The sequence below is a fragment of the Lotus japonicus genome, chromosome 3, assembly GCF_012489685.1.
Source record: "Lotus japonicus ecotype B-129 chromosome 3, LjGifu_v1.2".
NCBI lineage: Eukaryota > Viridiplantae > Streptophyta > Magnoliopsida > Fabales > Fabaceae > Lotus > Lotus japonicus.
This window is the reverse complement of record NC_080043.1, coordinates 21,205,223-21,266,170: the sequence shown is the minus strand read 5'-3', so window position 1 is coordinate 21,266,170 and position 60,948 is coordinate 21,205,223. Positions and strand designations below refer to the sequence as shown.

The 60,948-nt window shown below is 39.2% G+C and overlaps 6 protein-coding genes across 6 annotated transcripts; 5 read left to right on the top strand and 1 right to left on the bottom strand.

The window, feature by feature from the left end:
* Window positions 1-2,440: 2,440 nt before the first annotated feature.
* Window positions 2,441-5,417, top strand: LOC130746780 (uncharacterized). The gene is made up of 3 exons (XM_057599504.1): window positions 2,441-2,661; window positions 3,027-4,886; window positions 5,021-5,417. Exons 1-3 carry the CDS (start codon window positions 2,608-2,610, stop codon window positions 5,084-5,086), a joined length of 1,980 nt encoding a protein of 659 aa, XP_057455487.1. The 5' UTR covers window positions 2,441-2,607; the 3' UTR covers window positions 5,087-5,417.
* Window positions 5,418-11,407: 5,990 nt separating this feature from the next.
* LOC130748102 (PRA1 family protein H) lies at window positions 11,408-13,304 on the top strand. Its single transcript, XM_057601248.1, has 4 exons — window positions 11,408-11,868; window positions 12,008-12,144; window positions 12,696-12,767; window positions 12,869-13,304. Exons 1-4 carry the CDS (start codon window positions 11,474-11,476, stop codon window positions 12,937-12,939), a joined length of 675 nt encoding a protein of 224 aa, XP_057457231.1. The 5' UTR covers window positions 11,408-11,473; the 3' UTR covers window positions 12,940-13,304.
* A 1,055-nt stretch (window positions 13,305-14,359) lies between these two features.
* Window positions 14,360-19,575, top strand: LOC130748101 (E3 SUMO-protein ligase MMS21). The gene is made up of 7 exons (XM_057601247.1): window positions 14,360-14,616; window positions 14,720-14,791; window positions 15,315-15,425; window positions 15,521-15,631; window positions 16,569-16,708; window positions 19,104-19,183; window positions 19,266-19,575. The coding sequence occupies exons 1-7, from the start codon at window positions 14,524-14,526 to the stop codon at window positions 19,394-19,396; spliced, it is 738 nt and encodes a 245-aa protein (XP_057457230.1). The 5' UTR covers window positions 14,360-14,523; the 3' UTR covers window positions 19,397-19,575.
* A 2,129-nt stretch (window positions 19,576-21,704) lies between these two features.
* LOC130748682 (uncharacterized) lies at window positions 21,705-23,461 on the top strand. The gene is made up of 2 exons (XM_057601922.1): window positions 21,705-22,460; window positions 22,882-23,461. The coding sequence occupies exons 1-2, from the start codon at window positions 21,744-21,746 to the stop codon at window positions 23,293-23,295; spliced, it is 1,131 nt and encodes a 376-aa protein (XP_057457905.1). The 5' UTR covers window positions 21,705-21,743; the 3' UTR covers window positions 23,296-23,461.
* Window positions 23,462-29,902: 6,441 nt separating this feature from the next.
* Window positions 29,903-33,172, top strand: LOC130748766 (uncharacterized). Its single transcript, XM_057602009.1, has 4 exons — window positions 29,903-30,361; window positions 31,069-31,290; window positions 32,618-32,643; window positions 32,731-33,172. Exons 1-4 carry the CDS (start codon window positions 29,963-29,965, stop codon window positions 32,969-32,971), a joined length of 888 nt encoding a protein of 295 aa, XP_057457992.1. The 5' UTR covers window positions 29,903-29,962; the 3' UTR covers window positions 32,972-33,172.
* A 16,275-nt stretch (window positions 33,173-49,447) lies between these two features.
* LOC130747253 (uncharacterized) lies at window positions 49,448-52,328 on the bottom strand. Its single transcript, XM_057600124.1, has one exon. The coding sequence runs from the start codon at window positions 51,897-51,899 to the stop codon at window positions 49,680-49,682; it is 2,220 nt and encodes a 739-aa protein (XP_057456107.1). The 5' UTR covers window positions 51,900-52,328; the 3' UTR covers window positions 49,448-49,679.
* Window positions 52,329-60,948: the final 8,620 nt, after the last annotated feature.

The following is a 60,948-nucleotide window of genomic DNA, read 5'->3' as shown; positions in this document are numbered from 1 at the left end:
TGAAGACGGGAGGAAATTTGAAAGTTTTGGCGGCCAGGGCGCGCTCCAGTTCGGTTTTAGTAAGATTCATTCCTCCCAGGAGTGAACCAAGGGTGTTCTTGGGTGTTCTTGCGAGCGGCCTCGAGCAATTGGGAGCACTCAAGGACCGGAAGCCCGGCGAGAAAGCTAAGGACGATTTTATCTCCATCACTCAGCGACGCATGTGATGGCGGTGGAACATCGCGGGGGCTCTTGGTCCAGTAAAAGGGAAACAGGGCAGTCCCGTCTCGAAGGGTGAAAGCTTCAGGATAAGTGAGATGCACGGTTATACGGAAGTACCGGCGCCCAGGTCCCATCTTAACGTTGCTCTTGTAGGGATGGAGACGCTGGCGGCCTGTGCGTGATTTCAAGGAAACCCACCCTGGGGTTTTGGTTTTTAAAGACTTCGGCTCCACGGCGTAGAAGTAAAAGAAGTGGACGGTTTTTGGTTCAAGGCCAACGACATCACAGAGAATCTCAAAACAACGAACGAAGGCCCAGGCATTCTGATGTTGTTGGCAGGGGGCCATATTGATTTCCCTCATAACTTGGCGAAGGAAGGGGGAGAAGGGTAGTTTGATTCCCAGGTCGAGGAATATATATTCGTAGACATAAAAGAAGTTGGGTCTCTCCACACCATGGTCAGCCGCACGGTGCTGCCAGGGCCGGCGAATCGATAGACATCTCCCGGTGACAAGAACGTCTTCGAGAGATTTCTCGTAGCAAAACCCATCAGCCTGGCGGGCCATCTCAGTAACAGACTCATCGGAGGACAATTCAGAGGTTTGGCAAATGGCCTTTTGAATGGGGGTTTTATCTGTGGACTCTGAAAGGGTGGCAAACACCCGGCGCCAGAAGGCGGTGATTTCCCCCTCGCCCAGGGGAAGTCCTCCGGAGGGAGGAAGGTCAACTGGAGGCGGAGGCACAGGAGCCATGCTTCGGGATCGAGAAGATTTTTTAGTACGGCGTGGGGAAGTCATTCTTGCCAAAGGAGAATAGTGGAGTGAAGATGGGATAGGGTGCTAGGGTGTCAATTTTGGCAGGTTATGAGGATTTCAGAAGTGGTGAATGATGGAACAAGGGGATTTAAAAGTTAAAGTGAGTAGCGGTTGAGAAATCGTGTCCCATCGTGGTAAGGTGAAATGATTACACTGGGAGAACGTGACGCGATTTTTGGGGGAATGGGAACGACACAATAAGTGAAAGTTGCAACCGCTGAAGTTCATTGGTTTAAATTCAAATTGGCAGGCTTTATTGTGATTTGAAGGGACATATCGGAGAGATAGCGGTTAAGATTTTGTAGATTCATTGGACTTTGTGATTATCCTAATGCGTTACATGTGGCTTACACGCGTCAATTCATCATGGTCCACGACGATCATTTGCTGGAACGGGGCGAGGGATCCAAGCGCTGACGCCATGAGCCAACTTGTGGACTCGTGGGATCGAGGGAATTCGCTAGGAAAATCAAAGAATTAGTCTTATGCTCTAATTATCAAGTCATGTTGGCAATTATTTTAAGTCATTAAATTTCGGCTCTATGTAGCTTACTCATGACCGCCGCTTTGTACTTTTTCTTAAAAGACACACTCAGCTCTCATGCTTCGAGTTCGGTGTCTTGTGGACTTGTGGACTGGGCGAGACCCTAAGGTCCCTCGCCCAGGCGCGCCAGCCCGGGGCGACGTATGAGCCAGGAAATTGGGCCTCCTCCCGTGAGGCCCAACTGACCCATTAAGAGAAGTTAGGAGGCGCCAAGCCCAACCCCTGAATCTATAAATAGGGGACGATTACCAATTGTAAGGGACTCTTGGCTCATTTGAGAAATACAAACTTGAAATTCAGTTACTTTCTCTCTCTAAACGGTTACGCTCTTACTCTCTCTAGATTCTCACATCACGATCCTCCCACTATGGGTACCGTACTTCATCTCTATATTCTCGGATAGAACAAGGTATGTCTTGTTACATAAAATGATCAGTCATTCATCAATTCAAGTTTAATGACACTAGTTCGAACTCTCATGTTATTGTTTTGTGATTTTTAACATAAATACTTAATCATATCAATTTTTTTTGAAACTCTTAATCATATCACTTTGTTCTTAAATATAATTTATTTTTAAATAATCATATATATATATATATATATTTACAAAGAGATTAATTTCTATGCACCGACGGTGTAAAAAGTTTTACACCATCATTCAATCACAACCTTCCATTTCCTATTTTTAGATATTCTTAAATTCAAAATTAATTGTAAGCTAACAAAATGGAGGGATGTGATTGAATGATGGTATAAAACTTATTTACACCGTCGGTGCATAGAAATTAATCTCATTTACAAATATTTAAAAATCAAATCTAAAATTTGAGTTTTTCAATTTTTATTAGATTGGATCTCGGTTTATTTAAAACCTTACTGCTGGCGGAAAGTGGGTTCAAGTGGCTGAGGCTATTCCACAGCAGAGTCGCGTTGGCCAATTGATTTTGTTCGCTAACCGAAAGCTTCCCACTCTCTTAATTCTTCGTCTATTTTCATCCTTTATTCACTTTTGTTTTCCTGAAATTGATTTTGCAGGTCACTCCAATGGGGAAATCTTCCTCTTCAATCAAGAAGAAACGTTCCAAGAAATCCTCCAAGGTCTTATTCTCATTTAATTTATCATGATTTTCATTCTAGGGTTTATAATTTCACGTTTCAGATTTATTTAATTTTAAGATTCAGATTTATTCTAATTCATTCATATTTGTCTAATTTTGAGAAAAATAAGCGAATTTTTGTTTCTTATATTGATATTGCTTCTATTTGACTGAAAATTTGTGTATTATCCTGGGTTTTAACTTTTAATGTATGGTCTTTTTTTAATTTGATTCAATTTTTGGGTTTTCCAATCTAATCTTAGAAACCAAACTGAGTGTAGTTTGTTCAGTTGATTAATTTTAGTGAGAATGAATTTTCCTTTTTTTGTTTTTCTTTTTCACCAATGTAAATTCATCATGATTCAGGCCAAAGCAAGTGGTAGGAGTAAGAGCAAGAAATATAAATCGAAGAAGGTTCGCCGCAGGGAGGTTTCTCTTTCTACCTCTGATTCAGAAAGTTTAGACATATCGGCTTCCTCTAGTTCGGAAGATAGGTATAAGAGGAAAAGGGATCGCTCTCGTACGAGAAAAGATGTGAAAGTTCGTAAGAAGAGGGCTAGGAAACGTTCACGCAGCTGTGATAGCGGCAGTGAGGACTCTATCGATGCCAGGAAGGAAAAAAAGCGGAAGAGGGCAAAGAAGGATGATAAGGTAAAGGAGAAACCCTTTGAGAAGAAGAAGCGTAGGAGAGAGGCAAGTGTTAGTTCGATGAGGAGTGGGTCGTTGAGCTGCTCAACGTGTGAGGGTGGGGTTGCTGGCAATGATGACGGTCAATATGAGGCTGATAGGGGAAGATCAGAAAGAAAAGAGAAAGACAAAAGAAGATTGAGAGGAAGAAGTGGAAGTGAAAAGAGCAATAGATACAGAGCCAGAAGTTTCTCACCATGCAGTCCCCGAAATGAAGATAGTTATTATGAAGGGACTGAAGAGAACTATTTACGTGAGAACAAATCTAGGTGGCTCAGGTCAGTTATTACTGTTACAACAGAGGCCGAAGAATCTAGGGACTTGTGTGGAAATGAAACCACGGAGGAGATTGTAGATTATCATGATTACCCTTGTAGAAGTAATGACAGTAATGATGGGGGCACAAAGAGAGAGTTTGATCATCATACACTTCCTGAATCAGAGGAGAAATTGAGAGTTGAGGATGAGGTAGGAGATATGAATGCCGATCTTATTGTCACAGAATCCAAACTTGGAGATTCACTTGCTGGGACAAGTGAATCTATGAAGAATGAAACGAGTGAGACATCCGGTGCAAATCTCAATGGCGATGACTTGGAGTCAATTCTAAGACAAAAAGCCTTAGAAAACTTGAAAAAATTCCGAGGTGAGATTCAATCTGATGCAAAAGCTTCTCATCAGAAAAATAAAATTGTTAGCCAAGTGAAGCAACAAATTACTGATAATATAGATGAACCGGTTCAAGGTAAGTCTAATGTCATTAATGCAGCTGTAGGATCAACATTTGATAAGCAAACCCCTGTAGAAGAAACTAGTTTACCTTCTTGGAGGAGAAATTTAGTTTCTCCTCGAAGAAATGTTGAGAGGATTTTAAACACAGATAAAGATATATCTGGTTCTGCTAAGCATCAATTGGCCTGTGCGCCAGAAAAGGTGATTGATGCAGATAATCCTAATAAAACCGTTGCTAAATCTACTAATTACAGGAAGGGGAATTTGGAATTGACCTCATTACAACTTCGCAATGATTCACTTCAAAGTCGCTCATCTCTGAAGCAAACAACTGTGTCAGGACTTCCTCAGGAAAAGTTGGTGCTAGAAGAAAGTACTAAAGATAAGGGTGCTTCTGGAGCTGCTGATATTGAGAGTCATAGTAGCAATGATAATGTCAATAACATTACAGGATTGTATTCTGCTGTTCCTAAGCCTTCTACTCTTGGACCTAAATTTAAGCATAATAACTTGAGCATGGGCCGAGGTGATGTCAAAGATCACTCGCAGTTTGAATTGAAGCAAACTGTTGCTTCACATGAACCTTCCAAGGTAAAGTACGCAGTGACTGAGACTGATGAAAAGAGGAACGCTGCTAATAGCAGTGGCAGAGATGTTAAGGAGTTGGACAATGCTGCTGCCCCTGAATCCTGCGTAGAAAGTACATCCGTAGAGAATATTTCAGGCAAATCGCAAGATGAGTCCAATGAGGCCTCCCAGTTTGAGCAGAAAACAATGAATGTGATGCGAGGTGGTGAAATGGTACAGGTAAGTGTGAGATAATCTGTCTTATATTCTGAATCTTACTGTCATAAATTCATAATGGTGAGCCCTAAAATACGGTATGTCATCCTTTCCTTTCCTTATCCTTTTCTTACTGCTAGTGTTTTGTGAATGCTCAGGTTAGCTACAAGGTCTATATCCCAAAGAAAGCCCCTGCTTTGGCTAGAAGGCAACTTAAGCGGTAAACTTGTTTGGTGAAACAAAAGGCCTTCTTGGGTTGAGTTTATCTTTGGTTGGAACATGAAAAGAGTAAACACATGCACACGAAAGTATAGAAATTTATGAAGACATTTTTTGTGGATTCATCCGCATATATGTACTCTTAAGAACTGCATAAGTTTCTGTAAGCTATACTTTTTTTTAAGGTGATGTCGCAGGTTTTCATGAATGTAATTCGTTAGAATAATGGTACTGCAACGTTGCAACAAAGACCCTTCACTTGTTTAATGTTTTTTAGGTGGAGCATGAATAGACCTTGCTTAAGGTCTGTTTTGCGATGCTCTACTTTTATTCGAATGTATGTGGAGTTAGGTAGCGTTTGGTGACGGAACAGGACAGAACAAAATGGAACCGGACAGAACAGGATGGAACAGGACAATAATGTTCTATTTGTTGTGTTTGGTAACTCCAAGTCAATAGAACAGAACCATGATTTTAATTACATATATAACCCTGCATGTTTAATATTTGATTGAGGAAAACAAATTGAACTCAATTGAACATTTTGCATAGAAACCGTTTGTTATTGCTTACTTCATGAAATAATCACTTATTTCTTTAAAATAATCACTTATATATTGTTTAAGTTGTTTCAGCATGCTATTGAAAAAAGCAGAAACCTAATTATTATTTAAGCTATTTTAAGTGCGTTTATTTAGATTAAAAATATTGATTTTTAACTATAATATTTTTAAGAGATTTTGAGAAAAGCATAAGTTGATTCGTGTTCGACTACTCTAATTAAAATCACTTTTTTTTTACTCTCCTCATCTATCATCATAGATTTTCATTATAAGCTAAAGTAACTGTTTCAAATAATTTGTTTTCAGCTTCAGCTGAAACAAACTCAAAAAGTGATTTTTCCAAAATAAGTTGAATTAAACGCATTCTAATTGACTCGTTTATCATTGCTTACAAAAACCGATTTTACTTTTGAAAAAATAATTGATTTTATTTTAATTAAGTTGATTCGTGTTTGATTACTCTAATTAAAATCACTTTTTTTATCTCCTCTCATCTATCATCATAGGTTTTCATGATAAGCTAAAGTAACTGTTTCAAATAACCTGTTTTCAGCTTCAGCTGAAACAAACACAAAAAGTGATATTTGATTAAAAAAGTGATTTTTTGATTTTAAAAGTGATTTTTTGATTTTAAAAGTAATTTTTTGATTAAAATGTGATTTTTCCAAAATAAGTTGAATCAAACGCACTCTAATTGGCTCATTTATCATTGCTTACAAAAAGTGATTTTACTTTTGAAAAAAAAAATTGATTTTATTTTAAGTGATTTTTTTGAAAAAGTAGATTTTTATTTAACTTTGTCTACAAATATAATAAGTGCTTTCAATTTTATAAGTGATTTTAAACTGTTTAGATACATAAAATTTCAAATATAAATTAAGGGTATTTTTGAACTTGCAAAAGTTTTAAGAAAGTGTTCCGTTCCGTTCCCTTCCGTTCCACCCTTTTTCAGGGAACCAAAGTGTCATGTTCCTGAAGTCTTTTGTCCCGTTCCGTTCCATCTTAAAAATACGACAAACACAGAACGGAACCCATGTGTCCTGTTCCGTTCCCTTCCCACCTGTCTACCAAACGCTACCTTAGTGTCCATTTGGTTTGGCAATCGACGTTTGAGTCAACATGGTAAAATCTTGCTTCTTCATTAATGTACGTTGGGATGTGTGTTTTTTCGATTACGTTGATGAGATTGCCAATCCAAATGGATGAAACTCTGAAATTGGTGTAGAAGAAGTAGAAAAAGAAGATGGTGAAGCAGAAACGGAGGGATGGTTGTGGTTTGTGGGTAAGGATGTGACGGAGGACGGAGGGGATGGTGGAGGACTCGTTGAAGAATTTGGGGTGAGGTTCCTAATTTGGTGCGAATTTGGGCCACTTCCACCACTACCATAACTGTAATCGCTATCATTGTTATGACCACTATCACAGCCACCCTCCACGTCTGCCACCACCCACCACCACCATCATCACCGTCACCTTCCACCACCACAACTGCCACCACCTGAACCACTACCATCATCACCATCATCTTCCACCGCCTCCACCACCCTCCACCGTCATCGACATCACTACCACCACTACATATCGTCATGACCCACCACTGCCATCACAACCACCACCACCATTACCTTCCAACACCACCACTGTCTGAACCACCATCGCCCTACAACACTGCCACCACCACAATACCTCTCCATCACCACAATGACCACCACCCACATCATCGCCACTACCACTACCTACCGCCACGACTCACCACCACCACAACCACCTCCCTCCACCATCGTCACCACTTAGCATCACCATTGGCACCTCTACAACCACCGCATTCCATCACCACCATCATCGCTATTGTCGCAATCATCTCGGTCCCTACTGTCATCTTTACCACTCATTAACACCATCATTATTTTCATAATATCTATTATTATTCAATATTTTACGAAACATGTGTTTATATTAATTTAAACAAAATGATAAGTTATACGGTGTACGAATAAACGTTGTATAATATTAAATTTTTATTGGGCCTAATACTATAAAGTCTAATACGATTAGACCTTATACTATCGAGCCTTATACCATACAACATTTTTTCCTTATTTTTTTTAGCATGTTCATATAAGTTATGTCATATTAAAGAACCTAAAGTTCAGGAAGGTGAACAATAGGTTGATTTTGTCAAAACGTTTGGACAGAGCGGTTGGAGATGCAGAGTGGCGCATGGAGTTCCTGGATGCATTTGTCGAGCTGCTAAACAGAGTCCATTTTGACCATGCACCCCTCCTCGTTCATTGTGGTAGTACAACGACTTGGAACCATGATCGTCCATTTCGCTTTCTGGCGGCATGGGCGGATCACTCCCAGTTTGAGGTGTTGGTGGAGAACTCGTGGAGAATTGGGGAAGAGAACATTTGCCACAAGCTGAACCGGGTGAAGGAGGTCTCTCTGGTGTTTAACAAATAGGTCTTTGGTAATATTTTCAGGAGGAAGAGGCATGTGGAAGCTCGCCTAAGAGGTGTCTAGCGGGAACTTGACAACATGGTCACCTCAGACATGGTTATTTTTGAAGCAGAATTGCAAAATGAGTATAGAAATGTCCTCAAGCAAGAGGAGCTCCTTTGGTATCAGAAAGCGCGAGACAATAGAGTAAAGTTTGGCGATCGGAACACAGCTTATTTCCATACTCAAACCGTTATTCGGTGTAAAAGGAACCATATTCATCAGCTCAAAGTTGGGGATGGAGAGTGGTGCTCAGATGCAGATGTGCTTAAACAGGAGGTTCAGGGTTTCTTCACCAACCTTTTCGCTGCAGACTCTTCATTCCAGGGTGTCCCTCTTAGCCATGATCGCTTCCCAACTATGTCAGAGGCGGCAAAGGGTTCCCTTGTACAACCAGTCATGATAGAGGAGGTCAAATAGGCTTTGATGAGCATGAAGTCTTATACAGCGCCAGGACTAGATGGCTTCCAACCTTTCTTTCACAAAAAATATTGGAACCATGTTGGGGATTCTCTGTGGAAGCTAGTAAAAAGTGCTTTCGAGGAGGGTCGGGTTAATGAGGAGTTGATGGAAATCTTAGTGGTCCTTATCCCGAAGGTTGATCACCCATCCACAGTTAAGGAACTTCGCCCCATAAGCTTTTGCAATGTAACTTACAAATTGATCACCAAGGTGTTGGTCAGTAGGTTGCGGCCTTTCCTTAATACCTTGATTGGCCCGATGCAAAACAGTTTCCTCCCAGGTAGAGGAACCATGGATAATGCTCTCCTTGCTCAAGAGATAATTCACCACATGTATATCTCTCCTGCAAAGATGGGGAGCTTGGCGTTTAAAATCGACATAGAAAAGGTGTATGATAGTGTTTCTTTGACCTTTCTAAAGGAGACCTTGGAGTACTATGGCTTTCTGGAAGTGACAATTCGCCTTATCATGTGTTGTGTCACCTCTTCTCATATCACTATCCTTTGGAATGGCTCTAGACTCCCAAAATTCAAGCCTGGGAGAGGGTTGAGACAAGGTGACCCGTTATCCCCATATTTATTTGTTTTATGCATGGAGCGCCTTTCAGTTTGTATTCAGAACCTGGTGGATGCTGGTGATTGGAAGCCGGTGAGGATTTCAAGGGGAGGTCCTCCAATATCTCACATTTTATTTGCAGATGATGTGCTACTTTTCTGCAAAGCAACGACAACCCAAGTTAATCTACTGGCGGCTACCATGAAAGCATTTTGTGACAGTTCAGGTCTCAAGATTAACATGAACAAGTCCAAAGCCATAATTTCAAAGGGCGTCAGTATAGAAGTGAGGACAGAGATCTCTAGAATTGCTCCTATCCCTTTTGTGAGGGACTTGGGGAAATACTTGGGGTTTCCACTCAAAGGGGGGTGACTGAGGAGCAAAGATTTTGATTTTCTTCTTGAGAATATTCAACGTAAGCTAGGTACTTGGAGGAGGAGTATGCTTAACCTAACAGGGAGGATTTGTTTGGCAAAATCGGTAATTGCGGCCATCCCGACATACACAGTGCAGGTCTTTTATCTCCCTCGTAATGTTACTAACCGTATTAATCAAATGATGCGGTCCTTTATATGGGCAGACAACGAGGGAAGGAGGGGATGACACCTTGTTAGCTGGGAGAAAATGTTGAAATCCAAGGAACATGGTGGGCTGGCGCTTCGAGACACAAACCTAGCAAACACGACATTACTTGGAAAATCAATCTGGAGCCTTATTCATAAGCCTCAGAAGCTATGGGTACAGGCCATGAAACACAAATATTTAAGTTCTAACTCTGTTTTGCAGGTTCAACCTAAGAGATCAGATTCTCCTGTGTGGAAAGGGATACTCAAAGCTCGTGACCATCTCAATTTGGGGTTCCAATTCAGATTGGGGGAGGGGTCTACATCTCTGTGGTATGAAAACTGGAGCGGAATGGGGAGCGTGGCGAACCAGATTCCTTACGTAGATATCCACGATGCAAACTTGACACTACGGGATATAATCAGCGATGGTCGATGGAATTTAGAGAAGTTGTATACAGCCCTACCAACGGATTTGCTTCCTCAGCTGCAGCGCATAAATCCCCATCTGGTTATCAATCGCCAGGACATGTGGGTGTGGGAAGCAGCGACAGTGGGTGCTACTCTGTCAAGGATGGATACACTTGGCTCGTGGATCAATTGCAGCAGAACGATCATCAAGAGGATTGGCGTTGGCTCTGGCGCTTAAAGAACCCTGAGAAGGTGCGAATTTTCATATGGTTGGTGCTGCATAATTCAATACAAACAAATCAGTATCGCTTTAACTGTAATATGGCAGCGACCCCTAGATGTTCTCGTTGCTCTGCATCAGATGAAGACGCAATCCACTGCCTGAGGGACTGCCCTCATTCAAGAGAGATTTGGATTGTCTTGGCCAGGATTTCTGCAACATGGATGTGGGTCTTGGGTTAAGCGTCAAATACAGGGAAGGCATGGAACTCAGTTTGTGGCTTGTATGTGGGGTTGCTGGAAGTGGCGGAACAATATGATTTTTGAAGAGGCTCCGTGGTCCAGCGGCGAGGCTTGGCGTCGGGTGTGCCAGGATCACGATGAAATCAAGAAGGGGATGAACGATGATGATGGAAATTGGATGCTGAGAAAGTGGCTGCCACCACCGGAAGGATGGATTAGCCTCTGTGTCGACGAAAGCTTTAATCACGCTGGCAGGTTTATGGGTTCTGGTGGACTAGTTCGTGATCATCAAGGGCAGTGGGTCTGCGGTTTCCACAGTTATCTTGCAGGTGGCAGTGTTCTGCTATCGGAAGCAAGGGCGTTGAAACTTGGCTTGCAGCTAGTGTGGGATCGCGGATTCAGGGAGGTATATTGCAGTGTGGATTGCAGCGAACTGATTCGGACGCTGGAGGATGAAGACAACCAGAGATTCTTCCCCATTCTTAGCGACATCCGAGAGCTTATCAGTAGACAGTAGAAGGTATCTATTTCTGATATTAGTCGGGACTGCAATCAACCGGCGGATTGGCTAGCCAGGAGAGGGGCATTCACTTCATCCATGGCGCTGTGTATCCTAGATACCCCGCCGTCGGACTTAGAGATCCTTGTCTTGAGGGATCGTTTGGCTCTTCCTTAGTTTTTTCGTTTCGTTGTTAATTTTCCGATGTAGCAAAAAAAAAAGAACCTACAGAATTTTCCGATGTATAAAAAAAGAGCATAAAGAAAATAAAAAATAAAAATAAAAATGACAAGAATAAAATGTGGTTGTCGAATAAAAAAAACAGAACAAAATGTGGTAAGGTTGCGTTGAAAAGCTGAAGTGAAGGAAAAGAAAGCTATGGTGTTCTCTGCCAATCCCTTTGCACTCAGCGTTCCCGAACCCGCCTTCGAATCATGGCTCCGCGACACTGGTTACCTCGAAGTCCTCGACCACCGAACCTCCGCCGCTGCTTCCGCCGCCGCAACCTCCAATTCCGCCCCGATACCCACCACCGGTCTCTTCTCTCGCCTCGTGACCCTCCTCTCCCTCTTCACTCTCAACCCCTTTTCTAAGCTCACCGCCGAGGATTTCGCCGGCGACACCCCTTCTTGGTCCCGCTCCTTCATCGGCTTCTGCGGCTCCTACTCCTTCCCTTCCTCTCCCTCCCAAGCTCGCTTCAGGGTCCTCGAAAATGTCAAGCGTTACGCTCGCAACTACGCCTTCCTCTTCATCGTTTTCTTCGCTTGCGCTTTGTAAGCTCTTGTTGCTTCTTTGTTTGTATTTTTTTTTTTGTGAATTTTGTTTTTGTGAATTGGAGAACTTAGTATAGCTATTTTTGTTACATTGTTAACGTGTTTGGTGAAAACTGTTGTTTTGTTTTTTATTGTGCAGGTATAAGATGCCTCTTGCCCTTGTTGGGTTGATTTCATGTTTGGCATTGTGGGATTTCTTCAAGTATTGTAGTGATAGATGGGGGTTGGATCAATATCCTCTCATTCGACAGTGTTTGCTTCGCATTGCGCAATGTGGTGAGCAATAATTTCTGATATTTTGTAGCAATTAGCATCCATGTGTTGTGTGCTTAGAGCTAGTTTGAATAGATTTCTCATTAAGCAATTATAGGGGGAATGTTATAAGTAAGAGCTTCTCATATAAGTAGTTTCTACTTATGTATCTCAACTTTTCTTTGGGAAACTTACTCATTTAGGGTATGTTTGGATCGATGGTAGGGAGTGGAATGGGGTGCGATGTTTTTATGTTCCATTGTTTCAGTATGTTAAGTTAGATGAGGATGGAAACTGATGGAATCCGTTCCATCTCATTCCGTTACTTACCATCAATTTTTGAACCCCCCCAATCTGGATGGAATGGGCTCTTCCTAAGCTAATATGCTAACACTTATATTAATTGAAAAGCTCTCATAAGCTAGATGCTAATCCAAACTGGGTTATTCGCATAATTTTACATAGTTTTGCTTAGCAATGTATTGTACATTGCTTATGGATGCTGCAAAATTATCTCTAACTTGATGTGCCCAAGATTAATTGGAACTTCTGTTTCTGAATCTCAACTCTTGCAGCAACAGCAGTTATTCTAATATTTTCCAATGTTCAAATGGCTCTCTTTTGTGCATTAAGTGTCGGCTATGCAGGTGAATAATCTTTATACATTTTTAGTCTTCTTGCTACCTTGTTTCCTTCCTTAACTGGTCTCCTACATTAGTCGGTTCTCAAGTTAAAATATTTGTTGTAGGTGTGATACTGCATGCTGCATTTCGGAAGTTGACCCCTGTAAAGCCCCCTTCTTCAAGCAGAAGTAGATAGTTGGTTAATTGAAGAAACAGTGACACACTTGCCTTTATACAGGACCAGCAGATCATAGTTCACTACTTCAGTGATTCAGGGGGCTTTGGTACAAAATGGTGCTTACAATGTAGATTTAGAGGACATGACTTTGGTACAGAAGACTGTGCAATGTAGAATTTAGGGACAGGTATTGGCTTAGGCACTGATAGTCTCTAGTTTGATGATTTTCATGTTTAGATTTACATGTAGTAAGAAAGGGTTCATTATTTCTACATTTATCTTATGTTTATTTATTTTCTACTTTCTAAATGCCAGACAAAAGACAGAAGTTTTGAATTTCATTTAATGATATATGTAAGAAATAAGAATGATGAGATACCAAATGAGCCTTTTATTTGCATATCTAATCCTATTTTATATTTTATATATCGGTTGCCTGCGTGGCCCTCTTGGGACTTAAAAGGATCTAAGCCTCATGTTCTAAATATGCACTTTTACTCATCCAAACTATACTTCTTGTAGGCAGCTATTATGGATTTCACTCAACTAATGGTTTTAAAGTGATAGTCCATGTTCGTACTCCAAGGTAGCTACATGCTCTGGTACCCATTTAAAATGAGATGGTTTAAAATTCTTCACTTCATTATTTGAAATGTGAAGGACTAAATTGCAAATTGTAAAATTTTATTTCGGAAGATTGCAAAGAAGCATGGCAAATTAAGATAAAAATGTATCAAACCCCTCCATTTTTTGGTGTGAATTTTTTGATGTTTATAGGTCTGGTTTGATCCCAACAGTTGCTTAAAGTTGAACCCTGTTTCTCTGGTCGGGTACACCCTAACAGCTTATGTTGTAGAGGACATAACTCTCATTTTATAAATTCAAATTAGGTGAAACCCCATTAAATTTTTTCCTATGATAACAATAACAGTACCATCAAATAGTTTTTAATTTTAAATTAATTTATTTCAAAATATATCATGGAAAATTATATTTTATATATTTAATTTTTATGAATTTAAGTCAAATTGAAATATTTGATTTCATAAATACCATATTTTATGGTATAATATTTGATTGGATGATGAAATAACATAACTCAAGTGATTGAATTTGATAGATTTTCCTCTCGAAACCAAACCAGTCCGGTCCCCGAATTATAACTATTTTTTTTTATTCATTTCTTTTTTTCGTTAAAATCCTCACAAGTATTTGTAATTTTTTGTATATCAGAAAGATAAATTGCATTCTTCAGGAATTGATTCTTAGGTCTCCCCCACCCAAGTCATATGTTCCATAGTTTTACGACTTTACCACATGAGCTATCATTTGGGACAAAAATTTGATATTTTAATATTATAAATTAATATTGTGTATTTTTATTGTTATTATAATATTATTGTACTATTAAAAGAGATTTTTTTTTTGAAGAAAAAGCGGCAAGAGAGAAAGTGATTTGTGTGAAGAAGAGAAAGAGCGGGAATAATTTGGGTGAGAAAGTGATTTGTGCCCTAGGAGAGCAATTTACTGCGTTTCACATCGGAGCTCTCTCCAAAACTCTGCTTCCGTGAAGCTCGGAGAGTTGCCATCGATCGGAGAACCATGGCGGCTTCAACTTCACGCGGCGGCGGCGCCGCTGGACGGATAAGGAACGCAGTTTCCACCTTCTGCTCTGATACTCAGCCTTTCATTGGCGTAACTTTCAAGCCCCTTTTTCTTCTCTTCGTTTTGAAATTCCCTTCGTCACTTATCACTGATTACATTTTTTTGGGTTGCAATTTTGTGGTTTTTTTTTCAGGATATCCGAGGAACTGTGGGTTTGATGAGGGAAATTGCAGTTCAATTGGAGAAAGACAGGCTTTCTGATAAGGTGAATGATGGGAAACCTGTAAAGAATCAATTATCGCAAAAGCTTAAGCTGTTTTTTTATAGGCAAATGTTAGTTAATTAGTCTCTTCTGAGGATTCGAAACCTTCACCCTTTAACCCACTCAACCCTTATGTCCTCTAGCTCTTACCAGTTGAGCTAACTTTCGGGGACAAAAAAAGCTTAAGCCGTTGAGTAAGAGCTATATAAATGGTTTTATATTATTATTTCTAGCCCGTCCTCTCACGCAAGAGCTTGTTTGAGCTTGCCCATTTGGGCTTGAAGTGTGGAGAATGCAGAGGCCCACCTATGACGTGTTTTTTTAATTGAATTGGGGGCTGTAAGGTAAGGGTCGAATTCTGGACCGATCGGTCATATAGGCTTTGATACCATGTTAAAGAAAGCTTTTGACTAATAGACATAAATGGTTTTATATTATTATTTCTAGCAAACCGAAGTTTTTTTTTTCTGTGGGGGGAGATGCGGTTGTTTGAGGGTGATCATATGATGAGTGAAAATTGTTTCAGGTGAAGGAACTGGAAGATGCGGTTGTTGAGCTTGTGGGCCTATCTGAACTCAGTGTGCATTTTTCATCTGCAGTTCAAGCTTTTTCTAACAGATACCAGCCCTCGGAACAGGTTGTGGAACGTTATAATCAGCAGCTATTATCTGTCATATAACCCTACCCTTTATCCACGAACTAACTAGCTTGTTGATGATCCTATAAATGCAGTTCACTGATTTTCATAAATTGTTTGAGGATGAAGTTTCCCAGTTTAAGGCCAATCCGACTTCTGATTTTAGTAAACATCCTTTAGTAAGGCAATTTAAGGAAGCTGTATGGGTATGTTTCTTGTCACTCTTTATGTGATTAGAGATTCTTCCCTTTCTCATATTCCTTGGTTTTAGTGTGTTCTGCTATATGGGAATTTGGCTCATAAGGGGTGCAGTTTAGAGGTTAAAATGCACGACTATAACAGTTGATTGAAGGAAACATTTATTGATGAAAATGTTGAACTTTGAATCAACAATTATCTGTTTACTTTATTATCTAAAGTGCATCCACGTGCTTTTGAGGAGTTCAGTCCACTATGTTGATGAAAATAGCTATCGCGTTATTATCTTATTTCGGCCAGTACTTGGTGGACTTCCCTATTTTCTTAGTATGCAGATTGTGAATTATTATTTCCTTTCAACTATCTTGTTCACATAATGAATGGTGGTTTTTGACTTTAAAGATTCAGAAAACTACCTCTCATTTAGAGTGTTCTCTCTTTATTGTTGGACCTGATTTTAAATTCTGGCAAAGGTATAGATGTAACCGCTGTCTCAGTTAGAACCTGTTCTTTATGTAAGTTCTCATAAATGCCTTACAAGATTGGGGTCCCTGTTGATAGATGGATGCCTTCCCACCACTGGTTATGCTTGTGTTAGATTTAAGATTTATGTTTTCTTCTTTTGCAATTTTCAGGACATGTTTCATTTTTTCCATGAGTTTATGATCATGAACTTTCTCTCACACTAGGCATGCATGTGTGCTGAGGGGAAGAGAGATGAATTAAGCACTGGTTTATAGTATGCACATTCGAATATGCATATGACATCTGTAATAGTCTGTTTTCATGATTCATTTTTTCTTCTAAATATGAGTTGTTTATATAACATTTGCCATTAACATCTCAGTACTTAGTGCTGACACTTTTCTAAGTTCCTTCTGCAAGATTGTTGTTAATTGAATTTATGTTACAATCTAATATGCTTGCCGTTTATATTGTCTTCAGAAAGTTCATCATGAAGGACAACCCTTGCCAGGTGAAGAGCAAGAGGATATTATAATGACCAGCACCCAATCTAATATTTTGAACATGACTTGTCCATTGACCGGAAAGCCTCTTACTGAACTTGAAGAACCAGTACGCAGGTACCACATGAATCATTCAAAAATCTTCTGTCTCTATTAGTTAAGCTTTCTTTCTATATTTATTTATAGTTAGAGTTACACCTTTTAGTTTTGATTTATTATTTTGGGTTAAATATGTTCCAGGTCCCTGACATATAGGGTCACATCCAAATAGGTCCATAGAATTTTTTTATTACTTTTTGTCTTTGACATCTTTAATTCAAATGAAGACAAATGATGTCACGGTACTTGCATGGCCAGTCCACGTGGACTTGTCTCATCACTTTTGGTCCTTCTCAAATTCTTTAATCACTTTTGGTCCTTCTCCTCTACTTTCCCCTTCTTTCTCTTCCTCGTCCTCCTCCCACCCAACCTTCAGCCCCCACCTCCCCCTCCATTTCCCCTCCCTTTCCCTACCTGCACAACCCCTTCCCCCACCTTCGCTCACCTTGAATCCACTGAAATTCACTGCCATTGAAGTTGCAATACGCACCAAGTTTTATCTTTGAAAATCCCATGAATCTGCTATCACATAGGGGCATAGAAATTATAATTATAATTAGCATTAGGAAACATACAAACAAAACAACATCCATGAATCCCAATATCTAAAAGAAGGGACAAAAGGCATGAGCTACGGCTAGAAAATGAGAAAGTGATGCTGAATTTTTTTGTAATACATTAAACATCCCAATTCCCCAAGAGTGCAGTTCAAGTTTTTTGAAACAACAAAATTCCCAGTGAGAGAGACTTGTCAGGCATGGGTGGTGGTTGTGGAGGTTAGGTGGGAGGAGGGAGAGGAAGAATGGGAAAGTGGAGGAGGACCAAAGGTCAAGGTGATTAAAGAAATTTTAGAAGGACCATAAGTGATATGAAAAGTCCACCCGTGTAAGCACCATGTTAGAGTTTGTTTTCCTTTCAGCTTGTATCTCCTTCAAAAATAAACACAATTGTTCCTAAAAAACGTTTTATGGTATCATAGCAGGAGACCTATTCCTTCTCTGCCCGCATTGCCCTATTCTATTTTCTCTTGATCATTCTGATATTTTCTTCTAGATTCGTGCTTTGCTTTTCTTCTTATGGTTCGGGTTCTGTGATCACGGCGGATTCCGATGATGTCAGTGTTAGCTCAAGACACCATAGTTGAAGTTCGGGACAAAGAAGAAGAAATAAGTTCCTCAAACTTGTTTTAGAGTATTTGTTTAGGCCCCTCAAAAGGTTCTGTTTGTTGAATGTTTTGAACCTGAGGAATCACATGATGTGAGGTTCCCGAGTCTGGATACAGACCAGAATAAACTGGACTGGCCACTAGTGCTTGAGCATTCTGATTTGGCTATTTTTGAGGAATGAGGAGGATGTGAGTGCAGATTTTGAATGCCTGTGGTCTATAATTGTGCCTTGAGTTCTGAGAGCAATGTGAATTGGAATTCCACTAATTCGTTTGAGAAGAAGAGGACCGATACTGATTTGACATAAAAGATTAATCCAACATAGAAGCACTAAAATGTTTGGATTTTATATGTTGTTCTTGACCCACATGTTATTTATATATTTTGTGTTTGACTCATGTTAAAATCCAACTCAATATATCCAAATCATCTGTTTTGTACCCCTTGATGGACTAAACTGGATTTAATAGTGGATGGATGATGAATAACTTCGCGATCCCTGGCCTTAGGAAAGACCTGCCGCACTCAAAGTTCTTTTGTCTCTTCCTACCTTTTTAATATTTTATCATTGTATACACCCTTCCGAACTAGGTCCTTACTGGAAGAAATATAATCTCTCATAACAGAAAAAGGTAATAAATTAAATAGAAATCTTAAACTCTGAAAATGCATATTGCATAGAACAGCTAGCCTAAGCCCGTTCCTGTTTCCTTTTCAATTTATGCCTTCCTCCCTCACTGCCTGCTTGTCTTTTTTGGTTTCCTTGTCTTGTGTGTACCTGCTGGGTAGTTATAAAATGCATTCACATTGCTCCTGTTGTCTACATGACGGATTGATTCTCTGCTGTGCCACCAGTTTGTTCTAGTATACTAATACACCATTTATCTGGGTGTGTAATTATTTATGGAATCTAGGAATATTTTTTTTTACAGTTGTTTTATGAGTGGTTACAAAGATTAAGAGTCATTATGCCTAGTTAAATATATGTTCCCTTAAGGTGTTTCCTTTAGAGGCATTGCTTGGAGATGGGACCTTCAAGATTAAGAGTTGTTTACCATGTTTACTGCCACTAGAGAGTGTTAGCAGCGATGGTGTTTAACTTGTTTTTTTGCCTTAATTATGAGGTAAAAGGTTACTGCAATGTTGTTTGTTTGCCCTAAAATGTATGTTCTGTGGATGCTCGTGTGAATGGATTCAAATATTGATGTATTATTATGCATGTTACTCATTTTTTGTCATTGATGCAGTAAGGAATGTAGGCATATTTATGAAAAGAAGGCAATATTGGAATATATTAGGTCCAAGAAAACTCAATGCCCCATATCAGGTAGATCATTGTTGTCTGATTTCCTTTGTATTAAACAATCATATACCACCATTGCATTGCTTTTCAACCAAATCTTTGTCAGGTTGCCCAAGGATGCTGCACGCGGATATGGTGGTACATGATCCATCATTACCAGTGGAGATTGATGAACTGCGCAAAATGAATAGAGAAACTAATGTAGAAGATTTTACTATGCTTGATGATGATGAGTGATTGATAAAACCAACTAGTGATAGGATTGTGTAAATTCTGTTTGTTTTTTTGGACATCCACTTTGATGTACTAGGTGTCCGGGATGTGTTAATTGAAGTATTTTAAACTTGCAAGTATGCAACAGTGAAGTTTCTCTGACTTCTTATTCCATATTTAATCGCATGCTCAATTTGACGGTCTGATGCTCCCTGCCTTGCCTGTTACATTATGTCCATTATTGATGTGTTTCCACGCCATGCTATATGGTCGGAAAATGATTTGTAGACACTGATAGAAACCTCGAGTGAGAATAGAAGAGAAGAGAGAATATATGGTGAATGTGATAAGAGATAGAAATAAAGAGAAAAAAAACATAATGTATCCTCTGATTTCCTAACTTTCCTTTTCATATTCAACTTAAGACTTCTCGCCTTTTTTGTCAATGGATGTTTTCCACTTCATTTTCAATCTCAAAAAATAAAGTGCTAAGCCCTTAAAAAACAATTTTCCGAGTTGTTTTTTATTTTTTCCTGGCCGCAATGTGACAACTGGTATTGTAGGCAGCAAAGATTTTTGTGCAATGCAAATGCGACGACCACTGTTACAACTTACAACTTACAAGTCACGACACCAAAGTTCTTTGCTGTCTAAATATTGAGTGTTTTAAAAGTTAACAAAACTAATAAAATGAAATCTTTATTTTAATATGTAAATCTTAGTACAAATCAATAAACAACTGCGAAAGAGACAAAAACAAGAAGAAAAAAAACTAGCTATTCTCCATCAGTTGGAGAATTTTCCTAAGAGGAGAGGATCAAGTCTTTTACACTTCCCTCTTTAACAACTCTAAATTGACTAAAGAGTCAGTCACCCTATTACGACTCTTGAAAACATGTTGGAAGACAACCTCATAATCTTGTTGTACTAAGGTTCTTGCTTCAGCTAGATATGCCGCACAAGAGTGTAGATTGAGGGGGACCATTAAGGTTGAGACCATTGATGTCATTCAAACAATCAAGCTCGCAAATAAGCTTTTGAGCACCAATACACCAAGTCAACACAAGATCCCGGATCACGACCATTAGCTTAGCGAAATAAACAACCAACTCATCCAATCCAACAGTTGAAGAGAATCCAATACATGAACCTGAAAACCCTGAACTTGGTGGAAGATTTCAACAATGAAACAGTGAGATGAGGTTTGGAGTTTGGTTCAGAACGGTTGAGCAACTTTTCTTTGTCAAAGAGATCTTCAGAAGGTGAGAGAGGAATGTTAAGGTCTTTGGTGTGGTCATTGCTCGAAGGGTAAAGCGTGAAATTGAAGTTTCTATGATTCGTCATTGTTACCATCGTTGTCACCATTGGGATTCTCAAGAGCATCTTCTGAATCTTCTTCCTCTTCTTTTCTTCGAACTTAAAGTCAAAGAAAGGTCTGTCATCGTCAGTACTTTCTTAGTCGTTTTGATTTGTGGCAGCAAGGATAGCGGTGATGGTATTTGCAACGATAGAGGAATGTGTTGGAGCGTGACTCTCTTTGTGAGATAAGCTCTGTGTGTTTTTTATTGTCATCGTGAGTCGAAACCACAATGGTGGCCACGACATTTTGGGATTGCATAGCGGTGTGGTTCTAGGTCTATTGGGGAGGGAGAGAAATGGTTATGGTGATTTTACAATTTTACCCTTTTATTACTAAATCAATCCTAACTGTTCTAAAGAATACTTCTAAATTTCAAGATCCAACGGTGTTTGATTATGGTACATGTGTGAATCAATTTTTTATTTAAAACATCCACCTAGTCTCTACCATATATGTCAAACCTTTCAACATAATAACGAAATTATTTTTTCTAATACTACCAGACAGAATATAAAACTTGTTCGGTGATGTGAAGTTGCTGCATAAACAAAAACTGCCTCACATGGGGGATGTGCTGTCATGACAAAGGCAGTTCCAGAGAAATCGTTCCTAGCTGTTACTTTTAGTATGTGCAGCTTAAATGCCGCATAGCCCCACTTGGCCTCTCTGCATCCAACCATCTCTTGCATTTATTCAATTCATCAAATGCCTCTCACAAATCCCATTTCCCCTTTTAGATAATACTTAAGATTTTGGAATGTAACATCATAAATCATAATGGGGCTAAAAAATAATGCAAAGGACATGTTAAAGCACATGGTGTCATATCTCACATGGCTTATCTACAAAGCACAGCTTCATCACCATTCTTTATAGTCAAAATAATCAACACTACAGTTGTGAAACATTCAATGAATTTAAACATAATTCATTGATAAGTGATGCATGCAAGTACACCCTATATAAATTCAGAACACATAAAGTCGTGGCAGAGTTAGAAAGTGGAAAACCATGGAACCAAATGACAACTCTAGTGAATCTTCCTCTTTTTCCAGGGATGAAAAAGTGGAAGCCTTGGATCTTCTTGAGGAGTGTTGGTACTTTGATAACATGTTAAATATAAGACCAACGATTCCAAGGTGTCACTCTGATCCTTCCCCTTCCTATGGGCTAATCTGCCCAGATTTTTTGGGGAAGGATTCTGATGTATCTAGTTACTCATCAACAAGTAAACCACCTAACAATAGTGGTTCTGTTCCTCCTAAGAAGATTCAGAGAGCACCATCCATGCCACCACTTAGAGTAAAAGAAGAAGATAAGAGTGGAATGGATTTTACAAGAGGCAAATTGATGCACCAATCACCATCAAGTAAACCACATAACAGTAGTGGTTCTGTTCCTCCAAAGAGGATCCAGAGAGCACCATCCATGCCCCCACTTTTAGTGAGAGATGAAGATGAGAAGAAAGGAAGAAAATTGGTGCACCAATCATTAGATACTGAAGTGGTTCAAGCGGCTAGTAAACCTCAGAGTGCAAAGATGAAAGGACATCATAAAAGTGATTGCAATAAAAGAAAAAGCAAACTCCTAAGAACACCATCTTTGCCTTCATCCATAGGGAGAGATGAAAAGTTCCAAGTTAATGGTCCTCCTAGAACTGGGAGATCCCCCAAGCAACCATCAACGCCTACCAGTGTTGATAACCTGCCACCAAGGCAACCCTCTAAGGTACTATAATCATTTTCTTTTGTAAATGCATTTTTTTTATTCATATATGATTTAAATGCCAGTCGCGACGCGACACCTGCAATTTGTGGTGGTTTCTCATGGGAACAATGATTTTTGTTAACATGTTTCTGCCACATAAATCTAGCTTATGATTGATTCATTGTAGCCAATTTCAATATGGCTGAATAACCCAAAATGCCAAAACCTTTTGGCACAAGGGAAATCATACAATGAGAAAAGGACAAGCAGCATATATAGCTTACTGCTATTTGCTAAATGCTACCTTTCAGGAAAAGTCAATAGTTCTTTATATATATTGTCAGTTTAAAATTCATGAGCTTCCAAAGTCATATTGATTTGAATGTACTGTAGCTAACTCATGTTACAACATGTTGTTTTTGTTTTGGACTATGGATGACAGAGTTGCAGCATTCCCAGAAGTCGATCAGTTAGAAACTGCGAGGTTGAAAGCTTCAACACAGAAGGTACTGTGGAGATGAGACGCAAGTTTCTAAATCAGAAAACAATGAGGAGAAGCCTAAGTGATCTTGAGTTTGAAGAAGTTCAAGGATTTAAGGATTTGGGATTCAAATTTGAGAAAGAAAGTTTAAGCCCAAGTTTAGCTAACATAATTCCAGGTTTGAAAGAGAAGAACAGAGATGAGACAGAGGAAGATAAGGCAGCAAGGGGACCTTACTTATCAGAAGCATGGTTGGTGCAAACTTGTGCTCCTCCTATTCCAAGTGGGGCTTCTAACATGTCTGCATCAGATATGAAACAGAAAATCAAGTTTTGGGCTAGAGCTGTGGCATCAAATGTGTACCAGGAATGCTAAAAAACAAGACAAAAAGGAAATTATGTGATAATTTGAAGTTGAAACCTTGAGATTACAACCCAAATGTTGGATACAAGGATCATAATGACACTTCACTGATCGATTCTTTGTAACAATTAATGGCTTTAGGAGCAGCCAAATTAATGATAATAATAATTCTTGGTAATCCTTTTGTTTTAAATGAGCATTGCCATATCCTCCTACTCCATTCACCTACAAATCCTCTTACACACTAAATTGAGAAAGAATTAAGTGTATTTTACATTACCAAGATAAAAAAAACAATAACCCGACGAACCCAAACTTAGATTTCCTATTCCTCTTCTTGTATTTCTAGATATATATATACCTTCAATTCTTCCTACGTTAGTAAAGAACTCTTTCACCTGATGGTATGTTGTTGCATCTGTGAAACTATCGATAAACATGGTGCACCTCGTTTAGTTTACCAGAGATTGAGCTGATGGTGGGTCTTCCTCGCATTTGCTCTATATTCCTCATGGTAGAGCCTCTGCTTTGACTTTTGACCTTCATAGGTTGTTGGACCCTAATGCCATGGAATCTTCTTTTGATTCTATCGAGCTCAGGATATTCCGTAATCCATATATTTCCTTGATAATTAATCTTCCATATCGGTTCTCCAAGCTTCCTTGCCACGGTTTCAGGATAAGAGTTTTGTGATTAATCCATTGTGTGTGTCATTGTCCCAAGTTGATATTGTTCAGGGTATTGGTTGGCCTTCTGCTAATTGTATTCTTCTAGATCGCCATAGTGAAGTTGTCGTCTTTAAACTTGATTGGGCCTTGAACCTTGATGGCACAAGATTTCTCCCAATGCACCTGATTGTACCTTTAGATCTGCGTATATTTAGGATAAGAACGGTAAGAGTCGCCAATAGAAGGTTCTTAGTTCTGACATAGATTTCTTAGTTCTTAAAAATAAAAACTCGGTTCTTGGACCATCAGCAATGGTTGTTGAAAAATTGTGTTGAGGATTGTTGAGATGTTGTAGTGGTTGTTGAAGAATGTTGAGGGTGATGTGGAGGAGAGATGAAGGGGAGAAATGTTGAGGAAGCTCAACAAAGTTGAGAGAGCCAGTGCATGCCACGTGGCGCGAGGGCAGTGGCCACCGACAGGCGCGTGGCGTTCACGCGCAGACAAGGCGTGTGACGTGTCCAAATCTGATTGGGTCGCCGAATTTCTTTTTCCCTTATTTTTTGAACTCAATTATTTCATAAAAAAAAAAAATTCTGGAAAAAAAATTTATATCAAAATTCATGATTTTTTTTCCTTTATAAATAGAGACTTGGTTCGTTTGATTTGGACACAGAAAAAAAAAACCAAGTTTTTCACTCTCTTATTATCTCTCTCACCATCTTACTATCTTTCTATTAGCCTTTGTTTTGAAATGGATCACAACAATCACCATTTCAACACCCAGAATTCATCTAACTACCCATATAACAACCAAAATCCCAACAATTATCAAGATCCAAATCAATTTCCCAACCAACGTCATCAAAATCCCAACAATTATCAAGATCCTGGTCAATTTCCCAACCAACGTCATCAAAATTCCAACAATTATCAAGATCCAAATCAATTTCCCAACCAACGTCCTCAAAATCCCAACAATTTTCAAGATCCAAATATATTTTTCATTCAACGTCCTCAAAATCCCCATAATTTTGGTTTGGCACCAAATTTCAATCAGACATCCTTTGTTCCAAACTATCATCCATCTTATGGATCTATGAGATATTCATCTCAAACACCCCAGTCTAGTGGTTATATGCCAATGGTTCCTGAAAATTTTTCGAGTGTTGATGTACCGGAATTTTCGGAATTTTCAACACAAGTCAATCTTGGTGGCGGGCCAGCTGATAATGAAGTCACTCCTAAGAGCAAAAAAACTCCTTCACCCGCATGGAACACTGCACAAAATCTAGTGCTAATTAGTGGGTGGATTAATTGTGGAACAAGCAGTGTTGTCGGAAGAAACCAGAAAGGAGAAACATTTTGGAGAGATATTGTTGAGTATTGTAATGAGCATTGCTCATTCGATCCTCCGCGCGATTGGGTTGCATGCCGAAACCGTTGGAATTATATGAACACAAGACTGGGTAAATGGATTGGCGCTTATGATAGCGCTAAGCGTGAGCAACGAAGCGGTTGGTCGGAGAATGATGTTTTGGCAAAAGCGCAGGAATTATTCGCAAGTGGGAAGAATGGTCAATTTACTTTGATGGATGAATGGCGCGCTCTCCGTGATCAACCACGTTTTTGTAGTCAGGTAGGAGGAAATGGTGGCTCGGGAAGTAGTGGATCTAAGAGATCACACGACAGTGATGCAAGTGGCTCAAACTCTATAGGATCAATTCCTCGTCCAATGGGTAGGGAGGCAGCTAAAAAAAAGAGTAAAAAGAAAATTAGAGAAGTTGCCTTGGAGTAGGTGGACAAAGAGTGGGATGATTACAAACAATTCAAGGAGAAAGAGCTTGAACGATTGCAGAAGATAGCATCGATGCAAGTAGAGACTAACCAATTGATTAAAGAGAAGACTAATGCGATGAAAGAGAAGACTAATGCTAAGAAAATTAGTATGTATCTAAAGCTAACTTCCGCAGAGCATCTCGATGATCGTAAGAAAGAGCTGTTGAAGCAGTTGTCCGAAGAGCTATTTGGAAATTAATTTCAAACGAGTCTTTGTCTGTATTCGGTCAAACTTGTCAGTGGTGTGAAGTATGTAGTGTTTGCTTTAATAATTTTCAAGTCTTGTGTTCAGTATGTACTGTTTGCTTTAATGTATGGGTTACTGTGTTTGAATATGTACCACTCAATTCGAATCTTGTCCTTTTCCGATAATTAACTGAGTTGATAACTTATTTCAAATCCGCAAGTGGTGTCAAGTCTGTAGTGTTTGCTTTAATAATTTTCAAGTGGTGTCAAGTCAGTAGTGTTTGGCTTTAATAATTTTCGGGTAACTGTGTTTGAATATGTACCACTCAATTCGAATCTTGTCCTTTTTCGATAATTAACTGTAGTTGATAACTTATTTCAAATCCGCCAGTGGTGTCAAGTCTGTAGTGTTTGCTTTAATAATTTTCAAGTGGTGTCAAGTCAGTAGTGTTTGGCTTTAATAATTTTCGGGTAACTGTGTTTGAATATGTACCACTCAATTCGAATCTTGTCCTTTTCCGATAATTAACTCTAGTTGATAACTTATTTCAAATCCTCCAGTGTCCACCATTCAATGTACTTATATATATGGACTCATAGATCCATTGATGTACCAATATCCCAAATCTCTTCCAATCTACTTCAAATTTCACAACAAATGGATCCATCGGAAAATCCTTTTGATCTTGCAGCATATATTCAAAATAGTCAAATTGAAGAAGCTTATGTACTGAACCGATTTAGAGAGCGTCGAAGAAAAATATTGGAAGATACTGCACCTCGTAGTAGAAAATATCTCGGTAGAGATCATGCAGCGGCAAACCAGAGGCTAATTGACGACTACTTTGCCAATGAGCCTACATATGACGATGCAATGTTTCGTCGTCGGTACCGGATGCAAAAACAACTTTTCCTTCGAATCGTTGGGGACCTTTCAAGCAGTGATAACTACTTCACCCAAAGAGTTGATGCAGCCAATAAAAAAGGTATATCACCCTTAGCAAAATGTACCACAGCAATGCGAATGTTAGCATATGGTGTGGCAGCAGATGCGGTCGATGAGTACATCAAAATTGGAGGTACTACAGCATTGGAGTGTTTACGTAGATTCTGTAAAGGAATCATACGATTGTACGAGCAACAGTACCTGAGAGCACCAACCCAAGATGACCTGCAAAGAATACTACATGTTAGTGACATGCGGGGGTTCCCAGGCATGATCGGGAGTATTGACTGCATGCACTGGGGGTGGAAAAACTGTCCTAAAGCATGGGAAGGTCAATTTACTAGAGGGGATAAGGGAACCACAACAGTTATTCTTGAAGCAGTTGCATCTCATGATCTATGGATCTGGCATGCCTTTTTTGGATGTCCTGGAACGTTGAACGACATAAACGTTCTAGATCGGTCACCAGTGTTTGATGACGTGGAACAGGGAAAGACTCCAGCTGTGAATTTCTTTGTGAATCAATGTCCCTATAATATGGCATACTATCTAGCTGATGGTATCTATGCTTCTTATCCAACTTTCGTCAAAACGATTAGACTTCCTCAAAGTGAACCCGATAAGTTATTTGCAAAAGTTCAGGAGGGATGTCGGAAGGACATCGAACGTGCATTTGGAGTTCTTCAAGCTCGTTTTAAAATCATCCGTGAACCAGCTCGCTTGTGGGACATAGATGATTTGAGTATCATTATGAGGTCATGCATCATATTACATAGTATGATTGTTGAGGATGAACGAGATAAATATTTTCAACGTTGGACCGATTTTGAGCAATCTGGGGAAAGTGGATCTAGTACACCGCAACCATACTCGACCGAGGTGTTACCCGCTTTTGCAAATCATGTGCGTGCTAGATCCGAGTTGCGTGATTCAAATGTTCATCACGAACTGCAAGCAGATCTAGTGAAGCACATCTGGGCAAAGTTTGGAATGTGTCAGGATTGAAGATGATTTGTATCGTACTAATTACGTTATTTGTGTGTTGTGTGCTTAGTTTGTTGTCTTGCATTTTAAGTTATTGTGTGCTTAGTTTGTTGTCTTGCATTCTATTTTAAGAAAATAAAATAAATTATGGTGTGCTTAGTTTGGTGTCTTGCATTTTAAGTTAAGAAAATAAAATAAATTATAGTCTATATTTTAAAAAAAATTAAATTGTTAAGTGTTTATTGTTTTAATTTAATTTAAATCGATAATTGTAATTTTATGTAATCATAAAAACAAAAATATAAAATTAAATAAAAATGTGAAATAAAAAAGTGGTGGGGTAGGATGTTGAGAGTTAAGTAAAACTATTGGAGTGGGTTAAAGTTGAATGAGTGTTGAATTAGAGAGAGAAGATGATGTTGAGTGTTGGGAAGAGAAAAAGTGGGGTTGAGAAGGGGTAAACAAAACAAGATTCAACCAACCATTGCTCATGGTCTTATATAAAGAGTTTTACTTTTTGAGTTCTTAGCATAAAAAAATATTTTTTCTCTCTCATCCAAATTACTTTATAACTTTATGAGTTTTGTTTTATTACTTTATGAAAATAAAAAATATAAATAATGTGGTTGGTGAAACCAAATGAATAGTGGTAAGAACTAAGAACTCATGGTTGGAGGAAAATTGCTTGAGAGTTGCTTAAGCACATGTGGCAATATGAGCCCACATGAATAGTGTTAAGAACTAAAAATTAAGAACTAGTATTGGAGATGCTCTAAGACCCGAATAATTATGAATATTTTTATTTAATATATTACTATTTTTTCATTATCATAATTGACAATGTGCTTGAAATTCTCTGAATTTTAAGTATAATATTGATATATTTATATTTTGGAAATTTTTTGAGAAAAAATTCTCATACATTATCTATAATGTGGCAAGATATTGTGATGTGGCAAGATTTGTGGACCACACCATCTAACTCACAACAACCTTCAACTTAAACTTGAAAACTTCAACAAACCCATACTTGAAAATGAAACTCAACACTACTAATGTAAAAATTTCAAAAACATAGTTAACCTAAATGAAAAATACAAAAGATCTTAACCCCCTCCTTTCCACTCTCTCACTCACCTCAGCTTCTTCCAAATCGAGAACACCCAAAAACAACCCAAAAATTCACCTAACCACAACACAACAACAAATCTAACAACCCCAACTCCCTATCCCTCCCACCTACACTTTGCAGTGGCACACCCCAAACTCGAACCATCCAATTTCTGAAGAGCACAGCAACCTAGATACTCTAACCTGATCCAATGACCCAAAACCTCCATCAACCAACATCCCCTTTCTTTAGCCTCGAACAAACCAAAAAATCCCCTCTCGTTCCCATCCAAAACTCCCCTCTCCTTCCCATAGTTCACCAAAACTCCCCTTTCCTTCCCCTATATTCCTCTCTACTACACATCATCTCCATCTCTTCCTCACTCACCCTTTTCATCACTCCTCCCACCCATTTTGATATGGGATTGTGCCCGACGACAAGATGACATTTTCATTATGTCTTTCCTATGGTAGACTTTGCGAATGATCGCTAAGGACACATGGTAATGTGGTTGGAGCTCAGGCTTCAGCGAGGACTAAAACTGGATTATTTCCTCAAATTGAGGGACGAATTTACAACCTTACACCTCGAAACTCACCTATCTTATATGGACTAAAAATATAGTTAACTCTCATATTTATTCATTAGTTAGGGTTTATGTGACTTGAGTTTCTCACCCTTTTTTATGTATTGGGAAAGTACATGCCACTCCTTTTGTTTTGGGTCCTCACTTGTGAGCCACTCTTAGTTAGGCTAGTTCCTTTGGTGGGCTCTCTTGGACTTTTTTTTTATTTGTTGTCCATCAAGCCAAAGAGTAAAAAGAAAAGGAAAAGAAAATTGCAAAAGAAAAAGTATTAAACTATTATCATATTTTATGTGTAATGGATATAGGGCCTTTGCTCTTCTTCCATTCTACTGCATTTGTGATTACCATATAATACATACCCAATGTTGCAGTCTCAGTTCCACCACCACCATCACCATCTCTTCTCAAACCTTCCAATCTCACTCCCACTCACTCACCACAAACCCACTCTCTCTTCTCCTTTTCTCTACAAACCCACTTCTTCTATTCTCCACCACTCTGTTTCAGTTTCTGCCATTCCTCCCTCAAGTTCTTCTTGGACATGGCTGACCCACCTCGCCGCAGAGCTCAGCACCTCGATAGACTTAGACGCAGAGGGAGAGGGCCCCATCGAAATCCCGTTTCCTTCAACACCTTCCATTTTCGATGCCACCGACGACCCTTCTCCCATCCAAGTCGCTTCCAGCGTGCTCCTCACCGGTGCCATCTCCGTCTTCCTCTTCCGCTCCCTCCGTCGCAGGGCTAAACGTGTCAAAGAATCGGTAACAACAACTCTTTCTTTTCCTTTCTTCTTTTTCATTCTCCAAGTTTGTTTAATGTTCATTGGTTCGGTTCCACAAACATTGTTGTTTAAGGTTTTGTCATAAATAGTAAGATGATAATTATTGATAGTATAATGTTACTAAAGTACCCTTCAGTACCATGTGCCGCTATTAAAATTCTACTTGGATAGAGAAAAATATAGTTAATAGAGAATGATTGTTTAATGTTTATTTGAAACAATGATGCACTTATTTTAAAAACAATATACAATTGCCATGGTTCATGTTCTGATGCAATTGAGTTTCTGTTTGTTTTAGGATAGCATGCCATTCAAAGTTTCTGTATATTTTTGTTAGAAGTCTCACATTGCTTAGAGATATGACATAGATAACCTTTATAAAGGGTAGAGAAACTCTCAACGCTTGAGCTAGCTTTTGAGTTGAGTTAGACCTGTCAAATTCCAATAATTTTTCGTTGAGGAAGAAAAAAGGTTTTTTTGATAATCTATGATTGTCACAATTCATGTTCTGCTACTCTTGGATTTCAGTTTACTCTTTTATTCAAAAATGTTTTTGTTGATCAATGAGTTCTTCAAAGCATGAGTTTTGGTTTTGAAAAGTGAATTTGGATTTACTGTGTAATGTCACTGACGTGTGCTATTGTGATTTAGTCGATGTCTTCATTGAAGAGAGTTTTGTGGTTTTAGCAATTCAGGTCTTCTGGAGTTGTGAAGAAGTCCATTCAGGAAGAAGCTCTGGATAGCTTGAAAGCTCTCGGGTCAGCTTCAATTGATGCTAAGGGTCCTCCTTCACCTTTTCAGACATTTCTTGGGGGAATATCCGCAGGAATTATTGCTCTTATTTTCTACAAGTTTGCCACTACAATTGAAGCATCTCTAAACAAACAAACAATTTCAGACAATTTCTCTGTATGTCTATCTTAGTCATCTCATGTCCTTTGATCTGTATTGTTCTTTTTGTTGCATTGCATGTTGGTTGGAGTTATATAGGGTTTTTTTCATTAATTAAACCAAAGAAAAAAGTATTGTTGCATAGCATGTATATAGGGTTTTTTATTAATCAAACCAAAGATAAATATTATACATCTAGGAATCTGAGTGCTGATACTTCTCTTAACTGTAATGATGGGGAGCATTTCATCTTGATATTCTTCTTGTTAGTAAGCTTGATTAATCATTCTGAACTATTGCTCCTTCAGTTGCCTATCATTCTTCTTCTAGTTACAATTTTGAAATTGAGAATCCAAAACATTACTACTAAAAGCTGAAAAAGTAAACATTTTTAGTTGAGAAAGCAAGAGTAGCTTAATTAACATGAATCCTCCGAGGAATACGCAGGTGCATTGATTTTTGTTGTGTCCTTTAGGAATAAGTCTTAAAATATATCTGGTTTAATGATTCTTTCACCTATCAAGAACAGATTGAATTTATTGACTGGATGTATTTGATTGAATTGTTTATCTATGGACTACCTATGTTTTACCCTCTATTCGTTGGGTTGGGAAACACTTGTATATGAAGTAATTTTTATTGGTGTACTGACATAGTTTGAAGTTCACGAAATTGTTTATAGTTACTTGACTATTTAATTTTGAGGATTAGTATCAATTCATGGTTATTCAGTGTCATTTATGAGCCTAATTGAGTCTTAACTGTGACGATTTGATTATTCAGTTGTACTGAAGTTCAACCATTGGAGATCAGTGAGGCCATGTTGAAACTAGAGAATAGAGATTATGCTAATCATTGGAAGTCTAATTATTTAGTTTGGGCCTTGATAACTCTGATGGTGAAATACATACTTTAAATTCAGTTATGTTTTGACTTTGATTTTCCAAAGTTAAGCACAAAGGGTAAGATATTAAATGGGGTAAATAGCTAAAATTTGGAAACTATGCATTTGAATGTATACCTGGACTGCATAGAAAACTCAATATTTAATGATCATCACTGAAGTACTCAGCATGTAAACTGTAAAAACAAATTTATCAGTTACATGATTTGTTTGAGGTGAAATTATCAGATTTTGAAGGTGTGCTATGCTCATCATAACTCATCATAATTAAGGTGGTTATATATCTGGGTAAGCATTTATGTGCAGGCACTAACTGTAGCAAAGGATCAATTTATGCTGCTAGAGCCTAGGATTGTGGTTATTGCATTATCGGATTGTATTATGTACTGTGATACATATTTTGCACTAGATAGTCTGACAGTATAATGTTATGCTTTGCAGGTCCGCCAGATAACAATCGCCATAAGGTAGCTTCTGTCTCTTGTCTATCAGGGGGCCTTTCTGTTATCTTTCTTAAGAACATGACCTCACTATCATCTTACAATTTTTCACAGGACATTTGTGAATGGCTTGACGTACCTGGCGACCTTTATTTTCGGCCTAAATTCCCTTGGTTTATTTCTTTATTCCGGCCAGCTTGCCATCAAATCCATTGCGGGTGGTTCAACTGAAAAGGAAACTGAAAGCAAAAGCGTTGATCAGTCAAGTTTATCAAATTCACTGGATGAGAGTCCCGCAAATAACACTGAGCTGAGCAGCAGAAAGGAAGAACAAAGTTCAAATGATGCACAATAGTTATGGTGGAAATGTAGTGAATTTAAAATGGAGGAACGGGTCTGCAAATCTTATCTGCTTGTAGAGGATTATACATTTCTTCATAATCTTTCACTTTGGCGAATAGTGTTGTAACTTGTAGATGGTTAGTGTTCTTTAATGCAGTTACCAGTCCTAATGTTGAATATTAATAGTAGCTATATTCTCTTGTTCTCTCCTTCACCTTCCTCTTGTCCTTTAGTTTTCAACATTAGTTATATTTAATATTTACATTTACCAGGGTTGTCAATAGGGTGCTATAGCATTATGTAATAATGCACATTGGAACATAAACCATTCCCTGCAATGAAATTTTGCAGTAAAATAGCACCCAGGAACACGCCATATCAGATCAGCTCATTCTGTTTTGTAAGGGATGTCTTGATCCTAGATGGCAATATCAATCTCAACTCCGTGAGCTCTTGTCTTGAACCTGCAGTAAATAGCTACTTAAACCAGCTAGTAATGAAGTCTGAGACATGTCAAGTGACATTCATAATTGTGCACCATAATCATACACATGGCAGTTGAGTATCTAGGTTAAGAGGGATTACGCTCCTGCTCATTTAGGCTAGCAAGTTCTGGTGGCTAGTGCATATATGGGTTAACTTAATTTGAAAAAAATAATTTAGTTTTGTAATTTTCAAAGTTAACTTTTGAATAAAAAACCCATCATTTCCCTGCAGAAGTTCATCAGATGAATCATGTTTGGGTATGTCACCTCACATGGGAGAAATCCTACTATGAGATCAGCTGTAATGAAATAGTGAAAATTGGGTTCAAAGTGAAATAATGTGTATTAATACTATTCATGTTGAAGAGGGTTATCCGTACAAAATGTACACAATTATTGTCCATGTAATACTGAAGGTTATGCCGGTTCTCATAGCGATGTTGGGTACTTGGGTAAACCAAATGGAAATGGGTTCTGCAAGCCATGTGCAATCTAATTGTGTGTGCCAGAATGTCTCTCCCTTATTCCCCACACCAATCACAATTTCCAATCTGTTCAAAAACTTTGCAGCAAAGCCACTTTATCTTACCAGTTTCGAAAAAGTTAAGATTCCTATAACAAGTCCCTCCCTTTTCTATACAATAAAGCAGTTTCTGAAGCTGCTAGACCTAGAAGCAAGCTTCCTTTGTTGAAGCCTCAAAGCTAATTTTCCAGCTTATACTTTAGGTTTGGATTGAGGTTGAAAATACTTTTTCATCAGTTTTATAAATTTTAAAGCGTTAAAAGTTAAATAGAATATTATTGAATTGAGGTTGAATAGAAATATATAAAGCACTTATGTCGTCCGTCACTGGTGCAAGGTCGATACTTGCCCGACGCTGGTTCAACACGTATTCAATATCTCATCACGGTGTCCGTATGAAAATTACATTTTACAACTTAGTCACGACTTTAACACTTCTCAATAGACTCAGCCAACATCTTTCCTTAGTCATACATCTTTTAGGACATTGATATCATAAAATTTTTTTTTTTTATTTTTCTAAAAGTCAAATCAGAAAACATCTTCATATACTTTAAATCATTTTAAATTTTAAAGACATTTTAAAATAAAAAATAAAACATTTATTTCATAACGTTTACCTGAGTCCCATATGTCCATGCTTCGACTTTCATTTGTAGTCACAATCGTTCACTCTTTCTCGCCTAGGTTCTCTTGCATTTTCAAAAATGTTGTTGCAAGCAAGAATTTCGCGACTTTCACCGCTCAACAACTATTATGTGATTAACAAGGTCTTGTTTGATGTAGCATTTCATGTTCTTCAAATTAATAATTAATAGTGTTTAATAATAAAATAGAATTTAAAAAAATATTTATATATGTGTTCTTGCCTGACACAAGATCAACCTAAAGAGAAAACTCTACTAGAGAATATAGGTTAGAGAGAATAAAATTGTTATGTCATAGATGAGCAAAAGTCTCTTTTCTACAATAAATGACCACCATTTCATAGTAGCGGTGGTCCTCAATCCTAATCTAATAGGACTCTTGAGCCTCATAAATCATCGGCACAAGAATGTCTACAAGATAAATATCATAATTCTAATGCCTATAGGGCGTGCCCCAGCCCCTGCAAGGGTCAGTCCGCCTAACCCTAACTATATACCTAGCAGAAGATCGCCCTTTGAAGGTCATGCTATGCCTCGCTCAGTCTTCTCTTGATCGCTCCAAGCTCTAGATCTGGGGGGGTCCTCGTCGAGATCCATATCACCCTTAGCCACTGCCGCGGTCGGGCCCAGCCACGTCGCAACCTCCCAATTGTTATGTTCACTGCTATTAAAGACCCAACTAGGACAAGCTTCTTCTGAGGCCATTTTCCAAAAAAAGAACCCGAACGTGAATCACAAAAAGAGAATTAGAACGATGTTTTTTTATTTTAAATAATAAATAATAAATGAGTAAAAAATCTAGGAGGGAAATCTCATATGTCTAAAGTTTTAATTTATATTTTGGAAAACATAAAGGGAAATCGAGGGTGAAGATGAAGAAGGTGATGAAGATGAAGAAAAATTGAATTTATCTTTAATCAGGAAGAGAGAAATAAGCTTTCAGTGTAGTTAGGTGCACACAAATTATGAGACACATGCTCTAATATGAACCATTCATTATTTTGTTATATATCCAATGGACCACAATTACTTGGGCACCATGCCACTGTTTTCAACAATTGCATAATAGTTTGACCCGTATTTTTGTAGCCTAGGGAATTGATTATGCAATGGAGTGTGTTATTGAGAACAGAGGAAAGTCTAGCTAGCTTTGAAATTCTGCAAGTGAATGGGAAAAAGAATCCCTGCAATGAAAACTGGAACAAGTTCTACGGAAAGACAAAATGCAAACATTACAATTTGCACTTGGTGTGGTTGCTTTCAAGATTCAAGTCAAGCTGTATCGACCCGATAAAATAAATAATAATAATTCAAGGTCGTTAAGAAGTCTTTCAAGTCCAAAGCATATCAATAGAGACAAATCAGAGGTAACATGCTTTTATGAACCACATGCATATGGTTTGTTAAAGATCAAACAGACCGATACTATTTGTATAAATTAACTCCATATATAATAAATAATGTTTACCTTCACCATATATCGATAAATTGATTAATATATTCCCATACAATAACTACGCTCACTATTCATTGTTCTTTACCATCACTATTCATTGTTCTCTAACAATGTGCTGTTGGTTCGAGTGAAAAGGGCTTTGCTAATTTGTTGAATACATGTCTGTCGTCTTGGATTCAGTCAGATTCAGTTCTTCGATCCCATCTATATGAAAGAACACTATGCAGAGGAGTTTCCACCCATTTTGGTGTACATTTAACAGTATTTTAGAAGATTAGTCTCTCACCACCTATTGAGTGGGAGACTGGGAGGACTCTAAGAAACTGAAAAAAAACTATTCATGGTTCAGTCAAATGGTTAGATTAGCTTGAAGGCATGGCTTGGTTGGAGAAGTAAATTGCTAAACTAATAAAGACATTAATTGTATTGTATGGGACTACTCCAAAGTTTGTAGTTTAAGGTTGTGACACAAAGAGTAAGAAGACAATTTTTTATAGTACAATTTGACTAGATTGTCCTTATTTATAATGTTCTATTTTCAAGGATAGTTGTAACTGTATCAAGAATTGTAATAAACATAGTGCATAGAAAAACTTTAATAAATAAGGGTATAGAAGGAAAAAAAATGAGGAAAAATGCATTGACATCCTAAAACAACAAACTATTTAGAATATTGAAATCATACCCAAAAGTTCAAACTTTCTGGAACGGAGGAAGTATTAAATACAACCAATGGACCTTATATATATCTTATCCATTATGGTTTTTTTTTTTAAACTGGATAACATTATATTAAAATCAAATTGCTATAGAGGCTAGTACATCCGAAGCCACTAAAGGGTCCAAAGCATGCAGAACCTCCTCAAGCCAAACAACGTTGGGAAACTTGGAGGAGTTCCTTACCAAGAAATCAGCTACTGAGTTACCGGAATGACGAACAAAAGATAAATCAAAACTAATAAAAGATGAGACCAAGTCTCTAGAGTCATGTAAAACAGAAAATAAATAAGATGCACCATGCTTGTTCAGCTTCCAAGCCTCAAAGAGTTGCAAACAATCCGTCTCAAGAGTCACTCTAAAGAATCCAAGGTCTCAATTTCATTAATTTGTAGAAGCTAAGAGTACTGATTAAGAAATGAAAAATGAAAAAAACATATTAAGACCAATTCTCTACAATTAAAATGTGCAGAATTTGATTATTGTCGCCTCCTATTTCCTGCTCTTATGTTAGAAACCGTTAGAATATAATATAAAATTATTCATTTAACATTTATCCAATAACTTCTTTAAGTGTGTGTTTGGTTGTGAGTCTCAAACGTGGATCTGAAGCTGAAAATCGGATCTGAGGTTGCAACGTGGATCATTGATGCAAAATTGATGTTTGGCTACTCGCGTCTGAGAACCGAATCAAGGAGGGAACGTGGATCTGGCTGAAGCATCCAATACCAGCTTCTCCGTCCATCAAACGTGAATCTCTGAAACCATGGCATTACCAAATCAAAACTTTTGAAACCTTTCCCTTTGTGCCCCTTTTCCCTTCATCCACTGTCATGGTTAGATTTTTCCAGCAATCAATCCTCTGAAGAAGGGTTTGCAATTCCACTGCCAATCGATTCTCATGGTTAGATTTTTCTCTCTGTTTTTGGTGGCCATAAGCAGGGGAAAGGAAAGCAAAGTTGCAATGTGGGACTAACAAATTTCTCACCGATGTGGGACTAACAAAAATCAAAATGCTTAATATTTATTTCTCACCGATGTGGGACTAACATTAGGGCCTTTTCCTATTACAATCACAAATCCTTGAAGAAACAGTATACTAGATTGGCCCACAACTTCCCATAACCTTGCTAGTAGTAGTGAAAAGTACATCATGAACTAAATTCTAAGTTTAAAATTCCACCTAGTTCACATGCTCTGCCAGTTCTACATAGCAAGCTTTGCAAATCAAAAACTGGAATGTTGGTGTAAGACCTGGATTTTCAGAACAAGCTAATTTCCGACTCACGCGTAGAATCAGTGTAAGCGTGACAGGAGTTTGATATTTGAGAAAGATTAATGAAGAAGAAAGTTCAGGAATTGCTTGAGGAATGTTGCGTAGTCATTTTAGGAATTAGAGCGAGTCGTCTGCACACCCGCCTTATGGCAAGCGTGTCCAGAATAGGCTAATTTCGCTTTAGAGCAACGTTTTAAGTGAGATTTCCAATCCTTGGAAAATTTAAAGATTTTCTTTATTTTTCCTTCGAACAGCGTTTCATTTCGGAACTCTGGACTGTACGCACGATAGGTTTCACTTTTCGGATGTCCGCCGACGCTAATTTCTTTGCTTCGAAACCCTATTTTCGAGCAATGGATGAAGACTTTTTCTATTCGGGACTTCTAACGAAGATTCCGTCCATGTTGCCAGACTTGTTTCGACGTTTCCAATCTTTCTTCAGTTGGAAGTTTTGTCGTTTGAGCATCACAGCAAAAAGTAGTTTTTCGGGGCAGATTAACCGACACCGCTTTTGAGTTTTTCGATATCGTTTTTCCCAAATCCTAGATATTTGTTTTGAGTTCTGGAATTCTGACGCCAGAATCTCTCTTAGAATTTCTCGGTGATCGTGCTGCAAAAATCGGAATCGCGAAATTTTCATTTTCCCGCGATTTCACCCGCCTATAAATAGCGCGAAAAAGCAAAATCCTCTCATTTTCTTTCCATTTGTGGCTGATTTCGTGGGGAGCAAGGGGGGAGGAGATTTCCGCGAAAACTTGACCAATCTTCGTGCAGTTCGTCCCTACTTCTAGGTATCGAGGTAACTATCATGAATCCTGCCTCTGATTTCTGTTTCTGCTGAGTTTCTGAAGTCGTTTCTGTGCTCTAAGTTTTGAGCTTTTTCTAAAATTGTCCGATTTCTCTGATTTCTCGCTTGGGTTATGTTCCTTATGTTCCCCTGAGTCTAAAACCTCTGTCAGTAATCGCCGATTGCGATTCAGTTGTCCAAGATCTGAAAAATTGATTCAAAACCCCATTAGTCGCACATTTCGAAACTTTATTGTCGAAAAGCTGTAATCTGACTTCGTGCCTTTAGGATTTGTTGTCACGGATGTCATGAGGATCAATGCTGTCAAATTTGTTTTCTGAACTGATAACTTTGAAGTTTTGAGCCTTTATTTTGGACCAAAATGCCCCTGGATAGTCGTATTTCGACCCGATTGTCCGAAAATTGTTCCGACAATTTCTTTGCCTTAGTTTTACCCTAAAACTACCTTGTGAATTGATTTAGATCGAAGAAAAAGTTCGAAAACCCTATTTTCCATAGTGGCCGAAACCTAATTGCTTGGGTACCGTGTCCAAAAATAATTTTTGGGTCTCTATGACCTGAGCCATTGCGTAGCTCTTTCAATTGTCGAAATTTTGGCGCCGGTTTCGTGTCATTCTGAGTTCTGTAGCTCGAGTTATGCTCGTTTTAGCGAACGAAGTCTCCGTTGTCAATTTGTGCCTAAATAGGAACTCTGAAGCTTTAGAGGCTTTCTTTACGATTTCGATTAGTATTAGTAGATCGTGTTGCTCCTAGTGAAGCTTGTGTTGATGATTGTGTTTTCTTTGTTCTAGGTTCGCAATTTCCATGCCCAACTTCTACTCACGAAGGTAAGGGTAACTCGGTTTTAGAGCGTCTTTGAGTCTTGCATGCTTTTATCGCACTGCCTGCGTTTGAGATGAAGATGTTTATATTGATTGGCAGATGATTATGATTATTATGCTGAATTTGGAAAATGTTTTCTGAAGGCTTCGGCCGAGTGAACTTATTGAGACGTGTGTCTCCGTTTTCTGAGAGGCTTCGGCCGTTTACTGGTTTCTGTCGTTACTGCTTCCTAGTGGATGAAACATGTGGTTACTTTGGATTGGTCCTTGGGTGGGCTTTGTTATTGTCTGACTTGGCATATAGGGCTTGAGTCAAGTGGCGATGAGGAGGTGTGTCCTATCATTGTCCCATCTTGCGAGATGCTAAGTGGCGATCAGGAGGTGTGTCCTATGATTGTCCCGTCTTGTGTGACGTTAAGTGGCGATTAGGAGGTGTGTCCTATGATTGTCCCGTCATGTATGACGTTATAAGTGGCGATGAGGAGGTGTGTCCTATCATTGTCCCGTCTTGAGAGACGATATTGATCGATCCATTTTGTTAGCAGCATATAGTTGCATTATAGGGAACTAACACCTGACCCTATGTTGTTGGATTTTCGTATTGGTTTATTGATATCTGATTTGATGTTACATTGTTGAGGTTATTATTATCTGAGTCCGATTTATGTTTAAGTTGTTGATATATGAGTTGAGTTATGTTGCTAGTTATTTACCATGCCAGGTAATTAAATTCGAACAGCATGATTTTTCTCTTTTATACATGGTAATTGCATGGAGTTAACCCTTTCTATTTGCTACTTGTTGTTTGGGCGCTTAACGCTATTAGGCGATGGAGATCCTTCCGCCGAGGCATAGCTACTCGAGTTGGAGATCGAGTTGTAAGCGGTGGAGTAGAGGTATGAGAAGCAGCTTTGCTTCTCTTCTTGTGGATTATGTTGGAGTCTCTTTTACTTTATGAGAACTCTGTTATTAAAGTCTTGCTTCCGCCACTGTTAAAGTGCGCATGTTTATTCTGAACCTTACTTATGGTATTGTAAACTATTATTACTGTATATCGGGAAACAAGTTATCTAAATAAAGTTATGGTATGTTTCCAACCTTTTAGCCGAAGTGTTTAGTTGTTTTACAGAAAAAAAATTCCCTTGGTTTTTAGGGATTGCAGATTGGTCCTTAGACTTTGTTAGGTTACTAATGTGACTCCTCAGTTGAGAAATTGGGGTGTTACAATTGTGGTATCAGAGCTTTGGTCTAGAAAACCAGAGCTTTTGGGTAGAGTGTCTGCTTAAGATGTTTGAACTCTGAGACCGATTGATGGGGTGTCAATCGGAGGAAGAGTGTGCTTGATTACTGTTTATATAGATTATTTTTGAAGGTTATTCGTAAGTGAATAACCTTATGCTAGTTATTGTTAATTATACATTTGATATAAGTATATACATAGTTAGTTATTATAGAACTTTGTGTTGTTCTGGCCTGAGTATCTGTTGTGGTCTTTGACTGTTCATGAAAACAGGAACAGGAGGTTTCCACAACCGATCGAGACTCAAGGTTCAGACAGCATGAATCCGATGGAGCAAGCTATTGCTAATCTGACTGCCCTTATGGCACAACAAGTTACTAACACTGCTGCAAGGGAGGAAGCTGAAGCTCAACGTGCTGCTACTGCTGCTTTGGTGGCTGCACAAAACCAAGCTGAAGAGAATGCTCGCCGTGTTCAGCGGGAGGAACGTGAATTAGCTGCTGCTCAGACCAGGGGTCTGAATGATTTCAAGCGTCAGGATCCGCCGAAGTTCTCTGGGGGCTTCGATCCGGAAGAAGCTGACTTATGGCTCCAAGAGTTGGAGAAGATCTTTACCTTCTTGCGTACAACTGCAGAGATGAAAGTTGATTATGCAACCTACCTGCTAACGGGTGAAGCTGAGTATTGGTGGCGTGGGGCTAGGGCTATGATGGAGGCTGACCATCAAGCCATCACTTGGGAGTGTTTCCGTGGAGCTTTCTTGGACAAGTACTTTCCTAGAAGTGCTAGAGCCGCTAAGGAAGCACAATTTCTGAGACTCCGTCAAGGAGGCATGACCGTTGCTGAGTATGCTGCAAAGTTGGAGTCGTTGGCTAAACACTTCCGTTACTTTAGAGGACAGATTGATGAAGGCTACATGTGTGAGCGATTCATTGAGGGGCTGTGTTATGAGCTGCAGAGGGCGGTGCAACCGCTAGGACTGAATCGCTACCAAGTGCTGGTGGAGAAGACCAAGGGGATTGAGGCCATTGATAATGCAAGGGGCAAATTCCAAGGTCTGAACAAGCCTTACCAAGGAAGTGGAGGTCCGGCTAGGACTAACCAAGGAAGAGGTGACAAGGGTAGGCATTTCCAGAAGAAGCCGTATGTTCGTCCTCAGGGTAGGGGGACAACTTCTGGGTCCTTTTATCCTACTGGTGGAAATGCAATTGCACTAAGAACCCCATCTGGGAATCGGGAGGATGTGACTTGCTTCAGGTGCAACAAAAAGGGGCACTATGCCAACCACTGTTCTGAGAGTCTTGCGGCGTGTTGGAACTGCAACAAGCCAGGCCACACTGCTGCAGAGTGCAGGATTCCTAAAGTTGAGGCTGCTGCAAATGTTGCTGGGGCTAGGAGGCCTACTGCTGGTGGAAGGGTCTACTCGATCAGTGGAACTGAAGCTGAGGAAGACGATGGTCTGATCCGCAGTACCTGCGAGATTGCGGGTAATTCCCTTATCGCGCTATTTGATTCTGGTGCTACGCATTCATTTATAGATATAGCTTGTGCGGCAAGGTTAAAGCTAGAAGTGTCAAAGCTACCGTTTGAATTGACAGTGTCTACCCCTGCATCTAAGAGTCTAGTAACTAACACTGCATGTCTGGAATGTCCTTGGATGTACCTAGATAAGAAGTTTGTAGCAAACTTAATCTGTTTACCTCTCAAGGGATTGGATGTGATCATAGGCATGGATTGGTTGTCCCATCATCATGTTCTTCTTGATTGCGCCAATAAGGTAGTTATCTTTCCCGATGCTGGACTCGCTGAGTTCCTGAACTCGTACTTTTCAAAGCTTTCTTTGAGGAAAGGAGCTTTGAGTTCTCTCATGTCTACAACCGTGGTGGAAGCTAAGGAGAATGGAGTACACGGAATTGCTGTTGTGCAAGATTTCGAGGATGTGTTCCCCGAAGACGTACCTGGAATACCTCCGGTCAGAGATATGGAGTTCACAATTGATATAGTCCCAGGCACTGGACCTATATCAATCGCACCGTATCGTATGGCACCGGCAGAACTGACTGAGCTGAAGAGTCAACTCGAAGATTTAACCAAGAAGGGGTTTATCCGACCTAGCGTTTCTCCGTGGGGAGCGCCAGTGCTGCTTGTGAAGAAGAAAGACGGAAGATCGCGACTTTGTGTGGATTATCGACAGTTGAACAAAGTCACGATAAAGAACCGTTATCCGTTGCCAAGGATTGACGATTTGATGGATCAGTTGAAGGGTGTTGCTATTTTCTCGAAGATTGACCTGAGATCGGGATATCACCAGATTAGAGTCAAGGATGAGGATATTCAAAAGACGGCGTTTAGGACACGCTATGGGCACTATGAGTACTTGGTGATGCCGTTTGGAGTTACGAATGCACCAGCTGTATTCATGGACTACATGAATAGGATCTTTCATCCATTCTTGGATCGCTTCGTTGTGGTGTTCATCGACGACATCTTGATCTACTCGAGGAATCGTGAAGAACACGAGGAACATCTACGTCAAGTATTACAAGTTCTTCGGGATAAGGTACTGTATGCTAACGCGACAAAGTGTGAATTTTGGCTCGAAGAAGTAAAGTTTTTAGGACATGTCATCTCAAAGGAGGGTATTGCTGTGGATCCCAGTAAAGTGGAAGCGATACTTGCATGGGAGCGTCCTAAGACTGTGACAGATATAAGGAGTTTCATCGGTTTAGCTGGATATTACCGACGATTCATCGAAGGTTTTGCTAAGATTGCAGGACCATTGACGAAACTCACCCGGAAGAACCAACCTTTTGCTTGGACAGAGGATTGTGAACAGAGTTTCCAAGATATGAAGAAGCGTTTGACGACCGCGCCAGTTCTGACATTACCACAAGAGAAGGAACCCTACGAGGTTTACTGCGATGCTTCGTACCAAGGTTTGGGTTGTGTGTTGATGCAACACCGAAAGGCTGTGGCTTATTCTTCAAGGCAATTGAAGATACATGAACGGAACTATCCTACGCACGATTTGGAGTTAGCGGCTGTGGTATTTGCGCTCAAGATTTGGAGGCACTATCTTTATGGGAGCACTTTCACTGTTTTTAGTGATCATAAGAGCTTGAAGTACCTGTTCGATCAGAAGGATCTGAATATGAGACAAAGGCGTTGGGTGGAATTCATCAAGGACTATGATTTCACTTTGTTGTACCACCCAGGAAAAGCAAATGTTGTAGCAGACGCACTGAGTCGCCAGACAATTCATGTTTCATCGTTGATGATTAAGGAATTGGAACTTATCGAGACTTTTCGCGACCTCAGTTTGGGTATGCAAGTGACACCTGGAAAATTGAGCTTTGGGATGGTGACGATCACTAGTGATTTTCTGAACGAGATCAAGGTGAAACAACTGTTAGATGAGGAGCTGATCGAGAAACGGAACTTGATCATTTTGGGAAAAGCGCCGGATTTTGAGGTAGGAACCGACAACATTCTGCGTTGCAAAGGACGTGTCTGCGTACCATTGGACATGGAGTTGAGAAGGATGATTCTTGACGAAGGTCACAAGAGCAGATTGAGTATTCATCCGGGATCGACAAAGATGTATCAAGATCTAAAGTTGAATTTTTGGTGGCCAGGAATGAAGAAGAATGTAGCAGAGTTTGTGGCGGCATGTCTGACATGTCAGAAGGCGAAGATAGAACATCAAAAGCCTGCGGGTATGTTACAGTCACTTGATGTGCCGGAGTGGAAGTGGGACAGTATCTCTATGGATTTCGTGGTAGCTTTGCCAGCTACGAGGAAGAGATTTGATTCCATTTGGGTCATTGTGGACCGTCTGACGAAGTCAGCACATTTCATACCGGTGAAGACCACGTTCAATGTGGAGGCACTTGCAAAAGTGTATGTCGCTGAGATTGTACGACTTCATGGAGTACCATCGAGTATTGTTTCTGACAGAGATCCGAAGTTTACTTCGCATTTCTGGAAGGCGTTGCACGAGGCGCTTGGGACGAAGTTGAGGTTGAGCTCTGCCTATCACCCTCAGACGGATGGACAGACAGAGAGGACAATACAGTCATTGGAAGACTTGCTGCGAGCCTGTGTTCTGGATAGTCAAGAAAGCTGGGATGAGCTGTTGCCGTTGATCGAGTTTACTTATAACAACAGTTTTCATGCTAGTATTGGAATGGCACCTTATGAGGCTTTGTATGGGAGGAGATGTAGAACTCCTTTATGTTGGTTTCAAGATGGCGAACATCTTCTCGTTGGACCTGAATTAGTACAACAAACTACTGAGAAAGTGAAGCAAATACAAGAGAAGATGAGGACGTCACAGAGTCGACAGAAGAGTTATGCTGACACACGACGGAGAGAGTTAGAGTTTGAGGCGGGAGACCATGTGTTTCTTCGCGTGACACCAACTACCGGAGTGGGAAGAGCGATAAAGTCGAGGAAGCTGACACCGAAGTTCATTGGACCGTATCAGATTATCGAGCGAGTCGGTAAAGTAGCTTATCGGATTGCGTTGCCACCTTTTCTTTCCAAGATTCATGATGTGCTACACGTATCACAATTGAGGAAGTATATTCCTGATCCCTCTCACATCATCAAGGAAGATGATATTCAGCTTAGAGACAACTTGTCTTTTGAAGTGGCACCAATGAGGATTGAGGAACGTAGGATCAAGCAGTTGAGGAACAAGCAGGTTCCTCTGGTAAAAGTGATTTGGAACCAAGTCACGGGCGATGCTACTTGGGAACTAGAAGAGAGGATGAAGGAACAGTATCCGGAACTCTTCACTGAGCCTTAAGTTTCGAGGACGAAACTTTCTTTTTGGGGGGTAGTATTGTAAGACCTGGATTTTCAGAACAAGCTAATTTCCGACTCACGCGTAGAATCAGTGTAAGCGTGACAGGAGTTTGATATTTGAGAAAGATTAATGAAGAAGAAAGTTCAGGAATTGCTTGAGGAATGTTGCGTAGTCATTTTAGGAATTAGAGCGAGTCGTCTGCACACCCGCCTTATGGCAAGCGTGTCCAGAATAGGCTAATTTCGCTTTAGAGCAACGTTTTAAGTGAGATTTCCAATCCTTGGAAAATTTAAAGATTTTCTTTATTTTTCCTTCGAACAGCGTTTCATTTCGGAACTCTGGACTGTACGCACGATAGGTTTCACTTTTCGGATGTCCGCCGACGCTAATTTCTTTGCTTCGAAACCCTATTTTCGAGCAATGGATGAAGACTTTTTCTATTCGGGACTTCTAACGAAGATTCCGTCCATGTTGCCAGACTTGTTTCGACGTTTCCAATCTTTCTTCAGTTGGAAGTTTTGTCGTTTGAGCATCACAGCAAAAAGTAGTTTTTCGGGGCAGATTAACCGACACCGCTTTTGAGTTTTTCGATATCGTTTTTCCCAAATCCTAGATATTTGTTTTGAGTTCTGGAATTCTGACGCCAGAATCTCTCTTAGAATTTCTCGGTGATCGTGCTGCAAAAATCGGAATCGCGAAATTTTCATTTTCCCGCGATTTCACCCGCCTATAAATAGCGCGAAAAAGCAAAATCCTCTCATTTTCTTTCCATTTGTGGCTGATTTCGTGGGGAGCAAGGGGGGAGGAGATTTCCGCGAAAACTTGACCAATCTTCGTGCAGTTCGTCCCTACTTCTAGGTATCGAGGTAACTATCATGAATCCTGCCTCTGATTTCTGTTTCTGCTGAGTTTCTGAAGTCGTTTCTGTGCTCTAAGTTTTGAGCTTTTTCTAAAATTGTCCGATTTCTCTGATTTCTCGCTTGGGTTATGTTCCTTATGTTCCCCTGAGTCTAAAACCTCTGTCAGTAATCGCCGATTGCGATTCAGTTGTCCAAGATCTGAAAAATTGATTCAAAACCCCATTAGTCGCACATTTCGAAACTTTATTGTCGAAAAGCTGTAATCTGACTTCGTGCCTTTAGGATTTGTTGTCACGGATGTCATGAGGATCAATGCTGTCAAATTTGTTTTCTGAACTGATAACTTTGAAGTTTTGAGCCTTTATTTTGGACCAAAATGCCCCTGGATAGTCGTATTTCGACCCGATTGTCCGAAAATTGTTCCGACAATTTCTTTGCCTTAGTTTTACCCTAAAACTACCTTGTGAATTGATTTAGATCGAAGAAAAAGTTCGAAAACCCTATTTTCCATAGTGGCCGAAACCTAATTGCTTGGGTACCGTGTCCAAAAATAATTTTTGGGTCTCTATGACCTGAGCCATTGCGTAGCTCTTTCAATTGTCGAAATTTTGGCGCCGGTTTCGTGTCATTCTGAGTTCTGTAGCTCGAGTTATGCTCGTTTTAGCGAACGAAGTCTCCGTTGTCAATTTGTGCCTAAATAGGAACTCTGAAGCTTTAGAGGCTTTCTTTACGATTTCGATTAGTATTAGTAGATCGTGTTGCTCCTAGTGAAGCTTGTGTTGATGATTGTGTTTTCTTTGTTCTAGGTTCGCAATTTCCATGCCCAACTTCTACTCACGAAGGTAAGGGTAACTCGGTTTTAGAGCGTCTTTGAGTCTTGCATGCTTTTATCGCACTGCCTGCGTTTGAGATGAAGATGTTTATATTGATTGGCAGATGATTATGATTATTATGCTGAATTTGGAAAATGTTTTCTGAAGGCTTCGGCCGAGTGAACTTATTGAGACGTGTGTCTCCGTTTTCTGAGAGGCTTCGGCCGTTTACTGGTTTCTGTCGTTACTGCTTCCTAGTGGATGAAACATGTGGTTACTTTGGATTGGTCCTTGGGTGGGCTTTGTTATTGTCTGACTTGGCATATAGGGCTTGAGTCAAGTGGCGATGAGGAGGTGTGTCCTATCATTGTCCCATCTTGCGAGATGCTAAGTGGCGATCAGGAGGTGTGTCCTATGATTGTCCCGTCTTGTGTGACGTTAAGTGGCGATTAGGAGGTGTGTCCTATGATTGTCCCGTCATGTATGACGTTATAAGTGGCGATGAGGAGGTGTGTCCTATCATTGTCCCGTCTTGAGAGACGATATTGATCGATCCATTTTGTTAGCAGCATATAGTTGCATTATAGGGAACTAACACCTGACCCTATGTTGTTGGATTTTCGTATTGGTTTATTGATATCTGATTTGATGTTACATTGTTGAGGTTATTATTATCTGAGTCCGATTTATGTTTAAGTTGTTGATATATGAGTTGAGTTATGTTGCTAGTTATTTACCATGCCAGGTAATTAAATTCGAACAGCATGATTTTTCTCTTTTATACATGGTAATTGCATGGAGTTAACCCTTTCTATTTGCTACTTGTTGTTTGGGCGCTTAACGCTATTAGGCGATGGAGATCCTTCCGCCGAGGCATAGCTACTCGAGTTGGAGATCGAGTTGTAAGCGGTGGAGTAGAGGTATGAGAAGCAGCTTTGCTTCTCTTCTTGTGGATTATGTTGGAGTCTCTTTTACTTTATGAGAACTCTGTTATTAAAGTCTTGCTTCCGCCACTGTTAAAGTGCGCATGTTTATTCTGAACCTTACTTATGGTATTGTAAACTATTATTACTGTATATCGGGAAACAAGTTATCTAAATAAAGTTATGGTATGTTTCCAACCTTTTAGCCGAAGTGTTTAGTTGTTTTACAGAAAAAAAATTCCCTTGGTTTTTAGGGATTGCAGATTGGTCCTTAGACTTTGTTAGGTTACTAATGTGACTCCTCAGTTGAGAAATTGGGGTGTTACAGTTGGCAAAGGAGTATTGATTTCATCTAATTGAATTGGAGGCTCATGTTCTGGACGAATATACATTTCTGGTATTCCCATTTCGTGTGTGCATGTCTTGGCCATTTCCATCTAATGAAATCAATTTTTATAGCATTCATATATAATAATTAAGTTATTGAATTTAACATTTAAATTAATTCATACTAATATACAGTTGAAAAAATGGTGCAATTCTTATATAATGATTTAAGTATTCATACCCATTTTGGTCATTTCATAATCAAAATCAATTCTAATCAAAGTTATCCAAACGAAATTCTATTTAGGAAATCAATTCTTGATAAATGTATCCAAACATAAATCACGTCACTCAAACTCACGTTTACAGATTCAATTCTAGCCAGATCCAATTCTGGCCAGATCCAATTCTGCTAACGCTGATCCAAACACACACTAAATAATTGGATCTGTAATGGCACGTGGAGACTCCATGACAAGAGGCTCAAATCAGTTCCACATGAAAAAGATGAAATGACCATTGACCATAACAGGTTTCAATCTACTTATGGGAACACACTACCAGACACACAACAACCTTAACTAAATACCCTACCAACTTTATCAACTTACCCTACAAACCTACATATACAAGACCAATGGTCCCCCAAACACATTAAACTCAAATGGCAAGATCTCTTCTAGCCATTGATAAATAGCTAGCTACCTACATTATCTTGTCTTGTACATTTATTAAAACTATAAAATCAATAGTTGTAATTATCTGAACCAGGAAAGAAGCCAAATGAATTAACATGACAAATTGCATCACTAAGGTAATTAAACCAAACAATTTATACAAAGGATTATATCCTGAAACAGTAAACTAAAATCACTATATGACCAATCCCTAAAGACTTACCAGAGCTGACCAAGGTTTAGCATAATCTACAGATAATAATAATAATACAAACAATTAATTACCCTGTTCATCAAAAAGAAAAATTTGAGATCTAAAAAGGAAAAACTAAATTAAAATCAAAATCCTACACCAGCCTGTGCGCCGACTCCAAGCGGAGCCGTCGGCTCGAGCTTCCTGTTGTTCCAAAAGCAAGCCTCTGGCGCAAGCTTAGCCGCGGACCGCATCGGCTCCGACTTGCAGCGCGTGAGAACAAACGGCTCATACCCGTTATGGGACCCAACCAACTTCTGCTCTATCATCATCGCCATTGACATTCCGCCGCCGCCACCCGCCGGGAACGAGCATGAAGACCTCGGCGGCTGCATTTGTGGCTGGGGAGGCTTCAGCTTCGCCTTCACCTTCGTGGAGGAGTCCAAGCTGACCCTCTTCCCGCCGCCACCGCCGTCGACTTTCACGGCGGGTTTTCCCGGAAGCCGCCGTATGAAGTCGGTGCTGCATACCCACGTCTCCTTGGATACCTCCATTGACAGCTTCGGCTCACACATCATCAGCAACAAGCATTCCGGCAATGTTTCTTTCTTTGACCCGGTTTCTGGCTCCTTTGACTCCGGACCATTAACCGGGCCGGACCCTTCGTGGGTCGGAGCTTGCTCCTCCCTCTCCGCCGCTGCCGTCTCTTCCTCCTCCGGTGACTCCTCAGCTGCTGCTTTAACTTCAAAGTTTTCTTGTTCTGAAGATGTTAACATTGCAGGGACTGAACTTTCATTGTTTTCTTTCTCCTCTTCACTCTCTCGGAGATGGGTATCTTCAGTTTCTGGTTTATCAAGATCTGCATCAGCCTCAGGAAGTGAAACGCATGCTTCATGATGATTTGCATCTCCTTCTTCTCCTTCTCCATCTTCATCTTCATCTTCACTTTTATCCTGCTCCTCTTTGCCTTCAGAAACTTCATTGTTTTCTGGGTTCAATCTTGTTTCAATGTTGAAGCTTACAATCACATCTTGTTTTGCTTCACCTTCTTCCTGTTCCTGTAATGGGATTACAATGTCGTCTTCTTCTTCTTCTTCTTCTTCTTCAGAAATGCTGTTTTGTTCTAATTCCTCTGTTTTACTTTCCAGTTGCACCTCCTTTTGCTCTTGTTGTTCTTCATCTTCCTCCATTTCAATCTGCTGGTCTTGTTCACCTTCTTCTTCTTCTTCTTCTTCTTCCTCTTGCTCTTCTTCACCATCACTATCCTCTTGCTCTTGTTGGTCTTTCTTAAGAGGTGATTCCCAGAATCTGTTAGCAAGAGCAGCCATTTTGACAGGATCAGATCTGCACCTCATCAACAAAAGAGCATTCTTAGGTGGTATGCAAATGCTTACTCTTCCCTTCTCTTCTTCCTCTCCTCCTCCAAACTCCTCATGTTTCTTCTTCCCATCCTCCACTAGATCAATATCAATATCTTCAAAAACGTGTCTCCTCTGGCTCCGGTTTTGGCTTCTCTCAGATTTCTCTCTTCCATCTTCTTCTTCATCCTCCTCCTCATCCTCCTCAGGCTCCATCACCAGCTCAATCCCTCTCCCCTTCCCATCCCCTTCCTGCAAAGTCACCAGCCATCTTGCCAATGCAGCACCACAAGACCCTTCTCTGCCATCTCCACCACCAGATCCTCCTCCTCCTTCTCTTACAACAACACCCTTCTCCTCTTTCTCCCTCTCGCCGGAAGAACAAGAAGACCTGCAAGGGAAGAAACAGCTGAACTCCCTCAAAGCTTCACAAATCGTCAAAGGAAGATGAACCCATCTCTGATTCCTGTGCTTCAAACACTCCTGCTGCAAGCTCTGGCTATGATTCTGAAACCCAAAGCTACTCTGGCTGTTCTGTCTAGTGAGATCTGGGTTGTTGTTGTTGTTGTTGTTGTTCTGAAACCCCTGCATCTCCGCCACTTTCCTGAAACTCGCTTCTCCTCTCCTCTTCGATCTCGCCCTCATCTTCTTCCCTTGCTTCTTTGTCTTCACCCTCACTTGCCCAATGCAGGTCACTTTAGGAGAAGAAGGTTCAGGATTCTCAAACCCACACCCTCTTCTCTTGCCATTAGTTGGGAACATAGGAGAAGCTTGACCACCTTTCATGCTGCCATTGCTCTTGAGCCTCCTGCTCAGAGAAGCTGAGAGGGAAATCTGAGGTGGTGGGTCTCTTCCACGGCTTGGACTGAGAATGGACTTGGAAGTGAGCTTCATGGATGAAGAAGACAAACGTGAAGTGAAGCAAACAAAGAGCTCACTTGTGCTGCTATTGCTATTGTTACTTGCTGCACTAGTAGTAGTAGTACGATGGTGTCTTTCACTGTCCATTTTTTCTGAATTTTTTTACTTTTTTGTGACAAAATTTCAAAACAAAGTTGCTAAGATGTGGTCATTGGTAAGAAGTAAACACAGTGTCAAACAAGAGAGTTAGATGGATGGATAAATGAAAGAGGGTTTGTTTGATGGATAGTAGTACTTGTTGGTAGTGTAGTGTAGTGTAGTGTGGTGTGGTGTGGTGTGGTGTGGTGGGGTGGGGTGAGGTGCAGAGATACAGTGTATGAATGAGAGAGGAGATGAAAAAGGGTTTCGTGGGATGTGGAAGGTGACGAAATGCGGTTTGTCTTTAGCTCAATGTAACCTAGTGGCTGTAGGGTCTTCGTTGTCAATTGCTGTTTTTTTACTCATGTGACGAGAATGCCCTTCTTCTTTTGATAGGGCGATATGAATGATGAACCATATCATCAAGAGAGAAATGGAGTTGGGTTTGGTTTGGAGGCTTAACTAATAGTGGAGTACTCGAGTCTCAAGGTTTATAATCAACGTGTTCTGCAGAAAAAAATGGAAAAATCATCTGCGTGCACGAGACTTGTGGCAGATCAACAACTTCGGTAATGACACAAAAGTGGGGAAAAAGATTGGGGAAGTGGAAAAAGCAAAGAAAGGTGGTGGGTGGAAAGAAATTAGGAAAACACTTGTAAGCACTTTTTTTAAAACTCCTAAAGATCAAGATTGTTCATAAAAACAAAAAACTGAAATATGGGTTGACACAACTTACTTCAGATTTCAGGTTTTATTCTCATATCTCTATAGGTTGAGGGTTTGAATTCTCCTCGGATTGGAAGATCCCCCGGCACTTCTACTCAGGAGTAGACTTATGTTAATCTCCCTATCTTGCTACTAGTGTCCTACCCAAATCATTGTCTCAATTGAGGTACTAGATCATAACTAATTTAATCCGGACTCAGTTAATGAAATGAGATTTATTTTATGAGAAATGTGTTTTTATATGAGAACGTAATAATAAAACATGATTGTAGGGTGAATATATTTTTGAAAAAACTAATATTATTAGCAATAAATAATTGCAATAGTGTCATGTTGGTTCTGATTAGCTGATGTTTTCTTTGCCTCTGCTCACTTCTATCTTTTTTGTAGTTGCTCTTTAGTTCTTTAGTTTTGCAGCGCCTAGGGTGGAGCTCCACTTTTGTTGGGTTTGCGCGGCCTTGCCCCTACTGTCTAGTCTCTGATGGAGTCCCCCTCAATAGCTTCCTTGGTGCTTGCCTCGGCTTTTGGGCCTCAGCTCCACGTCGATGGCGTTTCTTCTTAAGGTATTTTGGTTTGCATGTTTGGGTTGAGTCTTTGTTCGCAGGTGTCGTGCAGCTATTCCCGTTCTTTCAATTTCATATAGGGGCTTTTCTTATTGGTGTAGACTATAGGGTTTTCGAGAGGTTTTGGTATAGGGGTTTTTATCAGGTTACTTAGTGTATCCTGTTGAGAGGTTTTTGGCCAGAACTTCCAACCTTTCCACTGCGGAAGGACAAAATCCAAGGGTTACAGAGCTTCTTTGGATGACCGAGTCGAAAGAACTTTCACCTTTCTTTGAAAGAGGGGGTTAGAGCCTAATCTTAGACCTCTCAGCAACGAGAAGCACTCCTTTTCTTTCTCCTTCGTAAGAGTGAGCTTTGAACGATCTACTCTACAGAGGTGTAGGCTTACAGGGTAGGAGTCCTCCTCAGGCACGAGATTGTCCGATGAAGAAAAAACCAACCCCTAAACGTAATTCGAATGGGGGCTGACCGCTGAGTCTTTTATATATATATATATATATATATATATATATATTTCATTTAAATGTATAGTTCGTTACTATTACCAAAACCTATAGTTGTTGGTTTCTGCTCAACAAAACACTATGAAACTGAAGGTACAACAAATTTGCTTAACCAATAAGCCTGAATTGAACACCTAGAACTTGGAAAATAAAATCTACTCAAACTTTTTTATATGTAGAAAAAACCTAACCTATCAGTACTGATTTTTTTTTTTTTAAATCAGCAGTACCCTTAGCCGGATTGAATAATTGTCATATCCAATTTGAGAAAAATTATTTGTTTCATGTGTTCTTATTAGCACGTCAAATTAATGCTTACAAATTTCAAATTAAATTAAATACATACAATGTAATGTATGGGTATAGTAGTAAGTAAACTACAAAAGTATAAGGCTTGATAACACTTTTAGTCTCTCACTTATCATAATTTCACAGTTCCGATTCCTCATAGAATTTATTAGTCTACAACTGTAACGTCTCAATTTCTCAACTGAGGAATCACATTAAGTAACCTAACAAAGTCTAAGGACTATTCTGCAATCCCTAAAATCCAAGAGTATTTTTTTTTTTTGAAAATGAAAAGACTAAATACCATAGGGTTGGAAACGTTACATAACTTTATTTAAATAACCTGTTTCCCGACATAATAATATACATAACATAGAGTAGTTCACAACACCATAAACGGGGTTCCAAAATAAGTACGCTCACTTAGACAAGTGGCGAAAATAAGGTTTAAATAACAGAGTTTTCAGATGGAGGAAGAAACTCAGACATAGTCCACCAAAAAGGGAGAAGCAACTGCTTCATCCACCTTTACTCGACCGCCCACAGTCACGGTCTCCAACTCGAACAACTAAGCTTCAGCGGAAGGCTCTCCATCGCCTAATAGCGTTAAGCCCCCAAACAACAGGTAGCAAATAGAAAGGGTTAACTCCATGCCATTACCACGTATAAAAGGGAAAAGCATGCTATCAAAGTTTAAGTGCGTAACATGGCACATACGCTAGCAACTTAATTCAAGATAGATAACATCATATATCTACCAACATGAAATCAAATCATATATCAGCATATCAGCAAAATCAATGATATGGTTTTAACTCAGATATCAACAACCTCAACAATACAACATCAAATCAGATATCAACAACGTCAACAATATCAATCAAACAATAACGTCTCGCAAGACGGGACAATCACGTGGGACAAAATCCACCTCATCGCCACTTTATAACGTCTCAAAAGACGGGACAATCTCGTGGGACAAACCTACCTCATCGCCACTTATTGCGCCACACAAGGCGGGACAACCGGGTGAACACAATCACCTGACCGCCACTTATACGTCACACAAGACGGGACAACCGGGTGAACACAATCACCTGACCGCCACTTATACGTCACACAAGACGGGACAACCAGGTAAACACAATCACCTGACCGCCACTTATACGTCACACAGGACGGGACAACCGGGTGAACACAATCACCTGACCGCCACTTATACGTCACACAAGACGGGACAACCAGGTGAACACAATCACCTGACCGCCACTTATTGCGCCACACAAGGCGGGACATTCGGGTGGACACAACCACCTCATTGCCGCTTATCGCCACACAAGGCGGAACAACCAGGTGAACACAATCACCTGATCGCCTCTTAGGCTTAGACCCTATATGCCAAGTCAGTCAACAACAATGCCCAAACCAATTATTAATTCGGAGTAACCACATGTTATTCCTATTATCAACGAACATAAATCAATTCAATTGCATACCAACTCAGTTCAATGACAGAAACCAGTAAACGGCCGAAGCCTCTCAGAAAACGGAGACAAACGCCTCAATAAGTTCACTCGGCCGAAGCCTCCAGAAAACATTTGGCACAAGCCTCAGAAACAGTCAATATAAGTAAGCATACAACATTGCAAGCATAATAATCATAATCAAATGCCAATCAATATAAACATCTTCATCTCAAACGCAGGCAGTGCGATAAAAGCAGGCAAGACTCAAAGACGCTCTAAAACTGAGTTACCCTTACCTTCGTGAGTAGAAGTTGTACATGGAAGTTGTGAACCTAGAACAAGGAAACACAATCATCAACACAAGCCTCACTAGGAGCAACACGATCTAATAATACTAATCGAAATCGTAAAGAAGGCTTTTAAAGCTTCAGAGTTCACTTTTGGGCACGAATGGACAACAGAGACTTCGTTCGCTAAAACGAGCATAACTCGAGCTACATAACTCGGAATGACACGAAACCAACGCCATAATTTCGACAATTGAAAGAGCTACGCAAAGGCTCAGGTCATAGAGACCTAAAAATTATTTTTGGACACGGTACCCTAACAAATAGGTTTCGGCCACTTTGGAAAATAGGGTTTCCGAACTTTTTCTTCGATCTAAATCAATTCCTAGGTATTCTTAGGCGATATCTAGGCCAGGGAAACTCTCAGAAAAATTATCGGATCGAAAACTAGAACAGGGGTATTTTGGTCAAGATTTTTAGCTCGGAAACTCAAAATCAGAATTTCAAAAAACAAATTAGATGGGGACGTCACCAACGACGCTTATGACAACTAATCCTACTAGCGCTAAGCTCAGTCGAGAGTTTTAAGTCTAAAGGGCGAAGCTTGGGTCAAAAATGGGGTTTTCGAGCAGAATTGAAACTCGGCGGCAATTCGGCGAGATTCGGTGAAATGTAATCCGCTAAACATGCTCTTGGGCATGCAGGGAATAAGTTTAGATAGAGAGATCGAGTTGAAACTCAGCGACAATTCGGCGAGATTCGGTGAAATTTAATCCGCTAAACATGCTCTTGGGCATGCAGGGAATAAGTTTAGATAGAGAGATCGAGTTATTTGGACAGTTTTACAAAAAGCTCAAAACTTTGAGCACATAAAGACATAGAGAAAAGCGACATAATTTACGATCAGAGGTAAGGAAAAGCATCAGTACCTCGAGGCCTACGCGTAGCAACGAACAGAGCGACGATCAGACAAGAATCGGCGAAAAACTTTTCCTCCTCCTTCCTCCTTGAAACCCACGGCCGTGTGTGTGTGTTGGTGGTGATGTTTTTTTTTTTTTTTTTTTTCATTTTCAAGCTATTTATAGAAAATGGAAAACGCGGGAAATAGAATATTTCGCGATTCCGATTTTTCCTGCACATTCCTCCGTGAATCTTAAGATAGGTTCTGGCGACAGAATTCCAGAACTCAAAATAGGTTTCTTGGAATTAAGGCAAACGATCCAAAGTCGGTGTAAATCTATTTTACCCGAAAAACTACTTTTTGTAGTTGATGTCGGATGAGAAAACTTCTTTCTGAAGAAAGATTGGAAAGCTCGAAAGAAATAGGTGTACGCGTGTGGAATCTTCGTTTGAAGCTCCGAATAGAAAAAGTCTTCATCAACCGTTTATTCTAGGTTTCTTGAGCTATCAGGGTTTTAGTTTCGGCAAACCTCTGAGAACTAGAATCGGACGTTCGTACATTCCAGGGTTTCGTGTCGAAACACTCGTCGTGGAAAGGAATAAGAGAAGTTCTTATATTCCCCTGAATATTTTTTAATATCGTTTCTACAGTGCTTTAAGAGCAAATTAACCATTTACTAACGTTTTCGCCCTAAGGCGGAAGTGAATGAAACTCGTGCTATAGCCTATAGCGACTATATAACTATTCTTAACCATTTCCTGAACTTTCTTCTTCATAACGCTAATCCAAACCTTAAACACGAGTCAAGTTCCTCTCACGCTTACACATAATCCTATGCGTGAGTTGGAAATTAATTATTTATTTCATTCTAAAATCTTGGGTCTTACAACAACGTCCTGCACGTTTACTAATTGTTGCTTTGGTTTTCCGTCAACTTCCATCCAATATTTTACGGTTTTTTATCAAAAAAATCACTTAAAAAAACAGAAACCATAAAATTGTTAATCATAATACATAAAACTGTTCTTCAAGCCTTATTTTTAATTGATTTTTTAATTAAAAACCGTTAAATATTGGATGAAAGTTGACGAAAAACTAAAACTGTAACAGTTAGTAAACGTGAAGGACGTTGTAGACTAATAAATTTCTTGAGGGACCAAAACTGTCAAATCATGATAAATGAGGGACCAAAAATGATATAAATAAAAGAGTAAAATCAAATATAAGAAAAAAATATTTATTTAAAGAGATAGTTACAATTTTCTAAATATATCGAGACATTAGGGCTATAAAAAAACAACATTCTTTTTTGTGAAAACAAAAATACTGTTATGAAAAATAGAAGATTGAAATTTTTTAACAGCAATTCTCACTAAATAAAATTTATTTAATTTAAGCGCGTATTTAACTTTCACATCCAATTGAATTCCATATAATCATCATTTTTTCTTGATTCCTAAATGTGTGTTTGTATTAAAATTGAGTGACAAATTGAGTGTTTTGAAAAAATGTGCTTTGGAAGTTACTAATTAACCACTTTCAAATCACTTTCCAAATTTAACCACACACAAATTAAATTTTCCTTTCCCATTTTTATGAGATTAACATCAAGTTACTCTCTAAATATATCTTATGTTTGACATTTCATCTCACTTATCGTAAAACTTATTTGACTAGTTTAAAATTTATTAAACTAGTTTAAATGCTCTTTTAAAGTGTTTGATAAATAAGTTTATTTCAGTAGCTTAAAACTTTTTCAATAAGCCGCCTCAAATTTCTTATAGCTAGCTAGAGGTGCCAAATTGGCTTCCCACTAGGCCCCCTAATTACACCCTAACATTTTCAAACCACCAAGCCCTAGGGCTTTTTAGCCTACTAGAGATGTGGTTAGGATAGGGCCAACCCCAGGGTTAGCCCAAACCCTATTATTTTAATAGTTGACAAAAATATTAAATATTCACAAAAAATAGTCAATTAAGTATAAATTTCAAAATGGAAGGCTCTGCTAGGGCACCTTTCTAGAACCGTCCGGTGAAGCGTTTCAGATCACCCCTAAGGAAGAAGGCAAACACGAGAGGGGGTGAATGACAAGGAAGAAGGTGGCATGAGAAGAGATGGTATGCGAAGGACTATTGGAAGGAAAAAGAAAATAGAAGGGGGTATTTTTTAGTTTTTATTGATGGCTTGAAAGGGCTTCTAAGACAAAGATGTGTGCAATTTTCTCAAAAGCATGTAGTTTGTATGATGTTTTTGTGTAGTCATATATGCAGGAAGGAGGGGAGGCGCTTTAGGTTCGGTTTTGTTCGCTATGAAATTGATCATGAAGCCTGGAGAGCGATTCGTATGTTCAATGGTTTGAAGTTTGAGGAAGCATATTTGCATGTTCAACGGGCAAAATTACAGATGTTCAACCAAGAGGTCTCCTTTTAAGCAAAATCAACAACAACTTATGGTGTATGTTGTAAGTGGTAGTGTGTGGAAACCAAGAAAGGAGCTAACATAAAGACAAGAGAATTTGGAGGAGAATGTGGTCAACACTAACGATGTTTACACGATAGAAGAGGATGGCAGTGCATGGGTGCAACGATATGCTTTTGCAATGTATGATGTACAAATGGTGGAAGTGATATGGGATAAACTGAGGATGATGAGGTTAACAAATATGTCTTTGAAGGTTATGGAGGCACGAGATGTGTTACTGGTTTTTGATACAAAGGAAGATATGGAATTTACATTGATTGAGGTGAAGAATGCCTTGGAGGAAGTTTTCGAATGGATTGGACCTTGTTCATCCTTGATGGCGGGCAAATCTACTTATAGCTTAAACCACACATATATTAAATTTATTATTATTTTTATCCTTATTATTTTAATAAAATTCTATCAATACCCTATATGTATTTATAAAAACATTAAATTGTAATTATTTTGAAATAATTACTATTCAATTATTATATAAAATTTAAAAAATAATTTTTTAATTTATACAAATATAAACTTACTTTATTAAATTAACATATAAAGTGGTAATTATTTTGATATTCTAATATCATGTATATATTGACGTGTAAATAAATTATACAAGTGTGCTCTTTAAGTCGTTTTATAATTTCAGCGTGTTCAATAACTAGTTTTATTAATTTTTTTAATTAAGTACTTTTAAGCTATTAGCTTTCTGCTAACTTATTACTATTTTTCAATTAACTTTTGTATTTTCAGCTAACTTATCACCTAGATATCTCAAAAATAATCTATGTATGTACAATGCTATTTGCAGGTGGCTTCATGAATCACGATTGGAACTTGGAATCCCATGTAATCTTATGAGATAAGATGTTTTATTCTAATTAATCGCTAGCATGCAGTAAAATATGGTAGTAATTGAGAATGGTGTTGTGCTGGAACGTGGCCAGATCATAGAAGGAGGATGCAGAACCTGACGAAGGAAAAACGGTCTAAATTAAATGTTTAAATTAATTTAGCATTGGGAATATCATATTCTTGCCATTTTTCACAAAATTCATGTGTCCACCAACCGTGTGGTGTGTGAGAACTCAGAACTGAGAAGTGGTATTGTATGGGTAAATAAATAATATATACTAGGAGTAATCAACAATATGTACAACTTAAAAAAAAAAAAGTACTGTGTAACAGTGCTTGTCTGTAAGGCCTAGCTTTTTCGGCTTTCCCCACTTCTCATCAGGTTTCAGTCCCTCCTCATTTCTCACAAGATGTTATTATTGTTCTTTGTTGTTTTATAAACTTTTCTTCTGCCCTCGGGCCCCCAGATGTTAATTTTTTTTACTGCAGATTAAATATAAGAATTAAGAGCAATATATTTAATTTATGGCGTGTTTGATAGTAGAAGAGACAATGTGAAGAAAGAAGATGAGAAGAGAATAAGTGGAGAGAAAAAAAAAAAAAAAGTAGATTTTAGCTCTTGTTTGGAAAGCATAAAAAAGAAAAGTAAATTTACTAGAAAACACACAAATTTCAATGTGTTTTTTTTTAAGGTAAGAGAAGCCTAAAATATGAGACCAAGGCTAAGGAGATAAGACACAAAGAGAATTTGATGTCACATCTTTATTCAAAACCTTAAGACGTTAAGTTTATGGGCCAGGTCACATCTCTAAATAAAGTTTCACTTTTCTCATATTTAGTCAATGTGTGACTTTAATTCACACTTGAATTCTAAATATTTTCTCTCCTATGGTACAAAAGAAATTATAGAGAGAAGAGAAAAGTTATGGTGAGGCTCACATGTATTCTTTTACCATACCTCTTCAAGCACTCACAAGTATTCTTTTCCGGGTCATTTTAGGCA

Coding starts and splice junctions, on each gene's coding strand:
- LOC130748682 (XM_057601922.1), top strand. CDS start 21,744: ATGGAACCAAATGACAACTCTAGTGAATCTTCCTCTTTTTCCAGGGAT. Junction 22,461..22,881: donor CACCAAGGCAACCCTCTAAG/GTACTATAATCA, acceptor TATGGATGACAG/AGTTGCAGCATTCCCAGAAG.
- LOC130746780 (XM_057599504.1), top strand. CDS start 2,608: ATGGGGAAATCTTCCTCTTCAATCAAGAAGAAACGTTCCAAGAAATCC. Junction 2,662..3,026: donor GTTCCAAGAAATCCTCCAAG/GTCTTATTCTCA, acceptor ATCATGATTCAG/GCCAAAGCAAGTGGTAGGAG. Junction 4,887..5,020: donor GAGGTGGTGAAATGGTACAG/GTAAGTGTGAGA, acceptor GTGAATGCTCAG/GTTAGCTACAAGGTCTATAT.
- LOC130747253 (XM_057600124.1), bottom strand. CDS start 51,899: ATGGACAGTGAAAGACACCATCGTACTACTACTACTAGTGCAGCAAGT.
- LOC130748101 (XM_057601247.1), top strand. CDS start 14,524: ATGGCGGCTTCAACTTCACGCGGCGGCGGCGCCGCTGGACGGATAAGG. Junction 15,426..15,520: donor GATACCAGCCCTCGGAACAG/GTTGTGGAACGT, acceptor CTATAAATGCAG/TTCACTGATTTTCATAAATT. Junction 15,632..16,568: donor AATTTAAGGAAGCTGTATGG/GTATGTTTCTTG, acceptor TATTGTCTTCAG/AAAGTTCATCATGAAGGACA.
- LOC130748102 (XM_057601248.1), top strand. CDS start 11,474: ATGGTGTTCTCTGCCAATCCCTTTGCACTCAGCGTTCCCGAACCCGCC. Junction 12,145..12,695: donor GCTTCGCATTGCGCAATGTG/GTGAGCAATAAT, acceptor CAACTCTTGCAG/CAACAGCAGTTATTCTAATA. Junction 12,768..12,868: donor ATTAAGTGTCGGCTATGCAG/GTGAATAATCTT, acceptor TATTTGTTGTAG/GTGTGATACTGCATGCTGCA.
- LOC130748766 (XM_057602009.1), top strand. CDS start 29,963: ATGTTGCAGTCTCAGTTCCACCACCACCATCACCATCTCTTCTCAAAC. Junction 30,362..31,068: donor CTAAACGTGTCAAAGAATCG/GTAACAACAACT, acceptor TTGTGGTTTTAG/CAATTCAGGTCTTCTGGAGT. Junction 31,291..32,617: donor CAATTTCAGACAATTTCTCT/GTATGTCTATCT, acceptor TATGCTTTGCAG/GTCCGCCAGATAACAATCGC.